Raw genomic sequence first — 72,089 nt, forward strand, 5'->3', positions numbered from 1 at the left:
GTTCCATACCATCGTACAAGATTGTTTTTTTAAAAACTTACCTACATGGTGGCCTTTTTGAAATTATTATTATTTGTCATAGCGGCAATAGAAATACACACTCAATTTCATCTCTTTATCCATTATGGTTCATGAGATACAGTCCACTGACAGATATACAGATGAAGCCGGGACAGCGGAGGCTTAGTAATAGAGTCCCGTTGACACCCTTCGGTTAAACGAGCGTAATGTTTTCACGGTACACGTGTGTACGTATGTGAGTTTCTTTACTCCACCATAACTACTAAATGCCTGAATAGATTTGGATTTATGTCATATCTATTATTAGAATTCAAACATACGTTAACAAGTACGTAATTAATTATGACCACTATGTACATCATCCTACAAATTGATAATTTTGACCATTAGTAAGCGTAACATAATTATTACGTATTCTGAATAAATAATTTGACTTTGACTTTGACATCATCCCGAGTGACACTAGTTATTTAAAAAAAAAAAAAACTCAATATGGCGGATTTATGGCGCCATTTTCAAATGTGCTTTTTCCAATTATTTTGACTTATTAAACAGCATACTATGATGCAGTGCAAACTGCAATTGAGTTTTTTGAAAACTCAGTGCTGGGTTGTGACCTACACTTTGGCAGCCGCTGCCCTAAACGATGGAACCCATATCGAATTAGCATACAGGGCGGCATCAGCGGAATTTAAAAATATAAAACGTTTCCGTCCCAGTTTGCTCAGTAAATTAATATTTTGACGCGGTTTGTAACCTCCATTTAAAAATTGGACAAGTGCGAGTCAGGCTCGCGCACCGAGGGTTCCGTACTAGTCGTAATTTTTCTATATTTTGCACGATAATTCAAAAATTATGATGCATAAAAATAAATAAAAAATCTGTTTTAGAAAGCACAGGCGAAGACCTTTCCATAATATGATACTTTGATATAGTTATTTTACTTCGAAAATTGAAAATACTAATTTTTCGTTTATGACCGCAATTTAATTTTTTTTTGTGTAATGTAACTACAAATTCACGGATTTCAGATTTTTCCCCTAATGTCTGCTATAAGACCTACCTTCCTGCCAAATTTCATGATTCTAGGACAACAGGAAGTACCCTGTAGGTTTCTTGACAGACAAACAGACAGACATATAGACAGACATACAACAAAGTGATCCTAGAAGGGTTCCGTTTTTCCTTTTGAGGTACGGATCCCTTAAAAGTGTGCTAGCCATACATCATGGTGTTTGTGAATGTTAGCAATCTGTAGTTAAATCTGAAAGGTTTCTAATTTTGCTGCGATGTTATCTGTTCATTTATCACTTTGAAGTACAAACAAGTTGAAGTTTGAAGTTTAAACAAGGGTGCGTCCTTTTTATTATTTTATTATTATTTAGATACAAGTTAGCCCTTGACTGCAATCTTACCTGGTCAAGTGATGCAGTCTAAGATGGAAGCTGGCTAACCTGGAAGGGGTATGGCAGTTTTTATTAAGCCCACACCCCTTTGGTTTCTACACGGCATCGTACCGGAACGCTAAATCGCTTGACGGCACAGCTTTGCCGGCAGGGTGGTAACTAGTCACAGCCGAAGCCTCCCACCAGACCAGACCCGAAAAGAAATTATAAAACTTCAAATCCCTGCCAGGAATCGAACCCGGGACCTCTTACCACTGCGCCAGGGAGGTCGTCGAATAAAGTTGTATAGGTGACATGTGTCACGCGTTGCCTAAATTCAATGAAGCAAACAAAATGACAAACTTACGCATTTAGTACTTACCTCGACCTTTGGTCAGGAGAAGAAAGGTCCACAAATCCGCATAAACGACCCCATTACTGCGCGCAGACATGAGACTATACTGTCGAGACATAATAATTAAGAAGAACCGTCATTTACTTCATTCTGTATATATAAAATTCAAAGTCCTGACTGACTGACTTATATATCAACGCACACCTAAAACCACTGGTCCTAGATACATGAAATTTGGAGGGTGTGTTCTTTATAAAGAGTAGGTATCCAATAAGAAGAAATTCTATCCCTAATGGGGGTAAATAGGGGATGAAAGTTTGTATGAAAGTCCTTAACTTTTCAAGTTATTTCCATGAAAATCATATGAATGAATTATAAATTTCCTGACATGATTGATGTATATGGGTGAATCCCGAAATTAATAGATTTTAAATTTGAATTTAATTGAGTGAATAAAAGTGACGATTATGTCATGTTTATGTTATGTTAAGTCGTATATGATTTAACATGCTGTACTAACTGTGGCTAACTAGTGTTTACGCCATTTTTACTGTACAAATCTTATGCCTACACACTCGAAACTATATAAAATATTTATTTTTTCCAACCTACTCCTATCCATATACATTGGCCCGGGACCGAAAGAGACAAAACTGCAATCATAGAAAAACTCATTAGGAAGAAGTTTAGTCGCACCTTGACTTACGCCGCCGCTAATCGCTCGCATTGCATAATTGCAATATTTAAATAACAGATCGATCTGACGTGTAATAAAAATAAATTTAATTACTTATGGTGGAAACGAGTGTTAAAATCAGCGACCAGTGAAGTGTACCTATCGAAGGAATAATTGATATAACACCCAGGTGAGTCCCGTTGGGCCCTCCTTTTCACTCAAAGATTTCCACCAACTAGTAGAGGAGATGCTTAGTCTCCTCTTCGCGTCTGCTTTAGATCGTTGCTTGAAAAAGTCGCATTTTCTGAAGAGCTGAGATGATCGCATGTCTGCTCTAGCCCACTATAGCGCAACCCTGTTGTAGTTCGGACGAAATCAAGTTTGCGTTAATTGTGCCGGAGGCGGATTAAGACCCAATAAGCAGTAATTTTGACCTCGGCCCGTTGATATACGACACCCAAAATACTCTGCTACAAGAACTACAAGAATACTCTTCCAGGATATGTGTTTCCTACCAATTACAACCCGGGTATCTTTAAAACAAGAGTTAATAGGCATCTTCTAGGTAAACGCGTCCCATCTTAGGCCGCATCATCACTTCCCATCAGGTTCTTGACTCCCTACAAATTATTTTGCCTCTTCTTTGTCCCTTATGCTCACTCTCCCCCTAAAGTCGCAAGGTTTGACAGTTTTAACTTAAATTAAGTTGCAAATACTCTAAATTTTAGTTGCCCTCAGAATTAGGTAGGTAGGTAGCAGTAGCTGGTTACATTGTTAACCGACTTCCAAAAACCGGCCAAGTGCGAGACAGGCTCGCGCAACGAGGGCTTCGTACTACAGTCGTACTTTTTCGACATTTTGCACGATAATTCAAAAACTATGATGCATAAAAATAAATAAAAATCTGTTTTAGAATGCACAGATGAAGACCTTTCATATGATACCCCACTTGATATAGTTATCTTACTTCAAAACTCGAAAATACTAATTATTTGTTCATGACCACAATAGGCTAGTTGACACTTTTTTTATGTAGGTCTTAAATGGTTAATATTTGTCCTATTAGATCAAAAAAATTAACACTATATTTTTTTGCGCCCTAAAAACCGTAAAACTTTAATTTAAAAATATATTTTTCTTAGACAGGTGAAAACACTGTCGGCCATGTTTGGCCGATAGATTATTTGTGCTCTGACGTCATGCATTTGTAAACAACAGCATAACCTCCCAAAGTTTAATAAACATGACTTCTATACTAGTTTACTTGAAAAATATAGTAATTATCGTTATTGTATCATCCGAGAATGTAAAAAAAGTAGATAATTTAAAGTCCTGACAAACTTTTACGGACTTTAAATTTTATATATATGGATACCTACTACGTTAGTCAACGCGTGACATTTCTTTGTTTACATATTTAATGACGTCACATCATGGCTGACAGCGTTTTCTGCGTTTCAAATAAAAATAAAAATTGTATTTTTTTAAATTGGATTTATATATCCATCCTGCGTTTTTAATAATTGTTATTGATATATTTCGTTGTCTTAAGCAAAATACTATAATAAATAATCATTTATTGGACGAAATTAGATATGAGTCAAGTAGCCTATTGAATTTTTTGTGTGTGATGTAACCACAAATTCACGGTTTTCAGATTTTTCCCCTAATGTCTGCTATAAGACCTACCTACCTACCAAATTTCATGATTCTAGGTCAACGGGAAGTACCCTGTAGGTTTCTTGACAGACAGACAGGACAGACAGACAAGGGTTCCTTTTTTCCTTTTAAGGTACGGAACCCTAAAAAGGAGGTGGTTTTCTATTCGGCCCGTTTTTTTTTTGTTTTTATACACTTTTCAGAGATAGTATCTTTGGTGCATATGAAATAAATGTAAGTAAATATCTGTAATGCTGTTTGCGAGCTGGTTATATTCGGGTTGAGGATGTTGCCGCCATGCCGGGGCTGTGTGGCGGACATTTTGTTTTATCTTGCGAATATATCAAATGTACTTAGCTTTAGTAACTTGTTCCGAAAGAACTGAATTAATTCGAGTTATTTGCTGATGTCCACGATTCGTCCTCGTGCACTTAAGTCTTTAAAATCCCGTAAGAATTATTCGATTTTCCGAAACAAAAAGTAGTCTTTAACTATGTCCATGCAAAGAATTATATCGATCCGTTGCTCCGTTGCGGTGTGATTGAAAGACAAACCAGCAAACCAATGAACTGACAAATACACTTCTATTATTTCATAATAATGTATTATTGTGTAAATGTATTAATCTACATATTATTATGTAGTAGGTAGTGATTGCTTCTGTTGGGATATTTTGATTTTATAGGAAAAATATCAGTAAAAGGAAAAACTTGGACGTCCTGTTTGAGATATATATTTGAAGTGAGTGAATATGTCATCGAATGTAAAACAAAAACTCTTAGAAAAAATAAGAATAGGTAAGAACATATTTAAATATAAACAATTTAGTTTACAGCCAGTTCCTTTTATTTTTTTACCTAGAGCCCTTCGTGCTGATAACGTGTTGGGATATTTAGAATTTATAGGAAAAATATCAGTATATCTCAAACAGGACGTCCAAGTTTTTCTTTTTACTGATATTTTTCCTATAAATTCTAAATATCCCAACAGCTTCAAAACGGTGAAGGAAGGCATAGTGAGGAAACCTGCATACCTGATAGTTCTCTGTAAAGTTTTTAAAGTTGTGTAAAGTCTACCAATTTAGTTAGTTGCTTTAAAAGTGATTTTCCATAACTTAAATGTTCACGAAATACAAATATTTTGCTTTCATTTCAAAAAGGCAAGGTGAAACGGCTAACTGGGGCCAAATTTTAACTAAAAATAAAGAGCTATCAGGCAGCCGTGATAATTGCGTTGGGCGCGCGCCAACACGGGCTTTATTGTTTCAGCGAGAAGACCAATGGCTGGGCGATAGGAAATTTCAACTGACTCCCTTCTTACTGAAATATGGCTTGCTCTGTAGTTTATAATATTTATTTTATTAGGTTCCTTATCCTTATTTTATTCATACCATATCAACCGGGCATAGTCCTTAATCTTAAAGTCATTTAGTGCCCGGTTTCTGAGGTACTTTTAACGAAAGTTTATTTATTCAATAGCGCTTTTGGTCCGATAACTCGAGACAGTGCGTTTCTGAGCAACGCAATGCAAGATAAACTCCGTTTAAACATAACTGGCCGATGTGCGCCGTTTATCGATTCCATAAAGTTATTTGAGGTTTCATCTGTCAGTAGGTAGTTCATGGTTTGCGTATTTTTAGATTAAAAAGTATTTTAATAGTAAGTTATTCGTTACTTTGCAAAAACAGTGTTTAGCCACTTATTTAGCACTAGCTGATGCCCGCGACTTCGTCCGCGTGGATTTACGTTTTTCAAAATCCCGCGGGAACTCTTTGATTTTCCGGGATAAAAAGTAGCCTTGTATCTCCATTCCAAATTTCAGCCAAATCCGTCCAGTAGTTTTTGCGTGAAGGAGTAACAAACATACACACACACACACACACACACAAACTTTCGCCTTTATAATATTAGTCGGGATAGAAAAAAATACTAGGTATTATGAATAAAACTAGTGTTGATGGCGAAATAATATGCATTTCAAACTCGTTTAATGTAACAGACCCATCTAGTGACAGAATAATGATCTGGTTATCGGTTTCATAGTTTTAGTTGAATTCAGAAACGCATGGACATTGGGCAGTTAACCGACGTTTATCTTATACATAACTTTATTGAATCAATAGCTAATGAGAAAATAACTGACGAGTTCAGAAACCGGGCATTAGTCTTTCAAATATCAGACGCAATCACTATATCGGATTAAAACTTCCGAAAGCCTGAAATACGTGTACGCTTACCTTTATTTTTTCTTCTTCATCAAACAAACCTGCTGTTGACATGAAATTCTTATAAATTTAAGGGATTTCCAAAAATTAACGAACGAAAAGAAGCCTCGAGCACGTTAAGCCGACCCTTTACAGAACTCACATCAGAAAGTAGACTAGAAAAATGCCTTACAGTTTTTTACCACACCGTCCATTTCTTCCCGGAGTTAGATGAAAATTTCTACGCTGTGTCCGTAATTTTTTGTAGAGTAGGTCGTTAAATGGGAACAAAGCCTGTACGGAAAGTTCCGGGAAATGACATAAAAGACTGTGGGAAAAAATGACAGTGTTAAGTTACAGGTGCGATTAATTTCACTGCTTTTGTTATACATTTTACGAATATTAATTTCTTAGACAATTGCTGGAATAAATTTTCTTTTATATTTTTATACCTTCTAATCACTACCCCTATTAAAAATGTGAAAGTGTGTTTGTTTATTGGTTTGTTGGTTTGTCTTTCAATCACGTCGCAACGGAGCAACAACGGATCGACGAGATTTTTATATGTCCTGGAAAGGGGCATAGGCTACTTTTTATCCCGGAAAATCAAAGAGTTCCACGGGATTTTTAAAAAACCTAAATCCACGCGTACGAAGTCACGGGTATCTGCTAGTTTTTATTATATTATGTAGTTTCCTACTAGTAAATTACTCGCGACTTTTTTTCGCAACTTTTCAAAGAATAGGTAGATTTTCAGGTATAAATGTTTATTTTATTTCACTCCTTCATTTTCAAGAAATCGTTATTAAACTTTTTTTTTTACCTTATTAGGCAATTATTTAGTCAATATCAAGAGAGTTTTGATATTTCAAAAGACTTTTTTTTGCTTAAATTAGGTAATTATTCAGTCAATATCAAAAGGACTGTGAAGTTTCAAATTAATTGTAGGGTATTTCACAAGTGAATTAATACTTTAAAAGTAAAAGCAAAGTTATAAGTTCTGCCAGCCTCTTTATATCATTGACTATCGTTCTGGATGGAGGGCGCCCCCACACTACGTCTTTACGCCCTCGGGTACGGAACCCTAAAAATGAGTTGACATAAACAGTCGCTTCAGTACTGAGTGAACATACATATAAGCCGTACCTTAGTGGTCAGAGCGATTCCAGGAGACGCGGGTTCGATTCCTGCCGGTCCGCAATTTTTGATACGTATTTAAAATTATTTAGAAATTTCTTTGAAGTTTAGGTGAAACACAATAAAAAAACCGTCCAAGTGCGAGTCAGGCTCGCGCAATGAGGCTTCCGTACTACAGTCGTATTTTTTCGAGATTTTGCAAGATAATTCAAAAACTATGATGTATAAAAATAAATGAAAATCTGTTTTAGAATGCACAAGAGAAGTCCTTTCATATGTTACCCCACTTGATATAGTTATCTTACTTTGAAATTGAAAATACTTATTTTTAGTTCATGACCGCAATTTTTTTTTTTTTGTGTGATATAACCACAAATTCACGGTTTTCAGATTTTTCCCCTAACTTCTGCTATAAGACCTACCTACCTGCCAAATTTCATGATTCTAGGTCAACGGGAAGTACCCTGTAGGTTTCTTGACAGACCGACAGACAGACAGACAACAAAGTATAAGGGTTCCGTTATTCCTTGTGAGGTACGGAACCCTAATTATAAAAATATGAGTTATTCAAATTAACTCGCATGCGAAAACAACACGTAGCTTCAAGCGTTGGTGAAACGTGGGTAGTTAGTGAGTGAAACAATATAAAGCTTTCCATAATAACGAATTGTAAGCCCGCGGCCACCACGCTGGCAGCCGACCAACTCAATCGTCGCTGCAGCTTCAACTGCTAGAGAGAACTATTTTTATTAGAAATTTCATCGCGCACCTAATTCGCCCTTTTAATTTTACAATGGTATGATTCTGAGCACAACCTAATTTTAGAGTATGATCGCATCCTCTTCTTACTAATGTAATATGAAAGGACAGACGCAGTTTGACAGTTTTAAATTTAATTTTTAGATGGTAAAACCCGTGATTTTAGCGCACAGTCGTGAGCCTACTGTTTAAATTTGTAACGTGCACTAAAATTTAGAGTCTGTAAATGTTAAGTTCATGTTCTGTCCCTCTTTAGCATTGTTAAAAAGAAAAGGATGCAGATACCCACTCTAAATTTAGTTTAGAGAAAGACAACGGAATCGGTGTTATATTTTAGAGCTAGCTTTGTAGGGGAACTTTGTAAGAAAGGCACCTTGTCATCATTATGATCAACCCATCGCCGCCTCACTACAGAGCACGGGTCTCCTCTCAGAGTGAGAAGGGTTTTGGCCATAGTCTACCACGCTGGCCATGTGCGGATTTTTAGACTTCACACACCTTTGAGAACACAACAACACAATCTAATACCAATAACCATTTGCCTCATTTTGTAGTTTTAGTGATTTAGTATTTTTCATACCTGCAATGTATAGCGCGCAAAACTCGGGTCATTGCTCCGCGATTTTTTACGTTTTTTCGCGTTTTTTTGTGTTATCATAAATCATTAATCATCAGTACGATCACCTGTCTTCGTTTTTGCTAGCGTCTGTATTATTTTAGAGCTTTTTGGGAAACGATGGGAACCTCATTATTTTGTAACTACTAAGCGTCTACGACGTAGGCTTTATGTCTACGACATAGTTTACGAATACAACGAGTCTACGAATTTGTAGAACGTTCAAATTACGTTAGAGAAAACCTACTTACATGTGAAATATCAAGCTTTGTTTGCCTTTGTGCAAGTTTAACGTAATTTCATTGCTTTTTCACTAGATTTGACATTTTTGTTGAACGTCCTCTAATAGTTGTAAATATAAAGTCACACAAGAATACCCGGCTGAGTTTGTTGTGGGCTTTTCTCAGCCCAGGGCGCGTTTGGAATTCTCTTACAAATAATTATTAAATCCGTAAAAATTGTTTTCTATTTGGCTAACAAAAGTTGTACTCAGAACATTATTAGGTATAATACTAGTGCAATAAAGATGTCTGATTTCATTTATTACGTTGATTAGGGTTGATTAGAATAATCCTTTACCGACATTCAAATGTAGGTCAAAACAAAAAGGGGCTGTTCATAACCATATCCAAAAAAAACCGCCAACTGAGAGTCAAACTCACACTAGAAGGGTTCCCTACCATCGTAAAGAAATAGCACATTGTTAATCTAAATATATAAAGGAAAAGGTGACTGGACTGGCTGACTGACTAATCTATCAACGCACAGCTCAATAACAGGACGGATCGGGCTGAAATTTGGCATGCAGATAGCTATTATGACGTAGGCAATTGCCTATTTTTGGAAATTTAACCCCTAAGGGGGTGAAATAGGGGTTTGAATTTGTGTAATCCAAGCAGAGGAAGTCGTGAGTATAAGCTAGTTTACATATAAGTCATTTGAAATTGTTATAATTTGTTGTTATAGTACCAATAGTGAAAATTTTAACTCTCTACGGTTCACGAGATATATTTACAGCCCGCTGACGGACGGACGGACGAAGGCTTAGTAATAGTGTCCTGTTGGCATCCTTTTGCTACGGAACTCTAAAAAGGGCTGCTACTAACATAATTATGTCTAACCAGAATTACATGTAATATATAAATTGTAAGCAAAACTGTAATTCGAAACGAACCTTTATGATTCCGAGTGTGCCCAATAGTTTGACTGAAACCTGCTTGATTTAGAAATTTCAGCTTTACGTAGGTGCATTTAGAGTTGAAATTTAAGCGGTGTGGTATCAGTATGATTGTGTCCGAACGCACCAATTTGGCTCGGCTTTGTTCACAGCTGTTATTTCCGTTTACGAGACTGTACGCTTAGTACAAGATTTTACGTCTCACCAAACGTTGCTAGAATTCGAGAGTCGAAACACAATGCCGTCAAAGTAAAATTGACCTAAAGGGCCTTGAATTGAAGTCAAAAATTCAATGCTACTGATTTTCATTTCGCAACGTTTCCGCTTGGAACGCTGGTGTAGATGTGTAGACGAACTTGAGCTTTAAAACAGGCAGTTAGGATCCAGTTTACTATAATGCGAAAGGTTTTCGACACTCGAATACTATCAACGTTGGTGAGACATAAAATCTCGTACTAAGCGTACTGGTAACTAAACAATTATAGGGGGCAGTTGCTATAAAAGTTAATAACATAATGGATGTTTGGGGAAACTTACCCTTCAGCTTTTTTAAATATTTCCCATAGGTACAAATGTCAAATGCTTAGGTAAAGGCATCATCATCATCATGATCAACCCATCACCGGCTCACTACAGAGCATGGGTCTCCTCTCAGAGCGAGAAGGGCTTTGGCCATAGTCTACCACGCTGGCCTGTGCGGATTGGTAGACTTCACACACCTTTGAGAACACTATGAAGAACTCTCAGGCATGCAGGTTTCACCGTTAACAAGTTAAAACGCACATAACTCTGAAAAGTTAGAGGTGTGTGCCCGGATCGAACCCCCTACCTCCGATTAGAAGGCGGACGTCATAACCACTAGGCTATCACAGCTTACCCGTTACCTGTATTAAAATATTATGTCGTTCAACCACGAAGTAAACTTAAAATCATTATAATATGGGTAGTTATGACAGTTATAAGCAGCCAGTTTACAGCTGGAGTGCTAGTCAAAATGACTGACATTTAAATCTGTTAACTACTGGTCCACAATGCAGGCAGAATGGCTGAAACTGGCTGAAATCTGTCTATTATTTTAAACGTAGCTTATTCAGACAGTTGCTTAGGAGCTGTACACTCTATATCAAAGAAATAAGGTCGTTAATTGCACAATTACAATCTTGATATAGGTACTAATAACTACAGTCACAAGAGCAACTAAAACAAAGGAACTGAAGTCAGTCAATCAGTCAGTCAGTCAGACACCTTTTCATTTATATAATTTAGATGTTCTTTAGCGTTGTTCTAGCTGCCAAGAAAACATGAAATTTTTGCGAAAATGATTTTTAAATTTTGACGCGAACGCTTTGTATTTATATCTCTTTTTACATTTTATTTCAGTACGCGGCAGATAATAATGTACATCGAACCTTTAGAAGGAGATAGCGGATTTGTCTCTGTCGTTGAGGACCGACAAAACAGTGACAGAGACAACGCTCTACAAAGCCGAAATGTCATTCTAAAGTTACTTTCTGCTGCGTATGTAGTTTTATCCTTTGCTTGGGCTTTAAGATGTAGTATCCGCTCTCACAAAAAACTCCAGTTAACCTTGTAAACCTAATAAACTTTACCATCCAGCATTTCATCGGTACGGCGGCAAAATTTTAAATTAATCGTTTTGGCGGTAATAATTCACGCGAACGCCGCCCAGAGGCAATTATTTGAGTTTAATTTTCTGTATATTTGTAAAGGCATCGATCATTTCGGATGCAAATTATATTTCCATACAAAAGGCTTACGGGTAGCGGCCTATTGAATTTCGTTTCACGTAATTTAAAAAGTATGAAGCAGGATACTTATAAAGTTGTTTTGATGGAAATTTTCGGACGGTATACTTACCAATGTATTTTAAATTTGATATAAATCAATACTTGTATTATAAATGCGAAAGTGTGTCTGAATGTCTGCTAGATTTTCGTTTTCACGGCCCTTCCGTTTACCCGATTTTAATGAAATTTGGTTCAGAGATAGCTTGCATCCTGAGGAAGGACATAGGTTACTTTTGATCACGGAAAATCAAAGAGTTTCTACGGGCTTTTAAACACCTTAATCCACGTGGACGAACTCGCGGGCATCATCTTCTACTATATACATATATAAGATACACTTTTTATTCATTACTAGCCTATCCTTCGTCCGCGTGGATTTTACAAATTTCAAACCCCTATTTTACTCCCAGGGGTTGAATTTTCAACGATCCTTCCTTAGCGGATGTCTACGTCATAATAGCTATCTGCATGCCCTGTGCCTTTTCATTAAAAAAAGAAAAATTAAATAAAATTCAGAAGAACACATTTAAAAGCAATCAGGTCAATCAAAACTTTTAGTAATCTCCAATGGAGGTAAACAAAGTGGCCAAAAATAAAATCACAGACAAGAAAGAAAGTTTTATCTCTGCCACTAATGCGGAGATAAATCTGGTGCCGACAAAGGAGGCTGGAAGACGCACAGACATAATTTACTTTTATGGTGGGAGGCGCAATAAGCTTCGATAGGTCAAAAGTCAACATGGACACAAATAACACGGAATTATTTTTATAGCTCTATTATGTTGTATGAATGAGGTAGGTAGTCAATGGCGGTAGTGAGAAGTGCGAGTCGGACTCGCACAAGAAGGGTTCCGTACCATCGTACAAAACATTTTTATGTGCAACACTGCATGTTAATGACAATAGCGCATCTATATCATATATGTGATTTGGTAGATTAATTTTTATGAACACATTTTATTTTTTTTATTTTTGATGTAACCACAAATTTATGGTTTTCGGATTTATTCCTTTACTTGTGCTGTAAGGCTATTTCAAATACATTGTACTTGGACCCAAACACAAGGAAATAGTAAAATGCTAACTAAATAGCAGCGACCGTATGATTGGAAGGCGACGCGCGGAAATCCAATCCAGCGTTGCACTTTTCGCGCCCCCCCTTTCCCCCCCACAGTACTGGGTATTACATCCCACCCACAAGTTCAGCTGACAGCGTGAAATTACTTAACTGATTGGTGCGTTCCAATGCAATTTTAGGGTTCCATACCTCAAAAGGGAAAAAGGACCACTTTCTTGTCTGTCTGTCCGTCTGTCCGTCATGTCTGTCAAAAAAACCTATAGGATACTTCCCTTTGACCTAAAATCAAAAGACCTAGGTACCTACCTGCCAAATTGCCCTCTAACTCTAAATAATATCAGTTGGGTGTTTTGAACACGTTTTTATTAACTTGCTTTTTTGCTGGTCTGTTTGTTTATTTGTCTGTTCGATAAAATACGTACATTTTAAACTAACTTCGTGATTAGTTAGAGGCTTGAAATGTTAAACATATCTATCATTCATATTCGTATAATTATATAGGTACCTATTTTAAAAATAATTTGCGTTTATGTATGGATTTCCAGCGGTGGGGTAGGGGTTTGGGGGTTTGAACCTCTAAATCTTCCCCCCTCTCTCCCCTGACTACGGCCTCCCGTGTCTACCACGCTCATGAAAATGATTAAACACTGATGAATGGAAATAAATAATCGTGAAAAAACTAAGTTCTGTTTTAAACCACGTTGTTTCCCAGTCCAGTAATAAATGTAGCTCAGTGTCAAAAGTTGGAGTTTTACATTTACTACAGTTACACAGTGCAGCCATTTTGTGAAGTTGCGATAAACTTGTGCTCGTAATTTGTCTGTTTTACTTTTTATGTGCGCCTAGTTCATGGATCGCGCTTTAAAATACAGGATGTAACCAGAACGCTAGCAAAAACTTTGCGTTACTGTTATACTACCTAAACACAATCCAATAAAAAAAAACCGGCCAAGTGCGAGTCAGGCTCGCGCAATGAGGGTTCCGTACTACAGTCGTATTTTTTCGACATTTTGCACGATAATTCAAAAACTATGATGCATAAAAATAAATAAAAATCTGTTTTAGAATGTACAGGTCAAGACCTTTCATATGATACCCCACTTGATATAGTCACTCACTTCGAAAGTTGAAAATACTAATTATTAGTTCATGACCACAATTTAATTTTTTTTGTGAGATCTGACCCTAAATTCACGTTTTTCAGATTTTTCCCCAAATGTCAGCTATAAGATCTACCTACCTACCAAATTTCATGATTCTAGATCAACGGGAAGTACCCCGTAGGTTTCTTGACAGACAGACAGACAGACAGACAGACAGATGGACAGACAGACAACAAAGTGATCCTATAAGGGTTCCGTTTTTCCTTTTGAGGTACGGAACCCTAGAAATATAAAAAAATATCAATAACCATTTGCCTCAATGTTTATGTTTTAGTGATTAAGATTTTTCAAACCCGCAGGCCGCTTACGACGCGGCATTGACCCCGAGTGGCCTACTTACGCTACATTCATTGACCTATAGCGTCAGTCAGATGTTTTATTTGCAATATATCGTAAACTTTTATAAAATTAAGTATAGGATTTGTATATATTTTTTGTGGTATCATATCAGTAATCAACTAAAATCATCAGTACCTACTATCATCTGTTTTCGTTTTTGCCGGCGTTCCATTTACAGGCTATTTACATTGTTTTAACCTAAGCTCACAGCACCGTAGTAGCTCTCAGTTTAACAAAAAACAAAGAAATTAGAATATTAGAAAGCAATAAATCTCTGAATAAAGAAGAACCGCGGTTTTCCATATTCAAGTAGATTTCCCACTTTCCCACCGTTTCAGCCCCGTCCTATTGTGTTGGGAAACTTTGATTAAAGGGATTAGGCCGCCTTACCTGCCGACTTCGCTATAGAGATAACAGCTTCAGTGTGTCTCCATTGTACTACAGTAAAAAACCGTGACGTGTCGTTGGATATCCGTCGGAAGCTACCTCACTCACTTACAAGCAGGGCCGTCTTAGGCCTTGCCGGGGCCCTTGGGCACACAATAATTTGGGGCCCTGTTGGATAGTAAAAAAGTGAATGACAAAAAGATTTTTAACAAAAAAATTTAATCTGTAGATAAATAAGATAATTACAAAATACATGCAATTCGCTAATTTACTCTAAAAGCTTTTTTTTCGGGTTTGATATGCCTAAAATAGAAAAAAAGTAAAATGTATGCGAATATATCGGCCCAGGGCCCCCTTGACTTGGGTTTTCCATATTCAAGTAGATTTCCCAATTTCCCACCGTTTCAGCCCCGTTCTATTGTGTTGGGAAACTTTGATTAAAGGGATTAGGCCTCCTTACCTGCTAACTTCGCTATAGAGATAACAGCTTCAGTGTCTCCATTGTACTACAAACCGTGATGTGTCGTTGAATATCCGACGTAAGCTACCTCACTCAGGGGCTAGATGCCGGCAAGCTAAGGTTGAGATCGATGTGTAGATGTACCAAAAAAATAAAGAGCTTAGTAGCGTGATACCCGTAGAAGATAATATAACGAGGACTCATGGAATTTGTTTTAAATTCCATTAGAATTTACAGTCCAACAAGGCTCTTTTAGCGCGTGGTGAAAATCGGAACTAACGCCGCCATCTTGTGAAGTGTCACGCTGTCACCTTATATGCGGTGTTGCTAACAAAAAAAAATGGAAATTTACTGTTTTTGTAAAATATTAGAGCCGTTCCATATAAGCATACATTACATCAAATGTGAAAAGTGTGAAAAGTGTGTGTGTGTGTGTGTTTGTTTGTTGGTCTGTAGGTTTGTCCTTTAATCACGTCGCAACGGTGCAACGGATTGACGTGATTTTTTGCATGGGTATAGATAGAGACCTGGAGAGTGACATAGGCTACTGTTTATGCCGGAAAATGAAATAGTTCCCATGGGATTTTTAAAAAACCTAATTCCACGCGGACGCGCAATAAGTCGCGGGCACCAGCTAGTAGGTAATAAATTTCATTTTTTGATGGTCGGTTGTTGCATTTGTAAGATGATGATTTAGTGTTGATAATTTTTACGCGAACTTAAAACTAAAGCTACGAGGGTTCCAAACGCGGCCAGGTCTCAGTCTTAAAAGCCCATAACAAACTGAGCCGGATAAAAAGTGTGAGACAATGGAGCTGTACCGCTATTTGTTGGATCTAAATCTGTGCCCACTTGAAAGAGAATTCATTAGCAAAATCCGAGACATTCCCAACTTGTTACTATAATTGAGAAGTTACGGGCACAATAGGCGGAATTATGTATTCACTCCACGGGATTTGATGCAAGGATTTATTTTGCGATTGTTATACTTATTAAAGAACTAGCTGATGCCCGCTACTTCGTCCGCGTGGCATTAGGTTTTTAAAATCCCGTGGGAACTCTTTGATTTTTCGGGATAAAAAGCCTATGTCACTCTCCAGGTCTTTATCTATACCCATGCAAAAAATCACGTCAATCCGTTGCACCGTTGCGACGTGATTGGAGGGCAAACCAACAAACGAACACACTTTCGCATCCAAATATATAAAAGGAAAAGGTGACTGACTGATCAATCAACGCGCAGCTCAAACTACTGGACGGATCGGGCTGAAATTTGGCATGCAGATAGCTATTATGACGTAGGCATCCGCTAAGAAAGGAATTTTGAAAATTCAACACCTAAGGGGGTGAAATAGGGGTTTAAAATTTGTGTAGACCACGCGGACGAAGTCGCGAGCGTAAGCTAGTTCATAGATAAAGGTCAGACATCCTAAATTCGTAAATACCCCTGATTAGTTCAATGGTTACTTTAAAACATTACGTAGTAGGTAGTCTACATAAACTAATATGATAACAAAGTTTGTGACTTTATTTGTTTGTTTGTATGAAAGTTTTGCAGTTCAGAAGCATCTATGTGTTTTCAAACTACCCCTAGTTAAGTACCCATTTTGATAAAACTTAGTGCAATATATATTTTACTAGATGATTTCCACAACTTCGTTCGCGTGGATTTAGGTTTTTAAAAATCCCGTGAGTACCTACTCTTTAATTTTCCGGGATAAAAAATACCATATGTCCTTCCCCTGGATGTAAGCTAACTATGTACCATATTATTTTCATCAGAATCGGTAGAAGCATTGGGCCGTGAAAAGCTAGCAGACAGACAGACACACTTTCGCATTTATAACATCAGTATGGATTGACTTCATAAAGTCAACTGTATTTTACATTACTGCACTAATTGGGTATTTGACTACATTGAAAATAAATTATTTTTCAGTGATTATTAAATAGAGTGGCTTCCAAAATACGTAAAATCCACGTCCATTGTTAGGTAGTTCCAAAGTATAGTGTAATAACCATTTTAAATTATCGATTAAAGTAAAAAAGTACGTCACTAAGATGTGCCGTCACATTCTAGTATTTCATAGAATCTTGCATACTAAGTGCGGGTCTTGACGTTTGTTAAAGAGTTACTGATTTGACTAGTTGTCAAATACCGTATTGACGACTTTTATATAAATTACAGATTCTGGTCGCTGTCGACTGAGTCGCCGGGCGACGTAATGGGTAGGGCCCTCTTTCCCACTGGGCACTCTGGGCACGTGCCCAGGGCCCACGATCTATAGGGGCCCACTAGTCCCTGCCAGATCACCAAACTATAACCGACCGACCGATATTTTATTACCGAAAATCTAGAACGTGACTTATCTAGTTTCTTTGCCTATTCTAAGAAAATAGTACCTACTCTGTCAAGATCATAGGGGCTCCATTGTTCTAATGTGCCCAGGGCCTCCAATAGGATAAAGACGGCTCTGGTAATGGACCTTGGCTTTAGTTCGCCACGCTATTCTACTGCAGATTGATAGACTTCACACACCTTTGCGAACATTATGGAGAACTCTCAGGCATGCAGGTTTCCTCACGAGGTTTTCCTTCACCATTAAAGCAAGTGATATTTAATTAATTAAAACGCACATAACATTATCCAAATACAATTTGAAATGGAGAATTAATTTAATTTCAAACCTAAACGTTGTATTTTGTAATTATCCCAATCCCCTTATTTATGCGTAAATTTGTGCTGTAATTTGGAAATACATTAACAAAATACGTAAGGCTCTTTATTACCTGAGCCTAATAGCTTTATCATTAGAGATATAATGTGTGAATAATTAATCTAGAATCTAGATTAAATGAATATTATGGTGGTGGTTCGAGTCTACTGATTAGGAAATCTACTGGCATAACCGCGCAGTACAAAATACAGGCTACAGCGTGGAAGACTATGGCCTGACTATGACTAACGGTGAAACCTGCATGCCTGAGAGTTCTTTATAGTGTTCTCAAAGGTGTGTGAAGTCTACCAATCCGCACATGGCCAGCGTGGTAGACTATGGCCAAAACCCTTCTCACTCTGAGAGGAGACCCGTGCTCTGTAGTGAGCCGGTGATGGGTTGATCTGATGATGATGAATGATTAACAAGAAGTTATGTAAATCCTAAAGATTTATTTTTAAAGTAAGTATTTGTATAATTAATCATCATCATCATCATTAACCGATAGATGTCCACAGCTGGACATAGGTCTCTTGTAGGGACGCCTGAATCCAGCGGCTCCCTGAGAGGCTGAGACTAGCCTGATGTCGTTCGTCCACCTAGTCGACACCTTCGGTCCAAGGTCACCATTCCAGCACCTTGGGAGTTGGGACCCCAACGTCTATCGGTATTTGCTATAAAAATATAGTTTTAATTATTGAATTTACCTACTTTTTTTTTTTTTTTTAATAATATTAGCCATATTAAATGACTTATTATTCCCCTTTCCTCTCCAATTAAGCGTCAAGCTTGTGCTAGGAGTAGGTATGACAATAGTGCAACGGGCGGGGTTTGAACCGTCGACCTTTCGGTTTTCAGTCCACTCCTATACCGGTTGAGCTATTGAGGCTATGAACTTGACATAAAGAAGTAATAACTTAGAGTTTTTTTTTTTTTTTTTTTTAAATACAATAAAACTTAAAGCTAGCCTTATGTAATTACTATATAAATCATGACCGCGTGGAATGGTGCCAAGAATACTGGCTGCATTTCCGCGCTGGACAGCCAGGCTGATCCGCTGCGCAAAAAATGAGCCAGCCCTTCTGTCACCAGTTGAGGCTATTAATCGCGGTGAAATGTCTCGTAAAAAATTTTTAGCACTAAGACTCCATGGCCCCAGGGTCTCCACGGCAAACGGCACAAAAATGTAACTCTCTATAAGTTAATATAACTTAGAGTATAAATCCCTCTCTGATTTTCTGGTCCCCCTCTATCCTGTAAATGTTTATTGGGTAAAGATGCCAAACTTTATGATTATAGGTCAACGGAAAGTACCGTGTAGGTTTCTTGACAGACAGACAGACAGACAACGAAGTGATCCTATAAGGGTTCCTTTTTTTCCTTTTGAGGTATGGGAAATTCAAATTTTTGATTTGTAATCATATTCAAATTCAGGTATCCACTCACCTAAACCCTAAAAGGAACCCTTATGGGATGCCTTCAAAATCAAAACCTATAGGGTACTTCCCGTTGACCTGGAATCATGTTTGGTAGGTAGTAACTAGCATAATATCTTATAGCACAAGTAAAGGGGAAAATCAGAAAACCGTGATTTTTTAAATAAAGAATATTAGGCATGTTGTCATGACTAATATTCCCCTTTACGTTAATTTAATTTCACAAAAAAATCAAAAGTGTTATTTTATACGATGGTAGGCACGGAACCCCTCGTAAGCGATTCCAATTCGCACTTGATCGGTTCTGTTTAACCACTTCTCAGGGTTGAATTTGGAAATCATTAAATCTGGTTTACCTTTGAACCCTATTTCCATTTGTCGTAATAATTTACCCGTTTCGCCGTGCAATTTGTACAAAATGCTCTAAAATTTCGTAGTAGTATTATTTTTCCAAGAACAAAAGAACGGAACCAAATCGGGAAAGCTTTGTTTACGACAGCGTTCCTGAAATATCAAAGGCGACGTTTTAATTGAAAATATCAAAACGGGCGCTGCAATGTTTTTGATTTTAAAAGAAAACGAAGAAACATTTTTAGGCAAAAATTTAAACTGAAAATCCTTAAATAAATTATTCATAACCCTATAAGGACTATGAATAATTTATGCAAGGATTGTATAAAATAACTAGCTTATGCCCGCGACCTAGTCCGCATGGGGTACACAAATTTCAAACCACAATTTTACCCCCGGAGTTGAATTTTCAAAAATTCTTTCTTAGCGGACTCTTCGTCTTAATAGCTATCTGCATGCCAAATTTCAGCCCGATCCGTCTAGTAGTTTGAGCGGTGCGTTGAAAGATCAGTCAGTCAGTCAGCCAGACAGCTTTTCCTTTTATATATTTACATTTTATGAAATACTTGATACAACTTTTTCAATTTTCGTATTTTTTTCTACAGTCGTATTTTTTCGACATTTTGCACGATAATTCAAAAACCATGATGCATAAAAATAAATAAAAATCTGTTTTATAATGCACAGGTGTTATACACACACTTATTATATACTTCGAAAATTGAAAATACTAATTATTACTTATTATGACCACAATTTAAATTTTTTTGTGTGATGTCACCACATATTCGCGGTTTTCAGATTTTTCCCCGAATGTTTGCTGTAAGACCTACCTACCTGCCAAATTTCATGATTCTAGGTCAACGGGAAGTACCCTGTAGGTTTCTTGACAGACCGACAGACAGACAACAAAGTGATCCTATAAGGGTTCCGTTTTTGTTTTTGAGGTATCGAACCCGAATAAAGATGAAAGTAGTGTTCGTAAAACACAAAGTAGGTTTGTAAGTCCGTTGTCTGAGGGCATTCAATCTTAGCTCGAACCTGCTTACAAGGAAAAGGCGGTCCGAGGAATCTTTGTGGACTCCGACTCTGACAAATTACGCGAGAGTTTACTGAGTTACCTACTGACTGACTGAGTAAAGAAACTTAGTAAGGGTTTTCGTAGCAAATCTTTGAAAATACATTCGTATTGTTTCTGATTCGATCGTACCAATTTATCTAAATCTATACTTCCATACTAATCCTACTAATATTATAAATGTGAAAGTGTGGATGTTTGGATGTTTGGATGTTGTTACTCAATCACGCAAAAACGGCTGAACGGATTTGGATGAAATTTGGAATGGAGATAGATTATACCCTGGATTAAGACATAGGCTACTTTTTATCCCGGAAAATCAAAGAGTTCCCGCGGGATTTTTAAAAACCTAATTCCACGCGGACGAAGTCGCGGACATCAGCTAGTAATAATATAAATGCGAAAGTGTCTGACTGCTAGCTTTTCACGGCCCATTCGGTTAACCGGTTTCGATGAAATGACGTAGGTACATCCCGGGGACGGACATAGGCTACTTTTAATCCTGGAAAATCAAAGAGTTACCACGGGATTTATAAAACCTAAATCTTCACACAGAAGGACAGAATCGCTTGCATCAGCTTGTTATAAAATATTAATTTGAACGTGGATTCATGTGAATAAAACAATCGAAAATAAAATATTCCCCACACCTCTTACCTCTTAATTGGGAACACTCAAAACACGAACAGAATACTGTAAAGTTTTATTAAAATGAAAGTTCCAATAAAATTATTGACACCTCAACGATTCCAACGAAACTCGTCAGTTAAATACCAGCCGTTATTCCGGCCGCTTAAAGCCTGAGACACACCGAACGCGCAGCGGCAGCGGGACAACGTCTTAGAACTTGCGATTGTGATGAGCAGGGTACTCACCTAGCCGTGTAGCATGTAACGTATCGTTCGCAGTGATCCGTCGAGCGGCGGTATCACTGCGAACACAAAAGCGGCTCGCAGTGTGCTCGTAGACAGCAACACATAGCTCGTAGCTGGATACGCGGCGGACGAGCCGTACCCACTTGCAGCTTGATCACTATCAGATACGTTACATGCTACACGGCTATTAAATACCCTGCTTACTGTTTTACTCTACTGATAAAACCGTATTGCAAAGCAATTTAGTGTTTCGGTACGATGTCGCGTGGAAACCGATTAGGATGGGTTTAATAAAAACTGTCATACCCCTTCCCGGTTAGCTCGCTTCCATTTTAGACTGCATCAGCATTTACCACCAGGTGGAATTGCAGCCATGGGCTAAGACTGGGGGCACACGATGCGTTGCGGCGCCGCACCGCAAAGATTTCACCGTATCAGCGGGCACACGAGCGGTGCGGTGCCGCAACGTTGTCATGTCGCAGCGGTACCGTAACAGCGTTGGACAGTCTGAATTTCTCTTCTTGGACCAATTTTATGAGGTAGTCCATATCAATAACATCTGGGTTGGTACTCATTTTTTAAAACCTCAATCGCAATAAACAAAAAACTTAGAAAAAAAATCGAAACGAGCGTGACGCATAAACAAATGCCGCTCCGACGTCGCAACGCATCGTGTGCCCCCGCTCTCTAACTGGTATCTGTATAATAGTAAAAAATGTGATCGTCGAGCGTTGTGTCCCAGCCTTTAAATACCAGCCGTTTTTCCAACCGTTTAAATGAAAAGTATCCGAAATGAAGAGGCATTCGCGGAATATTTTTTGTATTCATGGCTTTATATTATTTCTTTCAATCCTTTTACTGTGCTGTTGTAGGTGTTTAATGTGTTTTTTTGGGTTTCGTACCTCAAAAGGAAAAACGGAACCCTTATAAGATCACTTTGTTGTCTGTCTGTCTGTCGGTCTGTCAAGAAACCTACAGGGTACTTCCCGTTGACCTAGAATCATGAAATTTGGTAGATAGGTAGGTCTTATAGTAGACATTCGCGGAAAAATCTGAAAATCCTGAATTTGTGGTTACATCACAAAAAAAAATTGTGTTCACGAATTAATAATTAGTATTTTCGATTTTCGTAGTAAGATAACTACATCAAGTGGGGCAACATAATATGACAGGTTCACCAGTGCATTTTATAACAGATTTTTCTTTATTTTTATGCGTCATAGTTTTTGAATTATCGTGCAAAATGTCGAAAAAATTCGACTGTAGTACGGAACCCTCAGTACTCTGACTCGCACTTGGCCGGGTTTTTTTTTTAATTTACAATAGTAAGTACTTCCAATGTGGATTTTTAATTTCACCGAAACTCGTTTGAATCTTTTTACTTAACAGTAGGTACTGGTTACTTTCTCTATAAAAGTAAACTATTTTTTTCAGCTACAGTTTGATCGCAATCATTTCTGCTCGGAGTACCTATACTTTCTTGCTATTGGTTAAAATGCATTGTTGCAGCAATAATACCATAAATTCAGCCAATCACAACGGTTGACATCGTAACTCACTGCTGTTGCTGCTGAGTTGCGAAGCTAGTGGCAATGGGCAGGGCACATAGTTCGTACAACCGATAGACGATGGGGTCCCAAGGTGCTGGAATGGCGACCTCGCACCGGAAGACGCAGCGTTGGAAAACTCCCCACTAGGTGGATGGACTACATCAGACGAGTTGCAGGGAGCCACTGGATTCAGGCGGCGCAAGATCGTGGCGTGTGGAAGCCCCTACAAGAGACATATGTCCAGAAGTGGACGTCTATTGGTTGATGATGATGATGATATAAAGGTATCAAAGAACTGCACAAAAGCAAAGGCCACTACAGTCCGCTTTTCACCTCTTTTCGCTGCGAAGTATCCATCCAGCACGACTCAAGACTCCCCGAACTAGTTGAAAACTCGTTCACAACTAAACAACTACTTCGCAAAGTTGCCTTTATTGGGCGAACTTTAAATAAAAGTCGAGCCGAGAGAGCCCTCTATCGCCACTCTTAATTAATTGACCCTAAACACAAAAGGGCTTGGTTTTGGAATTTCTTTTTATAGAGCTTTCGAAAACTTGCTCTGACAAAGTGTGGATTCAGTTAAACATTCAAGTTTTTTGTTTTTTCCGTATCCGTTTTATATTTATTTATTCAGACACAAGTCCTTGACTGCAATCTCACCTGGAGGTAAGTGATGATGCAGTCTAAGATAGAAGCGGGCTAACCAGTGGCAACCATGGCAATTTTTATTAAACCCACACCTCTATGGTTTATACACGGCCTGGTACCCGAACGCAAAATTTGCCGGCTTTGCCGGTAGGGTGGTAACTAGCCACGGCCGAAGCCTCCCACCAGACTAGACCAGAAATTTAGAAATTATGAAATTCCAAACCCCTGCCGGGAACCGATCCCGGGACCTCCCACTATAACACAACATAAGACATAACTACAATGTTTGTTATCAAAATGCATCATAGTAATAGATACCTAAGCTCTATTATAAGCTGCTATAGACAATTAAAGCCTTCATAATATTATAGCTTAATACAAGCTTTACAAGCTATATTAAGATCAAGATGCAAGCTATTCCGTTAAGTCTCTAGGGTCACTCAATCCTATGCTAATCCTATTCTAATGGAGACGCTATTATTGTATACTTCGCAATAAGCATAAACCTTTATTAGCACCTAGTTCTCAACCTATTTTATACCGTATTTCAAACAATTAAGGTGCAAATTTGTTCGGAAAAATCAAAACTATGTATGAAATTTCCTTCTCAACCAATTTTAAACGTTATTTCGAAAGTGTCAAGATTGAAATTTGTTTGTAAGTATGTACCAGTCTAGGACTTCTAGGAGTCTAGTACATCGATCATCACCAGTGTACCCAGGTCATGTATCGGTTCAGTGCAGTAGATAGTGGAATTTATCAGTGTCAAGTGTCAAGTTATCTTGTTATGTCGATGTTTTTGAAGATATTTATTTTGCAACTAGCTTGTGCTCGCGACTTCGTCCGCGTGGACTACACAAACTTCAAACTTCTATTTTACCAAGCTAGCAGTGGCGTGCAGCTCATAGAAGCATAAACGCACTGCTTACCCTTATTGTAATAAATCAATGCTTATTTTTCATTATAACCTGCCGTAAAATAAGTTCATACCTAAATGCATACCCTGGCTTGAACTCCTGTGCACGCCACTGCAAGCTAGTTACCTAATTGTTTGCAATGGCAACAAATTGGATACACTACTATGTATGTAAAGTTGTGGTAGCCTAGTGGTTAGGACGTCCGCCTTCCAATCGGAGGTCGGGGGTTCGATCCCGGGCACGCACCTCTAACTTTTCGGAGTTATGTGCGTTTTTAAGTAATCTTAAGTAAAATATCACTTGCTTTAACGGTGAAGGAATACATCGTGAGGAAACCTGCATGCCTGAGAGTTCTCCATAATGTTCTCAAAGGTGTGTGAAGTCTGTCAATCCGCACTTGGCCAGCGTGGTTGACTATAATGGCCAAAACCCTTCTCACTGTGAGAGGAGACCCGTGCTCTGTAGTGAGCCGGCGATGGGTTGATCATGATGATGATGAATGATTAACAAGAAGTTTTGTACATCTTAAAGGTTTATTTTTAAAGTAAGTATTTGTATAATTAATCATCATCATCATTAACCGATAGATGTCCACAGCTGGACATAGGTCCATAGGGACGCCTGAATCCAGTGGCTCCTTGCATTCAAGTGGATGCAAGGGAATCTGTTCTCTATACAAGGTTTTTGTAAATTAAAAATTGTCTCTATTGATAATTGTATTTAGTTTCCACGCTCGGTCTCACGGCGACGCGGCGATGATGATGATTTACTTATGTCCAAAAAATAACATACCAGTGAAAATACACGTTTATATTTTTGCTAAAAATGTACAAAATAGATCAAAGGTTTTTTAGATCCTCTTAATTGTATTGAAAGTCACGCGACACCCGGCGAGACCCTGCGGGCGATAAGTTCAATTTACGTAGCGCACGTACGCCGCTGCGTACGGACTTTTGACATCCACCGAACTTCATGAAAGGATTTTCTTTACGGAAGGGCTAACTTGTATCTGAAAAAAAAAAAGAAAAAAAAAAAAAGTATTTTGAAGCAGTGAAGTCGCAATAGGAACTCTTTATAGGTCATTTTTAGGTCGTTATAACAAGTGATCTAATAAGGGTTCCGTTTTTCCTTTTGAGGTACGGAACCCTTATAGGATCACTTTGTTGTCTGTCTGTCTGTCCGTCTGTCTGTCAAGAAACCTACAGGGTAGGTACTTCCCGTTGACCTAGAATCACCTGAAATTTGGCAAGTAGGGAGATCTTATAGCTGACATTTGGGGAATAGAATAGAATAGAATGTTTTTTTATTCATGTAAACTTTTTAAAAGTGCTTATGAATAGTCAGGTAGTTTTAATTTACCACTGGTTCGGAATGCCGTTCCTACCGAGAAGAACCAGCAAGAAACTCGGCGGTTGCTCTTTTTAATTTTTCAATTTACAATGTTATTATACCGTACTATACAAGCCATTGCAGCCCCGTGCATTGCTGGAGCGAGTCAAATCCAAGCTTTTTTATCGTTTACATAGTCTGCGACTGTATGATATGCTTTTTTTAGGAGCATACTTTTCTCTGTATCAAAAAAAAACTGAAAACCGTGAATTTAGGGTTAGATCACACAAAAAAAATTAAATTGTGGTCATGAACTAATAATTAGTATTTTCAATTTTCTAAGTAAGATAACTATATCAAGTGGGATATCATATGAAAGGTCTTCACATGTGCATTCTAAAACAGATTTTATTTATTTATAGTTTTTGAATTATCCTGCAAAAAAGTAGTACGGAACCCTCATTGCGCGAGCCTGACTCGCACTTGGCCGGTTTTTAAAGTGCTTTTTAATTGTCATAGTCTGCTTGCGTTTCGTTCGCGTGGATTCAGGTTTATTGAAACCCCCGTGAAAACTTTTTAATTTTCAGGAATAAAAAAATAGTTTCAGTTCGTTTTGATTTGGCCATTAAAACCCCCGTGAAAACTTTTTAATTTTCGGAGATAAAAAATACTTCCAGTTCGTTTCGATTTGGCCATAGTCCACTTCGCTGACAGATTTCACACACCTTTGAGTACACTATGGAAAACTCTCAGGGTTACAGATTTCCTTACGATGTTTTCCTTTACCGCTAAAGCAAGTGCTAACTTTTCGGAGCTATGTGCGTTTAAGCAATTAAATAGTGCTCCGAAAAGTTAGATGTGTGTGCCCGGGTTCGAACCCTCGACTTCCCGAATAGGAGGCGGACGTCTTAACCACTACGCTATCACGACCTGGTCAGTATAGGAACCATAAAACATAATATTATTAATAAGTACTAAATGCTGCCCGAGACTTTTTTGAAAATCGAGGTTTTTGAAAATCCCGTGGGAACTCTTTGATTTTCCAGGATAAAAAGTAGTCTATGTCACTCATCAGGTTTTAAACTATACCCATGTAAAAAATCACGTTGCTCGGTGGCGACGTGATTGAAGGACAAACCAAGTGTATATATATCTATGTAGTCTTATGTATGTCTATTATATTTTATTTGTATGTATTAGTGTATTAATAATATGTATTTTATATTCTTATTATATGGTTTAGTTTATTTAGCTATTGGTATTTAGGTTTATTTTACACCACCTCCCATTGTCCATTTGTTCGTTTTCTCCCTAGCGTTAAGGTTGTCTGGAAGAGATCGCTATTTAGCGATAAGACCGCCTTTTTGTACCTACTTATTAAGATTTCTTTTTGTAACCTGTCATTTGTGTTTCTGTGGTGCAATAAAGTATATATACATACATACATACATACCAACAAACAAACACACTTTCGCAATAATATGGTTAGTGATATAGTATGGGTAGTGATCTTGTTTCAGTGGCATCTAGCAACCGATCATAATTTGAATTTGACACCGCTTGCCTAGGAAACCAGCCATATTGATTCTGATGATATTCAGATGCCTATATCGAACTAAGATTGGGCTCAAAGCATAAGTGATCATCTTATAGTTGAGTGTATCCCAATCGGAGTGTTACAAATAACAACAGAGCATACATAGAGAGGATAATCACACTAATATTATAAAGGCGAAAGTTTGTGTGTATGTGTGTGTGTGTGTTTGTTACTCTTTCACGCAAAAACAAGTCGAAGGATTTGGATGAAAATTTGAATGTAGATAGATTATATCCTAGATTTTTTTTAAAAAGAATATTAGCCATGTTAAATGAATAATATTCCCCTTTCCTCTCCAACTAAGCGTAGGAGTAGGTAGGACAATAGTGCAACGGGCGGGGTTTGAACCGCCGACCTTTTTGGTTTTCAGTCCACTCCTTTACCGGTTGAGCTATTGAGGCTTGAGATTGACACATAGGCTACTTTTTAACCCGGAAATCAAAGAGTTCCCGCGGTATTAAACCAACCTATATCCAAGCGGACGAGTTCCGAGCTGATATAGGTCTTCGTCTTTAGGACTTCATCCACGTGGACTATACAAAAATTTCAAACCCTATTTTACTCCCATAGCGGGTTGAAATTTCAAAAATCCTTTCTTAGCGGATGTTTACGTCGTAATAGACTGCATGCCACATTTCAGCCCGATCCGTCCAGTAGTTTTAGCTTTGCGTTGATAAATCAGTCAGTCAGTCAGTCAGTCACCTTTTTCTTTTAGATATTTAGACTAGCTTATGCTCGCGACTTCGTCCGCGTGGACTACAAAATTTCAAAACCGTATTTCACCCTTTTAGGAGTGGAATTTTCAAAAATCCTTTCTTAGCGGATGCCTACGTCATAATAGCTATCTGCATGCCAAATTTCAGCCCGATCCGTCCAGTAATTTGAGCTGTGCGTTGATAAATCAGTCAGTCAGTCACCTTTTTCTTTTATATATTTAGATATGAGTTTGTATGGTACAAGGCAATGCTGCGTCGCGTAGTGCAGCGTAACGCGGTGTCCTGCGTGAGCGACGAATACGACGGGACGCGACGCGACACGACGACGCGACGTAATGCGTATATGGCAGTCTGCGTCTCGCCACAGACTGCCATATAGGCCGCAAGCATGGTATGCCGTTGAGTTGATCGCGTTCGTCGCGTTCGCAGCGTCGCGTTGCGTAGTATTCGTCGCTCACGCAGGACACCGCGTAAGTGCATTTGGACCAGGTATAAGTAATTTTTGCGTGTAACTAATAATAAATGGGAATATTTTTTAAATGACGTATTTTTTTTAAGTTTGAGCTATTCCATGCCACCTCTAGTCCTTGTTAAGCATCACAGGAGGTTACAGTTTCGTGTAATTAATTCAACAATCGTCAGTGACGACCGAATCAACGCAACGGAGCAGATTGATTGATATATTGCAATTAATTCATGTATCCGTTAGCCGTAACCCCGTTAACGGGGACATCGGGATTTCAATAAAATTATTAAAAACTTATCCCGTTGTCCCCGTTGTCATTTCCGTTCAAGGGGGACATCGGGATTTGAATAAAATTATTAAAACTTTATCCCGTTGTCCCCGTTGTCGTTTGTGTTTAATCATCCAAAATTGGGTTGAGCGTGCGGGATATACCTACGTACAAAATTGCAAGTGTTTTATGTTAATCATCATTTAATCATCATCATCATGAATCTATTATTAACTCGCTACTGAGCACGGTTCTCCTCTTAGAATGAGAAGGGTTTGGCCACAGTCCACCACGCTGGTCAAGTGCGGATTGGCCGATTTCACATACCTTTGATAACATTAACAAATCTCGGAGATTTCTGTGTAGGTACATAGGTAGAAAAACACAACTCCTCCTTTTTTGAAAGTCGGTTAAAAAGTAACCTATGTATTATTTATAAGAGTATTACATTCTGTTTTTTTTTTTTTTTTAAGAATATTAGCCATGTTAAATGATTAATATTCCCCTTTCCTCTCCAACTAAGCGTCAGGCTTGTGCTAGGAGTAGGTACGACAATAGTGCAACGGGCGGGGTTTGAACCGTCGACCTTTCGGTTTTCAGTCCACTCCTTTACCGGTTGAGCTATTGAGGCTCAATGGCTCAAACATGCTGTTTGTCTCTTGAGTGTTCTCAAGATGCTGCGGAGTCGGTTCATTAACGAATGCACATACGTTACGCCGGCCACGCCTCGCACAATGTGGTACAATTTCATTCCCTGCCGCTTTAGGCTGCTTATCCACCAGAGATCTGGAGAGTCGGTTTAGTAATGGGAAGTCCCGGGTTCGATTTCCGGTAGTGGAAATTTGGAATTTTATACCTAACTAGCTGATGCTCGCGACTTCGTCAGCGTGGACTACAAAAATTTCAAGCCCCTATTTCACTCCGTTAGGGGTTGAATTTTCAAAAATCCTTTCTTAGCGGATGCCTACGTCATAATAGTTATCTGCATGCCAAATTTCAGCCCGATCCGTCCAGTAGTTTGAGCTGTGCGTTGATAGATGAGTCAGTCACCTTTTCCTTTTATTTATTTAGATAATATGCCTCTTCTTTCTTCCCCATCACGATGGCAGCTTTTCCCATGATGAGTTGTAGGAGTTGGTACCTCTCGTGCCCCAAATATGCGACTTTCCTCATCGTGATGGTTTGCATGCTAAGCTATGTGGAGCGATAATTTTTTTAAATTAAAAATGGCGAGTAAACGAGCGGGCGGGTCACCTGATGTTAAGTGATTACCGCCGCCCATGAACATTTGCAATACCAGAGGAACCACCAATGCGTTGCCGGCCTATCAGGAATTTGTTGGTCCGCCCTTCTATAACCCCATGTTGTAAACTAATGGGAACACCGCCGAAGGGAGTTGATTCCACAGTTTGGTGGATATTTGTTGGATTTGAAGGAGTTGATTTCACCATTGGGTACTTTACTACTTTTGAATTTGATTAATATTATTACTTTATTATAAACTAGGATAAAAATAATGACGTACGCTGAAAAAAATATTTAAATCCAACAAAGATTTACAAAGTTACAGGCATTTTAATTTTGGAGTGGGAGGGTCTTCTATCCCTTTCTCGCAAAACGAAAATTTGTATGAAACCGCACGAAGCTACTATGGCATTAGTCACAATGACGTCATAATTCTATATCGCTATCTCTGTCTAATCAGAAATATTTAAATGCTTATAACTTTTTGTTATTTGATCGATTTAATAGTTTTTTCAGTTTTCGTTATTATTTTTATGTTTTATCTTAGTTTATAATAAAGTAATAAAATAATTGAAGTCAAATACCCAAATTGGTGTATAATTGAAGGATATCACACACATCCATAGCAACATAGCATGGCACATCTCGGTGGGAGAGCAGCCTTACTCTTAATCAAATGTACTCGCAATTGCTGAGAGGCTGCTTTGAAATTTAAATCTATAGAGATTTATAGCTTGATAAAAATGTATAGGATTTTTATATGATTACTAGCGACCTGCCCCGGCTTCGCACGGATGCAGTATAGAATAGATACTTACTGAATGTGTGGTTATCTTCTAAATATTATATAAAAGAAAACGGTGACTGACTGACTGACTGATCTATGAACGCACAGCTCAAACTACTGAACATATCGGGCTAAAATTTGGGCTATGTAGATAGAAAAAAAAAAGTTTAAATTTTGTTATATTTCAAAAGAATGACAGCATTTTCGATTAAAGCTCTCAGTTGTAGTCAACTTGATTTGAATAGATGCTATTTTGACTTTTGATTTTGACTTTTCACGGCTAAACTATCGAGGAGCCTTGTTAGAGAAGAACAATTTTGCAACACCAATCTTAGCCCATTAGCGATCAATAAACACGTCAACGCTGACCGACTACCTCGATAACGACCTTCGAGAAGCCGTTACTCTAAATGGGAATTAGAAGGTATTGGGCTGTCTGTCGATAATTACAAGGGTTAAGCTTCGGGCGCGAGACAGACGGACGTATTGAGGTATAACTGATGACTTGATTATAATATATAGTTTCCGCAATTTGTTCAGAGAAAAGACTTTGTGATGAAATCTTCTAAATATATAAAACGAAAAGGTGACTGACTGACTGATCTATCAACGCACAGCTCAAACTACTGGACGGATCGGGCTGAAATTTGGCATGCAGATAGCTATTATGACGTAGACATCCCTTAACGGATGTCTACGTCATTTAAAATAAGGTTTTTGAAAATTCAAGCCCTAAGGGGATAAAATAGGAGTTCGAAGTAGAAGTTTCTTACCCTAGCAACGGGCCGCCATTTTTTGAAACACGAAGAGGTGTCAAAAGGTCTAACTTGTCGGAGTTACATAACTCCGACAAGTTAGACCCTTTAAGCAATTAATATCACTTGCTTTAACGGTGTAGGAAAGCATCCTGAGGAAACTTGCATGCCTGGGAGTTCTCCATAATGTTCTTAAAGGTGTGTGAAGTCTGCACTTGGCCAGTGTGGTGGACTATGGCCAAATTCTTCTCATTCTAAGAAGAGACCCGTGCTCAGTAGTGAGCTGACGCTAGATTGATTGTGATGATAATGATGAAACATTCGAGCCTCAATAGCTCAACCGGTAAAGGAGTGGACTGAAATCCGAAAGGTCGACGGTTCAAACCCCGCCCGTTGACTATTGTCGTACCTACTCCTAACACAAGCCTGACGCTTAGTTGGAGAGGAAAGGGGAATATTAGTCATTTAACATGACTAATATTCTTTATTAAAAAAAAAATAATAATAAAGCCGCTTCGTTCGGTCAAATACACTTTTTACGCTTGCCTAACCTAATTTTGAGTCTTTTTAGGGGTTCTGCTATTTTGCGTGAATGAAGCGGCTTTCATTTTGGCGTGTGCCGCCATAATGGATGGCGTCAGCTGACAGGTGAAGCGGAGTTTAGCGCCACGACTGCCACGACGCGACGCCATGTTGTAATTCCTATTTACGGCGCATAATGACTTACTATTGTACTGTTTTGTTTGTTAAGTTTTTTGTATACCTACTGTTTTTAGAAATCACGTGGGAACCGTTTGATTTTCCGGGATGAAAAGTATTTAGTCCTTCCCCGGGATGCAAGCTATTTCTGTACCAAATTTCGTCAAAATTAGTTGAACGGAAGAGCCGTGAAAAGCTATCAGACAGACAGACAGACACACTTTGACATTTATAATATTAGTATGGATTTTAGCATTTTCTTGAGATCCCTAGTCATACATACTTGGTTTGATTCTCATTTTGAACCAATCAAACTTTGGCGGTGGGACCCAGGTGAGTGAAGGGCCCAAATCAAACACTGCTGATTGTTTTTCACTTGATTATAATTCAGGTAGGACACATAGGATTGTGACGGTGAGATATAATATAAGTTACATTAAAACATTATAAGGATCTGAACGGAATTGTTACAATATGTAATATGTGAATTGTAAGGCGATTGTCTAAAACCTGCATCAATCATTATTACAATCTCAATTGTTCTGATTGGCTGAATTTGTGCGATTCTTGTTGCAACAATGCATTGTAGCCAATAGTGAGCGAGCGTTAACCAATCAGAGATGATCGCGATCGTGACATTGTAGCTGTCATTTTCCCGCAATCGTGCAGTTGGTGAAGTCAAGTGTCACATAATATCGGGACGGATATTATAAAAAAAAAATAAAAATAATAATAATAATAATAACGCCCCAAGTGACACGTCAACCTGTCAGTTGGCTGCGTGACGGCTGCGTTCTGAAATGGACGCAGTCGCCACATAACTCAAAGGAATATTTTAGACATGTTCTAGAAACCAATATATTGTGTGTCTGTAGTTTTTCATATTTCTGTAAAAACCGGCCAAGTGCTAGTCAGACTCGCGCACCGAGGGTTCCGTACTCGGGTATTTTTTTTTCGACATTTTGCACGATAAATCAAAAACTATTGTGCATAAAAATCTGTTTAAGAATATAGGTACAGCTAAAGGTTATATAAGTCCCGCAAATTGCTAATGCGCGTGGCCGTCAGCACTACTGACGAACTGAAATTTCGAGCTGATGGTATATTTTTATTTCGGCTGATGTCAAAATGACGTCATTTCGATGTTAATGAGACATGATTCCAGCGCAATAGCAATTTGCGGGACTTACAAGCTAATTATTATAATAAGCTGCTGCCCTCCTGCGTTAGAAAGGTTATTGAACTAGTATATTTAACTAGCTTATGTTCGCGACTTCGTCCGCGTGGACTATACAAATTTCAAACATCTATTTCACCCCCTTAGGAGTTGAATTTTCAAAAATCCTTTCTTAGCGGATGCCTACGTCATAATAGCTATCTGCATACCAAATTTCAGCCCGATCCGTCCAGTAGTTTGAGCTGTGCGTTGATAGATCAGTCAGTCAGTCAGTCACCTTTTCCTTTTATATATATAGATATCTGTCCCGGCTTTACTCACGTGTTTAGCCACCCTCACAATGGGCTCTACGGGCAGCGGCACGCGCAGCTCGCAGTCACAATCACGACGCGTGCGCGAACTGACTCTTTTGAAAAAGGACCCCGGATGGGTTCGAAACTAGTCGGGCCAACGTCGACTATACACGTGAGTAAAGCCGGGACAGATATTATATTTAATGGAAATCACTAACGATAGTTTAAACGCTAAAATAGTATTATAGTATAGCTATAGAATAACGATCCCCACTACTAACTAACTTACTGTCAGTGAAACAGTTAGCCTTTGTATTCGGTTTCTGGCTATTTGAATTTGGACAAGGAGGCGACGAAGCGAACTCGGCCAATCCGGTGTGTCCTCCTGACTTAGCCAGTACTATTACTTGACCCTTCGCTATTATTTAGATGTCACTTTACAACTCTCACTAACCGCCGTACTCAGAGTCGCTTAATCGTTACTTAAGGTTGAGTTAAACGAGACAGAGCTATATCTCTCACATAAGTCACATACATTTGGCTCGTTTTAATTCAATCATAAGTAACGATTAGCGACTCTGAGTACGGCGGTAAGTGATGGCACCTCAGAATAAATACCTGTAAAAGTACTCTTATTAGAACGTGACAAAATGATTATTTATTGTCCTTATCACCGTGGCCACTTTGTTCGTATGTCAAGATGAATTTGTACGTGAGATCTTGACAAACAACGTGAAGTGAGGTTATGTTGACTCAATTCCGATTTGACAAAAGTCCGATTGTATAAAAACATTTCAAATTTAAATGACTGTTATTATTTCTATTTTTTTTCTCTTGTTTTTGTATGACTTAATTAATTTACTTTCTGAATATTATATAATTTTAAAGATTTTGTAATTTATATGTACTTACATGTTTTTAAAAATTTAACTGTAATGTAATATTTAAATATTCATACACCAATATTCTAAGGTAGAATGCATAAGGCTCGCCAACTAATTTTATAACCATGTTATGTCACCTGCATTCTTATGAATAAATTTATTATTTATTTATTAGATTTCAGCTTTCCCCAATTTATATCAAAACTTTTTGTACCAAGTATCAGTTCTGTTATATGCAGCATTTAGGAGTAAGGAGAGAGCATTGTGGGACCTCGCAATAAAAACTTCCAGAAAGTTCCAGAGTTTAATGAAATCCGAGGAATTCCCGCCGAGAGTGCAAGATGAGAGTAATCAGCCAAAAGTTTCACACTTGGAGTTTTCGCGAGTGTTTATTTTCGCAAAACACGCAATACGGACAAAAGTTGCTGTTTTTACTTGCTGCGTGTTTTGGGTTTTGTGTACATAAACATACCAGAAGTGAAGTTAAATATTAATCACGACGCGCAGAGGCTTATCGAGAGTTTTACCTTTTATAATAACTTGATTAGAGCACAATAATTGCTATTGCAGCCACTCGATCAAAATGGCGACCTAAACACAAAAAGCATTTAATAGTCGGTCGAGTCTCGAGTCGGAACGAGACTGGCTTAAAAACCATCAAGCACCCGTATTTATACAATCGACTCAAGATGGCGATCCCGCAATAGATCAAGTGACTTCCATTTCAAAAGGCGGCAAATACAAATGCAATAACATTTGTGTGTTTTGCTTGGTTTTCAGTCAGTATTGTTTTACCCGAATATAATACACCTACTTTAGGAAGCCAGGCCAGCCAGAGGAAACTTGATTTCTGACAAAAAAATTCGTTAAAAGTTGTGGGCAGAGTAAATCTATCTTTAGTTCCAAATGCGATCCAGCGTTCGGTATTCCCGGTCCCTAGACGCAGATATAAGGTTCAAAAAGCGAGGGAAAAACTCGCAAGGCGCCCTCTCTCAGCCAATAAACTGTCTCAAAAGTGAATTATTAAGAACTGCGAGAAACAATGAGTTTCTTTTGGCAATCCTCCAACCGAGTTGTTTACATTGTTCTGGTTTGGGAGATTTATTGGCTTGTGTAAATTATAAGTAATAATTAAAAGGAAGATAATAATATGTTTAGAGTTTTTGAAACTTTGATACATAGCGTTGAAAGAAAACGATAGAGTAACTCCACTGTCGGATTTTTAGCGAATCTTTTGAGTGTTACGCGCTTCAGACACTGCAGACAGTAGGTAGATTCACAGCGAATCGTCGCGAGTGCACGTGGCACAAGCATCGATTCTAGGTACTATTGCTAACGACAAATCACCAGATACGTTTCTGTTTTTAATATTTTATCTGAATTTATTATAATACCTTTATATTTGTTCAGCCTCGGGCAAATTTTGCAGCCTGAGGCAAATTTGGTCCATCTCGTTTGATGTCCATTTTACCTTATGTAAAATCAAAGATCCCAACACAACGTCGTCGTCCGACATCTCGACTAAGAATGGCTTGCAAATCTGGAGCACCGAGCACGGACGAGCAACGAGCATGTTACACAGATTTACAGATATTTTTAGCACACGGCGTAACGTAACATGTTCGCTGCGAATGGTACATTACGCCCCGTAACTTCGGTCAGTACCCACCTGAACGGATGAGATAGTCAACAGAACTGGAGTGGTGTTGTCGACGCAAATTGAATAAACAAACATCCTTCAAGCAGTAAACGTCTATGGGTTGACGACGATCAAATGAAATCAATAGATACAATCAATAGAGTTCTATCCGATTACATGAATACAGAATACCTACGGGCTCGCTTTAACAAACCTTTGTCTAAATAGTGAACCTGAGGCAAAAGCCGTAGCAATGAACGGATGGAATACGGATGTCAAGAGAACTAGAGTGGTAGTGTTTCGAAGTGTGTTAAATTGGTTACACAAACAGCCGAGCTAAGTAAAGTTGCAATTGATTCAAGCCAGTACGCTTTTGATGTCCGATGAATTGATTAATTCGCGTTTTAATCCATCCATCCATCCATACTACCATCCATACTAATATTATAAATTCGAAAGTGTGTCTGTCTGTCTGCTAGCCTTTCACGGCCCATCCGTTCGACCGATTTTTACGAAATTTGATACAGATATAGACTGCATCCCAGGGAAGGACATGGACTTTTCTTTTTATCCCGGAAGATCAAAGAGATCCCACGGGATTTTGAAGATACTATATCTACTATAATGTGTAATTTCATAAAAATTATGTGTATATAAAAACACACACCTAAACTGCCTAGACGTATATGAAGACGCAAATATAACAGATACAATATGACTATAGTTTCTATTCACTATTTATTCATCCCGTTCCGTACGTATCCATTGTCCTGTGGCGCTATTCAAATAAGTCTAGATATTTGGAACGTAAATCCTATGTTAGTTCGATCGATTGCCGTATAAATTAGCAAGCGAAATGTCTTCACCGATATATCCTCTACTGTTGCAAGTGTCACAATTCAGTAGATAGGTACACAGAAATGCACCTACCTATATATTCTATACTAATAAATAAAATTGAAGTGTCTGTCCGTAATTTCGAAATAACTACCTCATAATATTATTGGAACTGTACCATAACTGAATCACACGTTTAAATTTTTTTTTAATTTTTAGTGTAGAAACACGGTTATGTATTAAAGTCAATTTTTATTTTTTTGTATTTTTTTTATTTCTCAATTTTTAGTGGTGTATTAAAATATGCTATAACCTCGTTAAAAATCTACTATTTACTAAGCTATTACACTGATCGCGAGTAATTTACTCTTGTCCGTTGAGGAGTTCCATTATCTATCTTACTTATATATATAATATAATAATACTTATATGTTCAATTGTTTTTATTTTTAGTGTTTGTGGTTATGTATAGAAGTCAGTTTTTATGTAATTTTACAAGAAACTTTAAATGCAGTGATTTGGCTAGTGTTACAAGTTAGTAAGCCACGAAGTGTCGATGGTCTTCTCAGTCGAAATACTTTGTTCTGGGTCAAAGCTGCTTAAATAATTAATAATCAATTTATCTGTCTAGACGTCTATCTAAAATTTTGCAACTTTTTGTACTTTTGTTCCATAAAATAAAATAATTCAGACCGATTAAAGTTTCAGCATCTTTAGTTCATCAGTTTCAAACCTTTTAAACTGAATAAACTGACATAGGTCTTGTGTGCGGACTTCGGCGCCGGGTCTTACACTGCCCGAATGATGAATCTAGCAGTTCCCTGCGACTCGTTTGATGTCATCTACTCACCAGTGGATGATCTCTCAACTCTGGGGTTTCCTTAGCGAGGTTGCCATTCTAGCAGAGCACCTTGGGAACGTCTACCGATTTTTCGAACTATGTGTCCTGCCCATTGCCACTTCAGGTTCGCAACCCAACAAACTATGTCAGTACCCTGGATCTCCTTATGTCTGTTTCAATCGCATAGAGACGCTCCAAGTAAAGCTCTCTCCGTCGCCCGCTTGATAATGGAAATAAAACTGGCCAAGTGCGAGCCAGACTCGCACACTGAGGGTTTCGTAATACAGTCGTATTTTTTCCACATTTTGTACGATAAATCAAAAACTGTTGTGCATAAAAATATATAAAAAATTGTTTTAGAATGTACAGGTAAAGCCCTTTCATATGATACACCATTTGGTATAATCTTACTTTGAAAGTTGAAAATACCTACTCATTTTTGTTCATTTTAATTTTTTTGTGATGTAACCACAAATTCACGGTTTTCGGATTTTTCCCTTAGCGTGTGCTACAAGACCTACCTTTCCACCAAATTTCATGATTCTAGGTCAACGGGAAGTATCCTATAGGTTTCTTGAGACAGACAGACAACGAAGTGATCCTATAAGGGTTTTTCTTTTTCTTTTGAGGTAAGGAACCATAAAACAGTATTACTAGGTAACAGGGCAACATAAAATCGACTAAGCGGCTGGTTGAATCTAATTTGTACCCCAATACATGTTCACACGAAAAAGGCGGACTGTGAAGCGGCGGGAAATCTATTTGTAATTTCCCCTTTAGGAAATTCAGTTGCGCTGACTTAATTGGCTGAAGTGGTTAGCATAGCCGTTTCCTATTAACATTTTAAAAATAAAGACTCGATTCAATAGGTTCTTGGACTGTAGATAGTAATAAAATGAAGTGATTTCTTTGTGTAGCGATAGTTTATTTTGGGTAGCGGTAAAACACAAAAAATGTTTCTACATATTATGTCCGTCACAGACTTTAAAACCATCCGATCGCGATGTTCCCCAAACCGTTTCCATTAGAAAGGCAATAATGCGAAAACGGTGTAAAAGTTTCTTTAGCGTACGTAGTATGACCTAGCTAGTAGCATAGCATCCGATAAAACTAAATGAAACGCTGACAAGGTCGCGGCTAATCGTTAGTAAGTCAGTAAAACTAAATCAAGAGAAGTAATTACAGTCCAGACCTGAAATAAAGCGATTACTGGCCGATTATTAATGGAAGGCCGATGCGAACCTTTGTAAGTAATTTTGAAAGGACGAAGCGCCAGCCGAGTCCTTTTTAATTAAACGAGGTTGATAATCGTAGCGATTATGAACCTTGCCCGAGCCTTGTACCTATAGTACTTTTCTTCCAATTGCGAGGAAAAAATATAAAAGTAATAGAAGACACAAAGTTTTAATTCATATGAAAATCTATATTGTATATTATATTATATACCAGTAAAAACAAGTAAGAGTAAGAATTATGATTATATTAATATATGAGTCAGAATATTAATTAAATCGTGTACCTAAAAAAACTCAATTTATTTAGACCACACTATAAAGAACCTCGTCATCAGTATGAAACTGTCCAGCAATTTCCATAAGAAAAAGTTAAAGGAACACTTCCTTAGGGACCCCCTTACTGTTTAATTTATTATCATTATTTGTTTTTTATTTTAGTTTATTTTGTTTGCTACCTCAGATTGAGGATTGATCTCTAAAGCGTTCATTTCGCTGCAGCGATCAATCCTTAATCTGAGTATAAGTTTATAAGTTAGAATATAAGTTTACATACATAAGTACAATTTAATACGTAGATTATAGTTATTTTTAAGGAGCGCCAGCTCGCCAACAAACTGGCTCACCAGTTTGGCGAGAAAATAATAATGTAAATATTTGGTGTACCTACGCTTGTTATAAATAAAAAAAAAAAAAAAAATTACAGTCCTCTTGGAAATTGTTGGAGTGCGGCGAGTAAAGACCCGATAGCAGGCCTCTGTAGTGAAATAATTTCTTCAGTAAAATAGCAAATTCCGAGCAAGTGGAAGCAAAATATTTTCCTTCGAGTTGAGAGTTCGTTTGAATGCCATTGTCAAAGACGACGCGACGCTCTCTTGGAATATTTTAGTGCACATCAAAAGACGTACCTACTTTAGTTTTATTAGCTTTGTTGTCGTCTGTGAATTGTATAATGCATACATTTTGAGTTCTCACTCGCTCTTTTAACTTTATATTGTGTCAACTGTCATGTCAAAAGTATAGTCCGTACAAAATGAGAACTCACACACCATTTTAACTCTGTGTCAGCTGTCATATCAAAAGTACGGTTAACCTTTTAAAATAAGGTGCGCGATTGCGGGAGAATGACAGCTACAATGTTACGATCGCAATCACATCTGGTTGGTTGACGCTCGCTCACTATTGGCTACAATGCATTGTTGCAACAAGAATCGCACAAATTTAGCCAATCAGAACAATTGAGATTGTAAATGATTGATGCAGGTTTTACGAAATCGACCTACACTTCCTTACCTATCGACATGACAGTTGATACCCACATAAAGTTAAAATGGCACGTGGGAATTTAAAAATATGCATTATACGATTTTAATCCTTATTGTAGAAATGAACCATACTTTTGACATGACACAGAGTTAAAATGGCGCGTGAGGTCTCATTTTGTACGGACTATGAATACATTTGATTATCTATTGGGTAAAGGTTTAGCAGTGTCATCATCATCATCATCATCAATTTCAGTGACGGCTCACTGCTTAGCAAGGGTGTTCTCGTCAAATGAGAACTGGATGACCATAGTCTACCACGCTGGCTAAGAGCGGATTGACAGACTTAACACACCTTGAGAACATTATGGAAAAATCTCAGACACATATAGGTTTCCAGTTCCCACGGGATTTTTAAAAACCTGAATTCACGTGGACGAAGTCGTGGGCATCAGCTAGTAAATGATAATTGATCAGACAGACGGACGTTCCCTAGAGACAGTTCGAGTGTCACTAATTATATATATGAAATGAGCACGTTGGTATATTTGACCCCACTTGCCTGATTATAATAATTAATTACATGTAACACGTAGTGATGATTAGATACGTATTGTGTTTTCTTCTCAACGATGTGGTCGTCGTTGAGTTCGCCATTATTCTCGTTAATTTTACTTACCTACTACATGTACTTCCGCTATAAATTATATTATTATTAATCAGTACCCTTATTATAAATGCGAAAGTGTCTTTGTTGGTTTGTTGGTTTGTCCTTCAATCACGTCGCTTCGGTGCAATGGATTGAAGTGATTTTGCATGGATCAAGATAAAGACCTAGAGAGTGACATAGGTTAGTTTTTATCCCGGAAAATCAAAGAGTTCCCACGGGATTTTTGAAAAACCTAATTCCACGCGGACGAAGTCGCGGGCATCAGCGAGTTCATTATATTGTTAATGTTATATAAATGGTATATAGGTACGTATATATTTGTGTGTGTGTGGGTGCACATTTTCACGGTTCAGCTGCTAAAACCAATATAGAGAGCTTGCATTTTGAGGACAGACATATTATAATCAAAATGCTTTTTGTAAAAATGAGATTTTTTTAGGTAAAATAATCGAATTGCCAAGTTAATGGTTAAAGAAAAACTTACGTTTTGGCGGGAGTACTACCGTGCCCCTGATTTGTTAATTCTTAATTATAAGATATAATGTGTGGCACAATTTAAGAAAAAAACGTTTCTTCTTTTTCTAATTCACTCCTTTTCGTCCAGTCATGTAAAGTTGATATATTTTATTTCGTCGCTGCATCAACGTTGAGAGCAAGGATGTGTGTTTATATAATAAACGTAGCTACATATTGTAATATCGCCGTGTGATAGAATCCACTTTGATTATCACATCCGATACGTAATTAATCAGGTTTATCACCAATTCCCTTGAAAGGTGCCCTTTGAGAACCACAATTGTAATAATTCGTAGATGGCTATTATAAATTCACGAGCTTATTCCCGCGACTTCGTCCGCGTAAACTACACAAATTTCAAACCCCTTTATTATCCCCTCAAGGGTTGAATTTTGGAAAATCCTTTCTTAGCGGATGCCTACGTCATAATAGCTATCTGCATGCCAAATTTCAACCCGATCCGTCCAGTAGTTTGAGATGTGCGTTGATCTGTTAGTCAGTCAGTCACCCTTTTCCTTTTACAGATTTAGAAGATTAGCTGATGCTCGCGACTTAAGGTTTTTAGGGTTCCGTACCCGAATGGTGCCAACGACACCCTTATACTAAGCCTCCGCTGTCCGTCAGTCTGTCCGACCCTCTGTCCGATGCCTGTCTGTCTTTCAGCGGTCTGCATCTGATGAACTGAAATAGGTAGAGTTAAAACTTTCACAGAATGTGTATTTCTAAAATATGAAAATGTAAAAGGCCACCATGTAAATTAAAAAAGACCGGCCAAGTGCGAGTCAGGCTCGCGCAGTGAGGGTTCCGTACTACAGTCGTATTTTTCGACATTTTGCACGATAATTCAAAAAATATGATGGTTATAAATAAGTTAAAATCTGTTTAAGAATGTACAAGTGAAGACCTTTCATATGATACCCCACTTGATATAGTCACTCACTTCGAAAGTTGAAAATACTAATTATTAGTTCATGACCACAATTTAATTTTTTTGTGTGATCTAACCCTAAATTCACGGTTTTCAGATTTTTCCCCAAATGTCAGCTATAAGATCTACCTACCTGCCAAATTTCATGATTCTAGGTCAACGGGAAGTACCCTGTAGGTTTCTTGACAGACAGACAGACAGACAGACAACAAAGTGATCCTATAAGGCTTCCGTTTTTCCTTTTGAGGTACGGAACCCTAAAAACGTAATTAAACTGTTATTTCTGGTACGATGGTACAGAAACCGTCATACACAAACTTGGGTTTTTTCAAGCATTTTACAATTTTCCTCCGGCATTTTACAAGCGAGCGTTTGTAAAATGCCAAAGCCGTTTGTAAAAGGCGGAATTCTAATATTTGATCATCATCATCATCATCAACCGATAGACGTCCACTACTGGACATAGGTCTCTTATAGGGACTTCCACATGCCACGGTCTTGCGCCGCCTGAATCCAGCGGCTCCCTGCCACTCGTCTGATGTCGTCCGTCCACCTAGTGGGGGGTCTTCTAACGCTGCGTCTTCCGTTGCGAGGTCGCCATTCCAGCACCTTAGGACCCCAACGGTTTCTACTATTTGCCTGCGACATAAATACAACGTGAACCTCATCAAAGCGGATTTTAATCAAGAAACCAGCAACTGTTAGTAGAAATCAAAATGTAGATTTGCTTAACCCAGTAGCTTGTTGGTTCAATTGGCATTCTGCATAATATTCCTATTCCAGTTAACGATTCATTCGTCCGCAAAAGTTCAACTAAACGGGCTAGTTTTGCGGCAATCTCTAGACGCCAAGTTGCAGTCTAAAATCATTGTTTCTGTACTGATTGAAAGTACCTGTGCCATCGATATAAATGACAAGATATGGTCGAGCGAACAAAATTTTTCACGGTTTAGAAACCAAATAAATCAGCGCCACCTCTTAGATCAAAGTCAAATGATTTACCCAAAATAGGTAATAAATTACTCTTTTCGATTGTCAGTTGTTGGATTTGTAAGATAGTGGTGATAATTATTACGCAAACTTAAAACTAAAGCTACGAGATACTAATGAACGACCCGTTTGAAATCCAGACGTAATTGAGGTTGCATTGGTGCATAAGCACCAATGAGTCGGTGCCATTTTGTTTGTTCAATTATCCTGTCTATACGAAGTAATATATAAGTCAATGACCTACGCAATTTTTGTGCACCAGAGGGCGGGGAAGGTCACCCGTGCGATGGACCGACCAAATTAAGTCTGCAATGGGTGGTGCCTTGCATGAGTGTACCAGGCTATCAGCCATCAGGGAGAAATAACAAAATAAAACCATAACCTTTCCCCCCCCCAAAGTCGTCACTTCGTGATGACTAGCATTCTTGCTATATTTAAAGCTGGACTACATTGTTTAGCTTAATTAATTAAAAAATATAATTTCGTATATATTCGTTTCGACGTATGTCTTTTTTAGGGACTTCTACATGCCATGGTCTTGCGCCATCTGAATCCAGCGGCTCCCTGCGACTCGCCTGATGTTGTCCGTCCACCTAATGGGGGGTCTTTTAACGCTGCACTTTCCGGTGCGAGGTCGTCATTCCTGCATCTTGGGACCCCAACGTTTATCGGTAATATGTAGCAATATTTTCAGCAATTATTATAGCCCGTTTACAGGCACTTTAGCATAGCAGTTGTCTTTGGTTTCATAATTCAAATGAAATGCAAAAGTTGCTGAAAGAAAATAGACTTTAAACCGGTAAAAACTAGGTCGTGAATAAATTGAGTAGGCAAAGGACACTTTAGATTGGCGTTGATTGTGGACACAAGAATCTGAATAGTTTGTTAGGTCTTAAGTATTACAGTATAATTAAGAAGGTACGGAATAGTTAAATAACTATATGACATTTTATAGGTGCCTAAAACATTTTTAGGGTTCCGTATGCGGAGCGCGAGAACGGGCTGCTTATCCGAGCGACCGCGCGGCCCGAATAATCGCCGGTCGCACTCGCACACTCGTTTATAGCCCAGCGACAAAACTAATCCAACCACATACTCGCTTCTCGTTGCTCGTCAATTAATTTACAGTTTTTAGTTGTTGAATGAAAACATTGAGGTAATCTGCATGCCAGAGAGTTCTCCATAATGTTCTCAAATGTGTGTGAGGTCTGCCAATCCGCACTTGGCCAGCATGGTAGATTATTATAGCTTGAAAGTTTCTTATTCTGAGAGACCCATGCTGTATCTAGTGGGCTGGCGAAGGAATGATCAATGATCATGATGATTACGTAACTTCGAGAAGTTGAGGTGGGTACTGACCGAAGTTACGAGGCGTAATGTACCTACCGAGTGTTAGATATTATAAATAAATGCAGGTACCTATTATAAAATAATGTACACAGTTGTAGGTAGATTCTAAATATTGACTTGACAGTGTTAATTTATCTATATTTTGTGAGTGTAGGAATGGATTGATGTGAAGGTAGGCTATAGAACGAATGTTGCCTGCATTCGCTTCGTTTATTTTGAGTTATAATAGTTAGTCTTACGACACACCGATTTATTCCTATACCAACATCCAAAGTGGTAACAGTGATTAATAAAACTATAAGAAATTCATCGTTATTCTTTCTGACGATAGAATCCTACCTTAATATTCAAGATTCATCCTCGGCTTGCTATTATCAGAAGTGGTACGAAGCGATCAAAATGCTCACAATAATTCGGAAACAAAAACGACGACACGAAGAAACGACGATTGACTCATCTTGTAGTGAACCGCTGCTGCTACATCAGAAAAATAATTGAGTGACGGTGTATCTGCGACCGGACGAGTTGAAACTTGTACTGAAGGAAGGCGAAATAATGATACAATCAAGAAGTTCTGCGACCGGACGAGTTGAAACTTGTACTGAAGGCGAAAGAAGAGATATAGTACGATCAAAAGGTTCTACGACTGGACGAGATATACCCTAACTACCTTCGGCAAAGGCGAGTAATGGCGCGGCGGGCGCTAAACCGGCACCGGCACCGCCACCGCCGCGCCGCGCGTCGCGACCGTGCTGCGCCGCCGCAACCGCGCTGCGCCGCCGCGATTGTGCGGCGACTATAGATGCGGCACCATGCGGCCGCCGCCGTTTGAGCTGGCGAGGGTCCAGTTGCAGAGCATCAAGTAGGTACAGGTATCGCGCGAAGATACATAAGGTCGGTAATAAAGCATTTTTTTTTTGAGTAAGTTATAGGGACTGCGCAATTATTGCAATCTTTTATAAAGCCTGGTTAAATCATTCATGTAAATGTAGGTAAATAATTAATAATTATGCAATTGACTTGGGATATCGAAGAAAAACGACAGCCCATGAAGCTCATTATTATTGCATACTGGTAGGAAACTTGTAGATAATACAAAAGAATAAGAGTATCAGGATTCAGGATACATATTATACGTAATTACCAAGAATGGCAGGTAGGCACCTACTTAACGTTAAAAGTCCGATATCAATATTTTCGTAATCGAAAACTTTTAAGCGATTTTGTTTCATCTTATTTCGAAATGATATTAGCTATTATGAGTAGGTACAATCTAAGAAAGGGAAATCGGTCCGTTATATTGTGTCGTTGTAGCAAACAATATGATCATATTAGGAAGGGTAAAAAAAAAACAAAGTTTCGTTTGCAAAATAGGTACTTATTCCTTGCTAATCACGAAACTATGTTAATCGATGCTTTGGGTGCATTTCACCCACTTATTATTTACTTACGCCATTCATCCGTAGTTTGTGGTCATAGTCACCATTTAACCCAATGTTGGTATGTAATTTAACCTGTAATCTAACCATAAATCAAAACAGAAATAAAATAATCTTTATTATTTTTAGTAAGAATTTGTTGTAAGTAGTGAATTTTCTGCTAGTGACATTGTCGATGTGTTACTTTTAGACACGAATTTTGTAAGAATAAAATCAATAAAAGAATGGTTTGAAGAAAAGAAATGAATAGTAATAGTTTAGCTAGAATGCGTATTCCTCTAATTTAAAAAGGAATCTTATACCTACATTTCAACACTTAACAATGTCAAAGTCAAAGTCAAAGTCAAATGATTTATTCAAAATAGGTAATAAATTACTCTTATAGATAATCATTAACAACAATTAATTACATAACAAATAAATAGATAATCATTATTGAGGGATTAATTGGCCCTGCTCAGTAGTAGGCTAGTAATGGGTTGATCATGATGATGATGATGATGATGATGAGATAATTGATGAAGAAGGTTAAATAAATAAATAAAAATGCGAATAACCTCAGAATATTACAAACAAGCTGTAGTCAATTATCGGGTCTAGTGTTTAATTAATCTGGGCAGCGCCTCTTTGCACATTACTAATCGTCTAAATCGTCAAAAAAAAAAAAAAAAGGTTTGCACTCTTTACGAGGCGTGGCTGACGTGGTCATTCCGATTTAAACTACATACTTACTTACTCGTACCTTCTCTTTATGCATTGATTGAGTTGAAGCAAATATTACCGCATACGTGTTTGACTATCCGCATGTGCACGTATCCTATATTGCAATTCCATAATGGTAACATGTTACAGAACTACCTGATTTAATTATTACATCAACTCTGATAAGTCATTTAATAGTTTGTCATGCAATTAAATGCCTGAAATACCTACTCTTCAATATTGATGTAGGTAGTTTTAATAGCAGAAACGTTAGATCGTACCTATGTCAGTTAAAGGCTTATAGTTATTAGTAAACGATATATAGTATAGTTAGTAGTAAAACGATTTACTTAAATAAAATGAAATGTAAATAGTCAAGACTATTGTATATAGAAGGGTGTACTATCACAACAGTAGTAGTAAGGTAGTAGAAGTAGTAAAAAAAAAAAAAAAAAATTCAATATGGCCAGAATTAAAGATTATGATCAGTGTCAAACTCGAACAAATTTGTATAATATTAGGTATACTTACTAATAATTAGAAAATAAAACCCAGTTGCAATTAAATATCAAGAAGTGTCGTTTCTTGGATACCGACACTAACGTTTGGGTTTGAAATTCCCACTAAATGGGGGCAAGTTACTTGAAACAATTTATTGCGGATTTTTCTGCAATAGCTAGGCTATTGTCTGGTGCTTGGTTACGGTAAAATGACAGCTATTGGTGTCTATCACAATCACCTCTCATTGGCCGATACTCGCTCACTATTGGCTACAATGCATTGTTGCAACAAGAACGACATAAATTCAGCTAATCACAACAATTGCGATTGTAATAGTGATTGATACAGGTGTTCGGACGATTCTACAAACAACAAGAGGGTGGAATTATTTAAATATTAAAAAAAAAAAAAAAAAAAAAAAAAATCCTACGCTGATTTTTGTATAATATTATCCCGGGGTATCCATAATGGATTTTCCAAAATTAGTCTCCTGATTCATATTTGAAACAAATTCCATAATTTAAAATAGAATAATCATTACAAATGAAATATGGATTGAAACCTCTTGATGTGGTGTGGTTGCTTGATTAAAAGTCGGATTAGAATTATTAACGAACTTATTAAAGAAGTATTTTGATCAATAAAAATAATGTCTGAATTCAACGTCTACGTCTACATGGATCAGCATCCATGGCTGATCCCAATATTTGCCACATCTGTTCTGTGCCCGAAGGCTCTCAATACAGGAAATAGTCAATATAAATAGAATTAAGTTAAAAAAAAAACGGTTATACCGAAAATGTGAGATCTTTATAAGTTTGAAGACTGAAAGAGAAACTTTTGCCGAATAATATAACGGATTCTCGTAGAGAAACTACTAGCATTTTAGATGAATTATTAGTACAATATTTCTAGTATTTAAGGCTCTAATATTGCTAGGGCCCAACTTCACAAACGGTGGCTTTGTCCGAGAATAACTATGCCAAGAATAAAATTAACCACTACATTTGCTGTTGGATGACTTATAATGCGTTTCACCAATTTATACCTACCTATCTTAAATTAGTTATTCTTTGAAATAGAGTTTTGTTAGCTGTCCATGGCATGATACGAAATGAAATAAAATGAAATGATTTATTTTTCCAAATGTGAGTAACGAAATAAATGATGGTACACTCATGGATGGTACCACTCTTTCACATTTTGCCATTTATGTAAGGCGTGCAAAATATGTAGTTAGACTTTTGCTTACAAAAAAAATTGGAATGACCAGAACGATTGAATAAGTCAAATAATTAGTAAATATCAAAAACTGAGAGTACTCCGATTCTCCGATTACTTATACCTCATTTATACCTACATTAGTTTGAAGTATAAATAGGTATTTGTCAATGTCGATTGAAATTGATCGTCTTATAGCTTGCCTTGCGTTACCATGGTGACGTTTTTGATGTCATTTTGATTTTAACCAATAAATAAGCCAGATATCCATCAGATATCCCTTTTCATTATTCTTAGGTATTTAGTGAGAAGAAAAATTGGTTATTTGAGAGTAACTTACGACTTTATCCTGGGAATAAATAAAATTGATTTCATGATGAGGAAATGGGCTACTTCTGATCAGAGTAAAATATTCAAACAATTGGCATGTTGATCATGGATCACAATCTTGAGTAATCAGAGTGATTCTTAGATGATGAGACAGGCTCGATGAAAGATTGAACTGATTTGTAAGCTTATTAAGACTAAGATTATTTTAATGTAAGTAAGATTATGATACTATAATATTATGATGATATGATTTTTTTTGTAATAGTATTTGATGTTATATAAGATTAAATGATTACTTTGATTTCATTACCACAAATATGATACTACATTATTATTATGATGTTTTGATATTTTGTGTAATAGTACTTGACGAATGATCGAACGATTACTTTGATTTCAGTACAACAATTATGATACTATATTATGATGCTTAGATATTGTTGTGTAATAGTATTTGATTTGATGAATGATAAAACTATTACTTTAATTTTAGTACTACGATGATGATACCATACTATGATGATTAGATTTTGTTGTGTAATAGTATATGATGAATGATTAAACAATTAATTTGATTTTAGTAATACGATTATGATACTATATAATGATGTTTAGATATTATTGTGTAATAGTATTTGATGAGTGGATAAACAATTAGTTTGATTTTAGTAGTACGATTATCATACTTTGTTATGATGTTTTGATATTAATTATATGTAGTGATATTTGAAGTTATATTATTGAATGATTACATACTTTGATTTCAGTTTTACAATTATGATACTTATTATGTGTTTTGATATTTTTGTGTCTTGTTTTTTAATGAATAGTATTTGATCTGATACTCATGATAAAACGTGTGATGCTATTATTGTTTTTTTTGATGTGTTAACAACAGTCGTTACAATATCTGGAAGTCGTACACGGTCGTGAAGTCTTGTAGCACGATGAGCTCTTGACTTGACGGCGAGGGGTCCGGTGCAGATGAGTAGTGGAGTCGTTACATCTGGAAGTCGTACACGGCCGTGAAGTCTGGTAGCACGATGAATTCTTGACTTGACGGTGAGGGGTCCGGTGCAGATGAGTAGTGGAGTCGTTACATCTGGAAGTCGTACACGGCCGTGAAGTCTGGTAGCACGATGAATTCTTGACTTGACGGTGAGGGGTCCGGTGCAGATGAGTAGTGGAGTCGTTACATCTGGAAGTCGTACACGGCCGTGATGTCTGGTAGCACGATGAGTTCTTGACTTAACGGTGAGGGGTCCGGTGCAGATGCGATTAATTGGATTGGAAAGCGAGGGTGGCCCAAAGTGGGTAAAGTCCTCGATGCAATCCAGATTATTTTTCAGAAGCTGTACACGAATTTACTTTAATTTTATTTATTTATTTTTGTGGAAACAAACAGTTATAGTTCATGGATAGTTAGTACATAAGATATAAAACACGTAAACCTAAATATTCCAATGAAAAAATTAATACTTATTACAAAATTATGTCTACTACTAAATTTGGATGTATTTGGATTATAATGTACATATTGCTGAAATTTTGTGATATTGTTAGGTATAGGTAATATTATGAAAATAGGTAAAAACTGTTTTGTATAATAAGTTTGAGGACAAACTTAATGTAGTCAGAATGCCCGAATGTTAGATATTATAAATAAATGCAGGTACCTATTATAAAATAATGTACACAGTTGTAGGTAGATTCTAAATATTGACTTGACAGTGTTAATTTATCTATATTTTGTGAGTGTAGGAATGGATTGATGTGAAGGTAGGCTATAGAACGAATGTTGCCTGCATTCGCTTCGTTTATTTTGAGTTATAATAGTTAGTCTTACGACACACCGATTTATTCCTATACCAACATCCAAAGTGGTAACAGTGATTAATAAAACTATAAGAAATTCATCGTTATTCTTTCTGACGATAGAATCCTACCTTAATATTCAAGATTCATCCTCGGCTTGCTATTACGAGCATGTTACGTTACGCCGTGTGCTAAAAATATCTGTAAATCCGTGTAACATGCTCGTAATTGCTCGTCTGTGCTCCAGATTCGCAAGCCATTCTTAGTCAAGATGTCGGACGACGAAGTTTTGTCGGGATCTTCAATTTGCCAAGTAATGAAGCCAATCCAACCCAAGCGTCTTCTTTTTTTACTTTGTTGTAATGTTCTGGATGACGCGGGTCCCATAAAACAGATTTTTCTCGATATTAGTCAATAAAGTACAGAGCTTTCGTTGTCCCACTCCATCAATAATCAAAACTGAAGTCCCAAAATACCTAGAATCGATGCTTGTGCCACGTGCGCTCGCGGTGTACTGACTGAAGCGCGTAACACTCAAAGGATTCGCTAAAAACCCCACAGCGGAGTGGAGCACTCGCAGCGAGCGCCTTGTTTTCCTACTGACTGCACGAACGTTCGCTGTGTAACACGTTACATTACGCCCTGTAACGTCGGTCAGTACCCATCTTTAGAGGTGCGTGCCCGGGATCGAACCTCGTGCCCCTCGATTACTTTATCTAAGCCCTTGTAATTATCAGCAGATGGATGCAGATTAATTCGCGGTAATTCTTCTTTAGAATGAGGAAGGTTTGGACGCGGCGGCCGTTACAAAGGTAAAGGGATAAAGTATTAATTATCCGGCTTAAACGAATCCCGGGCTGCCCAACTATGGACGACATTTTTAATCGAAATAATCTCTATATGTATGGATATAAAAATGAATCGCTAAATGTGTTGCTGATCGCAAATCTCGAGAACGGCTGAACCGATTTCGCTAACTCTTTTTAGGGTTCCGTACCTCAAAAGGGAAAACGGAACCCTCATAGGATCACTTTGTTGTCTGTCTGTCTGTCAAGAAACCTACAGGGTACTTCCCGTTGACCTAGAATCATGAAATTTGGTAGGTAGGTAGGTCTTATAGCTGACATTCGGGGAAAAATCTGAAAATTGTGAATTTGTGGTTACATTACAAAAAAAAATTTAAATGTGTTCATGAACAAATAATTAGTATTTTAAACTTTCAAAGTAAGATAACTATACCAAGTGGGGTATCATATGAAAGGGCTTTACTTGTATATTCTGAAACAGATTTTTATTTGTTTTTATGCATAACAGTTTTTGATTTTGTCGTGCAAAATGTCGAAAAATACGACTGTAATACGGAACCTTCAGTGCGCGAGTCTGAATCGCACTTAGTCAGTTTTTTGTGGACACCAGCATATATGATTTTCTCGTCATGTGAATATGTACAGGTGCAGGCAATAACAGCGGACGAAAAAAGCTATTGCGGATATCTAAAAATAAAGGAAATAGATGGAAAATGTCAAATGTTTTTGCTCTGATTTTTTAGATGCGTATTATATCGATAGCATTTAGTTACCATGTTCTGGTTATCGGTTTACCAATCATTTTAGCACCGTACCGTACCGTATTCAGATACAAGTTAGCCCTTGACTGCAATCTCACCTGGTGGTAAGTGATGATGCAGTCTAAAATGGAAGAAGAAGAAGAAGAAAGAAAACTTTTATTTGATCACTACACTACAATAAACCTTAAAGCTATTAGCTAATTAGCTCGATCTACATAATTAAACTGATAAAAAAAAAAAAAATTGGCGGCAATCCTGAAAGGAGTGGGCAGTTTTTATGAAACCCTTATGCCTTTGGTTTTTACACGGCATCGTACCGGAACGCTAAATCGCTTGGCGGCACAGTTTTGCCGGTAAGCGTGGTAATTAGCCACGGCCGAATCCACCCAGACCAGACCAGATATTTAGAATAAAAAATTCCAAACCCTTGCCAGGAATCGAACCCACTAATAAGACCACAGTGCTTACCACTGCGCTAGGGAGGTTGTTAGGGTCGTAGGCGCCTAACACTAGAAACACTAAGCACGATCTACAAAGTACTATAAAGGTATGATTCCGAACCACGCTGCACGCAGCAGTGCTGCCGCAACAGTGCTGCCTAGTTCGGAATGTAATCTCATATAAGCTTATGGTGAGATATGTTGTGGCCGTATGGTAATAATTAAATGCGGCAACGGCGAAAGATGTTTATTGAGAGCCGGCTTATGATCTACTCTTGCTTATGGACTAACAATACCAATAAAGAAATCTTACATACTATTGTCTTAATCGTATTGCTTAACTGCCTAACCTACACAATTTTGCATCACCTCTCTTTCAATCCGATGTGCAGGCAACCTACTTCGATATATTGAGGAGTTGCATTTTTAACCGACTTCAAAAAAAGGAGGAGGTTCTCAATTCGTCGGAATCTTTTTTTATTTTTTTATTTTTTATTTTTTATGTATGTTCCCCGATTACTCGAAGACGCCTGGACCGATTTTGAAAATTATTTTTTTGTTTGAAAGGGTATACTTGAAAGTTGGTCCCATTTAAATTTGGTGAAGATCTGATCAACATCTTCGAAGATAGATACTGGAACTCCTCAACGGATAAGGGTAAATTGCTCGCGATCAGTGTAATAGCTTAGTAAACAGTAGATTTTTAACCAGTCATAGCATAATTCCATGGGGCCACTAAAAATTGTGAAATAAATTTTTTTTACAAAAAAAATAAAAACCGACGTCGTTACATAAACACTAAAAATTGAAAAATAATTTAATTTATTACCGAATATATTATGTATACAAGAGTTAATATAGTTCCATAATAATATTTTTTGGGGTCGGTGCCAATGAGGTGCCATTGTGGAGTCACATAAAAATATGAAGTCTAGACGATTCGCGCAGCTAAAGCTAATTGGCACCGGCACCAAAAAGTATTATTATGGAACTATATTAACTCTTGTATACATAATATATTCGGTAATAAATTAAATTATTTTTCAATTTTTAGTGTTTATGTAACGAAGTCGGTTTTTATCTTTTTTGTAATTTTTTTTTATGTTACAGCTAATATGCACATGCTACGTTTAAACTGACAATTCGTACATATTACAATGGAGATTGTATGGGGACCAGTAGTGCCGCGACAGCACTGTTGCGGCAGCACTGCTGCGTGCAGCGTGGTTCGGAATCATACCTTAACGCTATCTCGCTAGTTAGCCACCCGGCTGATCAATTATGGACGGACATCAAAGCATTGGCCGCTTCGCTGCTATGACAGATTGATACATGTTGCCTGTAATTAATTTGATTCCGGACATCCTATACCGCAGGTAGCTCTATACTCATCTAGGTAATGGGTTAATTATGTCAGGATACAAGATTTCGAGAATCAAAATCTAAATATGTATTTAACAAGCCAAAAGGTGAACCAAAAACTAGAAAACAATATTTTTCAAAATCAGGCTGAAATTTGGCATGCAGATAGCTATTATGATGTAGACATCCGCTAAGAAAGGATTTCTGAAAATTTAACCCCCAAGTTGGTAAAGTAGGGGTTTGAAATTTGTGTTGTCCACGCAGACGAAGTCGTGGGCATAAGCTAGTTATCGACAAAATTTTCATTCCTCTGATTCGTTTTGATTAAAACATTACTCTGACTGAACTTTTTATCTTCCATTTTACTGTGAAACAGAAACGTAGAAAATAGATAGAGACAAAATTTTATGCGTCGTAAAAACTGAATCTCACACTGGGACGTTAAAGTTGATGTTCGCTCAATAAACAAATGCTATCTGAGGATTGCTATCCATAACTCTGACTTGTTAAAGTAAATCGGTCACAATCCTCTCGAATGAACTGAATGTCAAAGTAATTTTCGTTGAATGAAATCAATAGTAAAGCAAAACCGGCAAAGTGCGACTCGACTCGCATACGAAGGAATCCGTCCTATCGTTCAAGATATTCATTTTTAAATTCAAATTAAATTCATTCAATTTATCAAATAAATGCGAAAGTGTGTTTGTTTGTTGGTTTATTGGTTTGTTGGTTTGTCCTTCAATCACAACAACAGTTGCAACAGTATAACGGATTAACGTGATTTTTTGCACGGGTATAGATAAAGACGTGGAGAGTGACATAGGCTACTTTTTATCCAGGAAAATCAAAGAGTTCACACAGGATTTTTGAAAACCTAATTCCACTTTCTTCACATTTTTTTCTTTTCTTTCATCAGCTAGTGACATATAAGTTCCAAGGTGCTGGAATGGCGACCTCGCACCGGAAGGCGCAGTGTTAGAAGACCCCCCCACTAAGTGGATGGACGACATCAGACGAGTCGCAGGGAGCCGCTGGATTCAGCCGGAGGCGGAGCAAGACCGTGTGGAAGTCCCTACAAGAGACCTATGTCCAGCTGTGGACGTCTATTGGTTGATGATAATGATGATGATATAGTTGGCGCCGTGAATGAGTTGAAACATTATAATTTTTTTTTGAAAAGCCCTCGACGGAAGCCGAGGTTTTAACCAATTATAGTCTATCACCGCTTTCTACCTCTATACCCATTATAAATTATCTGTTCTCGATATAATAAATAAATTTACAATAATTTATTTATTTTTAACCTACAAACATGTCCAGCCCATTTCCATTTTAATTTTATAATAATTTTCCATACATCTGTCAGTTAAGTCATCCTCCGAATCATTTTATTTCTTACTCTATCTGTAATCTTTAGTCCCAACATACTTCTCTCCATTTTCCTTTGACAGATTGCTAGTTTCTCTTCCTCTTCCTCCCTTACACCCTTATTAATAAAAAATGCTAACTTCAAGCATTATCCTAAGCTACACTTGGACTAGTTACTTCCAGGACCAACGTAGTATTAGCTTCGTTTTAACAATCTTATAAATAAACATGGAATAAGCCCGATTTAACAATGCCAGCCTTACTTCAGAATGACAGCGTGCACGTGTGGCAGCCCCTTTATTAAAAAGTAAAAGAGAGAGTCAGCGAACGAACTGAATGCTGTGTGTGACAGTGACAGACGATATAGACCAGCGGACCTATAACTGTGACAGTATTTTTTGTTGACATTGACTTCACAGCTGATAACTTGCACCGCCATTTTTGTTTGGGAATTTGGAAGTATTGATGGCAATTAATTACTCAGAAAACGCTTCAGTTTCACTTTATATTATCAATGAAATAATCTGAATTGATCTTGTAGGTAAGTACATTTCTAATTTGCGTTACAAACTTATGATATGAAAACACAAATATCATTAATCAAAAATCATTTTATTGATTATTATCATACACAACAAACATAAACGCTATGGCTGATGGTCAAAATATGCATACTAAGTGCGTAGATTATGCTTAGTCAGTCGTTAAACCATGTGGCACCGAGGAGTAAATTTTACACCGAGAGTAGAGTCGCATTATTTTACTTCTTCCTTACTCTATGTTTATTAATACGAAATGTAGCAACTGCAGACTTACAACTTGGAATAAAGTTAATACCGCTCTAGTCTATGTTTATTAATAAGAGGGTAGAGCCCACGTTTAACATCCATATGTCCAACATGGCAATATTGCGACCTCGAACAGTTTCTTTTTTATATGGACTTTTATTTCCCTGTTCCTCATATTATATAGTGTGTTCTCGATATAATGTAGAATATTTCGCTCGCTCGCTCGCACAATGCCAGCAAACGAGCTCGCTGCTCGAAGGAATATTTTTTCTTCTGTTAGAATTGACGTAACTCCACAATCCACATTGTCGGCTTTTGTTGCGTTACTTTGTTTTTATCGTCTCGTAATCTAGTCCTGATTGTACCTACTTTTAATCTTTTTCTACATGTATAACTTATAGTAAACTAGCTGGTTCCCGCGACTTCGTACGCGTGGATTTAGGTTTATAAAAAGCCTGCGGGAACTCTTAAATTTTCCGGGATAAAAAGTAGCCTATCTCCTTCCCCGGGTTGCAAGCTACCTCTGTACAAAATTTCGTCAAATCGATTGAACGGTTTAGCCGTGAAAAGCTAGCAGACAGACAGACATACAGACAGACAGACACACATTCGCATTTATAATATTATTAAGTATGGACTAGGTGACGCTTGCGCGACTTTATCCGCGTGAATTATAGTTTTTTTTTAAATCCCGCGGGGAGATTACGTAAAACGTTGCAGTAGCGACAGCAACGCGACAGCAGTAGCAATGCGACAGTTCATTTGCTGTCTCTCATCTTCTTCTTGTTTTGTTTTGTGGCTATTGCTGTCTCTCTCTAGCCGGACGAGCAATGATCGCGAGATTTAGCTTGTCGCAAGCCTGTCGCTAGATACGTATCCCCCACCCCGTCGGGCAAACTCTTTGGTTACAAGCAAATTTTCGACAAACATTCCATCCCTAAAGAATTCGTTGTTCAATGTTTAAATACTGATCTTCCCTTCGAGACTAAAAAGTCGGAATAATAAAATAACTAGAAGCAACAAAAGAGAGCTATGTGTAGTAAATAGGAGTAAAAAAAGTGGACGTCCTCGCCTAGCGAGCTCGTCGGAACGCTATTGTGGGGAAAATGAGCTCAGAATATTCCTAGTGACGATATCGGGGCTTAGTTTTTAACGTCTTGACTCTGACTTTCCTCTATAAGGCAGAAAAGTAACAAGTTTATTTTTTCAGGATTTGTCACGCTTTTTATCCATGCTAATATTATAAAGAGGTAAAGTTTGTAAGTTTGTTTGTAGAGGGTAGTCCCTGGAACTACTAAACCGATTTTGGAAATTCTTTCACCAGCTTCATTATTCACTCACCCATTCGTGTCACACTGACTCGTTGGGAAGTTTGAACTCATCAGTTTTTTTCTATCGAGTCACACTGTTACTAGTTGATTATTTATCGATTAGAAGTCCCAACGAGTCAGACTTTACTGTGGGTGTGACTCGATGGGAAAAAATTTTGATAGATTCCCAACGAGTCACACTGTTACACGATTGGGTATGACTCGTTGGGAACCCACCTGCGAGGGTTTCGGTGTTGAACAGTGATGATGATGATTTCTTGCTGTTTAATTAAGGCTATATAGAATAGCTATATAGATAGTGGTGTGTAGTGTATACAGTGTATGAGCTTTTCCATTTAAAAACTGTTTTTTCAAATATTACCCAAATAATTGCAATTTAATATAATTTTTTTTTTTTTTTAAATCTTTATGTTATTGTTGTAGTAAGTAATAAATGGGTTTATTAAAATAAAAAACGGAAAAAGTATTAAGTATATAGGTACCTACTTGTTTACCTACTGTAATTATAAGCTATAATATAAAAAAATTCTTGTATAGAAACATGTTTGTAATGTATGTCTGTATCAATTACACAATCCAACATTGTAAATTTATATTTTCAGTAATAAAGGCTTTATTATTATTATTATATAGAAAGCTGATATTTGTTGGCAAATACTTGATTGTTTCCTTATTTTTCTTTTAATTAAAGCAATAGATTATTCAGATATTGAGTTACAAGGAAGTTAATGCGAACAAGGAACAATAGCGGAAGGAAAACAATGGCGATTGATTCCCACGAGGACTCCATCCAATAATGTAGAAAGATTGCAACTTTCCGCTCACTGGGATTATGAATAGCAATATCCTTCGAGATAACTTTGGCTTGAAAATTTTATATTGTTTTTAGGGTTCCGTATCGCCAGAGAAAAAACCCTGTTATGCACTTATACGATCCGAGTGCGTGAAAATACGTTCCGAAGTAGTCATAGAACTATTTGTATGGTATAAGTCCCGGAAATTCCCTTTAGCCTCAATAGCTAAACGGGTAAAGGAGTGGACTGAAAACCGAAAGGTCGACGGTTCAAACCCCGCCCGTTGCACTATTGTCGTACCTACTCCTAGCACAAGCCTGACGCTTAGTTGGAGAGGAAAGGTGAATATTAGTCATTTAACATGGCTAATATTCTTTTTAAAAAAAAATCTATTGCGCTGGAACCATATCAGCTCATTAACATCGAAATGACGTCATTTAGACGTCAGCCGAAATAAAAATATACCTGTGTGTGTATCTGTGTGTATCGTATGTAATAAAAAGAATACCCAGCCGAGTTTGTTGTGGGCTCTTATCAGACCTGGGCGCGTTTGGAGCCCTCGTAGTTTTAGTTTTAAGTACGTATTAATTATTATCACCATTATAATATTATCATATCATCTTACAAATAAAAAATTTTGACAATCTGAATTAATAATTTGAGTTTTGAGTTTTATCTGTGTGTTTGTGTATTTGTGTATCTGTGTGGCATCATATCTCCTAAACGAATGAAACGATTTTGATTTCGTTTTTTTGTTTGCTTGATTAAGAGTGTTCTTAGATATAATTCCAGAAAATCTGTTCAACCGTTTGGAGATTATCAGCTCTTTTCTAGTTTTCTTCATCAAAATCATGATCAACCCATCACCGGCTCACTACAGAGCACGGATCTCCTCTCAGAGGGAGAGGGGTTTCAGCCAAAATAAAAATATACCATCAGCTCGAAACTTCAGTCTAGTGCTGACGTCACTAAAATAGCGGCCACGCGCATTAGCAATTTGCGGGGCTTATACCTAATAAAGTTTGTAACGAGAAGCGCGCTTGAAGTGTAACCTTAATAGGCTCTCACTTCACTTAAATCTAGCCCCTCAAAAAGTTTAACTACGTATAAAAACCTCCCAAAAGCACTTAATCTCTGCCACTAACCGCGACATGCTTAGAAACCTCCTTTTTTCCTCCCCTTTGTTCCGGGGCAGCGCTGAGAGCCCAGCGTGATGGATTCTTTTGTACGTATAGTTCGCGTTCACGACGTCATTACGTATAAATTATTACACCCCGGCACAGACCGGGGAACACTTGCTTCCGGCAATTCTATTTATTCCCCGGGTATGATTTAAATTTTAAATTAATTGAGATTTTTTTTTTTTTTTTTTTTAATACAATAAAACTTAAAGCTAGCCTTATCTAATTACTTTATAAATCATGACCGCGTGGAATGGTGCCAAGAATACTGGCTGCATTTCCGCGCTGGACAGCCAGGCTGATCCGTTGCGCAAAAAATGAGCCAGCCCTTCTGTCACCAGTTGAGGCTATTAATCGCGGTGAAATGTCTTGTAAAAAATTGAGATTTTTGTCATAGAAAAAAAGGAAGTCACGTAAAAAACAAAAGAAGTTCAACTTCTTAATCCTAATGCTGCAGGGTTATAGTCGCAGTTGCAGTCAATCAGTCAGTCAGTCACCTTTTCCTTTTATATAATAGATTGTATGGTGGTGTCTTTGTCTGTTTGTTTAAAAATGTTGATTAATTATTTTTCAAAACAAAACAATAAGCAGACTCTTTAAATTTAGTGAGCACCTCGCGAGGTCTCTTCTAATTTTAGAGATTTTAGGCTGACGTTTCTTAATTTAGGCTTTTAGTGCGTGCAAAAGAATGACTTTTGCTCTCTAAAATCTAAATTGAATAGCTGTCAAATTCAATATTAGGTTAGACCTATCATTTAAGTGTGTTTTTAGAATAGCACATCTCTCTAAGTCTAATAATAAGCCATTTTAAATTTAGAAAAATGCCTATAGAATCGGCCCCAAACGTAAAACCAAAACTTGATTTCTGTTGTTAAAATACCGCACATCTCACTCTTCTTCTTTATGTTGAGTGGAACAGCATGCTCTCACGTTCAACTTGGAGTGACCATGGAGAGCACTCTTAATATCTTACAGCTGAGTTAAGGTCCCTACTCTCTTACGCTTCATTTACCTATCAAATGTTCAAACTTGGCAATAACATGATCTTGGCCAAATGATTTGTACCTAACCAAAGTCTTCCAATTTCAACAAGGCTTCAGGGGAAGTAATATCCAAAAGCCCCTTAATAGCCGAAGCCCATTAGCGATACGGTGTTCGATCGCACTTTATTTTCTTTCCGAAACAGAGGCGATTACGTTTGAGGAGTCATGGGCTGCCAAGGGGAATTGTGGCCAGTACCTTCCTTATTCTAAGAACAATGAGTAGGGTAGATATATTTGTCGTCAAGTTTCCTCACCATTTAATATATTCTGAGACGATGTTTTCGTTCACCGTTAAAACAAGTGATATTCAACTGCTTGAAACATAATATTTTGATCTTGGGCAAATGATTTGTAACCAACCTCCCCCAATATCAACAAGGCTTCAGGGAAGTAATATCCAAAAGCCCCTTAATAGCCGAAGCCCATTAGCGATACGGTGTTCGATCGCACTTTATTTTCTTTCCGAAAGAGAGGCGATTTCGTTTGAGGATTTTTTGCGCCCCGGCGTATTCGGGCTTAATTAAAACCCAGTGGCCGCGCGCCCCAAATTGACTCTTTAAAACTTGTAATTCTTTGTCTGAGGCCACTCGAATGATTTGAACGTGAGATCGGTTTATTTATTGTTCTGTTATTTGAAATCTGATTGGTCGTTTAGTCATGAACGAATAAATTAATAGATATGTCCCCTGTTAGATATCGGTCTCATGTAGGGACTTCCAAACGTCAGGGTCTTGCGCCGCCTGAATTCACCGGCCTATTCTTTCGTAAACTATAGTTTTTTCCTCCAAAAAGCAATTTATAAGCAAATTCGCTTTGTAATTTTTTTGATAAATTAACATTTAAACCAAACTTGGTTTGATTTTGATGGCGGGCAAAGTAATCTGGACTTTATTTTGGATTTTCCCTCCTTCCCTCCTTAGGGAATAAATCGATGTAGGCAATGTTGGCTAAAAGTCCAAATTACTTTGCCCGCCATCAAAATCGAACCAATTTTGGTTTAAATGTTAATTTATCAAAAAAATTACAAAGCGAATTTGCTTATAAAATGGCTTTTGGGCAAAGTATCACTGAGTGGCAAAGTTGGCTAGTTTGACGGTAACTATACCAATTTTGACGTATGATTTAGGAAGGTGTAATAAGTCTTTAAATCGATGTTTATTACATTTAGCTAAAATATCTACTTAAACACCTAAATAGTTCATGTTTATACAACGTTAGTTTTAGTGGACGCAAAAACGTAAAACACGTGTTAAATATTTTTCATAAAGAATATTATACAAAATTTCAAAAATATTTAATTAAAATTTACAAAGCTATGAGCTTGTTGTGTTGGGTCGTTGTCCTCGAAAAACATGGTCACCCCAAGCAAGCGGCTGTGAGCGAACGGGACGGCTAGCGTCGATCGTGCGCGCTCCCGCTTGCGCGGCTCGAATCAGCTGGTGCATGCGGTCATTCAACTCGGTGTTCAAACTTTAAAGTATTTTTGGGTAATATAAATAACTCGTACTAAAAATAATTGCAATCGATTCTGTTACTGATTCCGAACAAACTACTTTCAGGTTTTGCGTATACTAAAACGAACGTTGTATAAGCCATTGTATTTATACTCTTTCCTAGAGCAAGACGTAGTGAAACAAAGCTTTCACTTCAAACTCGGCGTCTTAAGATCGGGTTTTATTTTAATTAAATGCTGAATTTCTACAATTGCACTGTAGTATTTCCCAAATAGTTTTCAGCTATATAAAGCTCTTTTGTACGTATGAAAACTTGGCTTTGCTCTTGTTTTTACCTGACTACGAGAACTATTGTTTGTTGGTACGTTCTTTGAGCAGAAAGAAGGAGGCTACAAAGGTTTTGACGTCTATTTTACGGCAAAAATCCGTACTTCCATACTTTTTATTGCTAGCATGCAAGAAAACAAAATCAACCCGTTCGTGTTGCCTCGTTGTGACGTGATTGAAGTACAAACCAACAAACAAACATACTTTCGCATTTATAATTTATGGGTAGGTAGTGTCTGTCTGTCCGACTGCTAACTTTTCTCGGCCCATCTACATATTTCATCAATTTTGATGAAACACAGAGTCAGCTTGCATCCGGATATAATATATCTCTGGATATAATATGGTACTTTTTATTCTCATGGAGCTTCCACAATTATGTCCATCCGCAATGTCCACTCGTAACTACTCAATACCGCTCATAACTACTCAATACCGCTCGTAACTACTCAATACCGCACGTAACTACTCAATACCGCTCATAACTACTCAATACCGCTCGTAATTACTCAATACCGCTCGTAACTACTCAATACCGCTCGTAACTACTCAATACCGTTCGTAACTATTCAATAACTCAACCACAGTAGGGCAGAGTTGGGTAGACCTCGGTAAGTATGGGTCAATACAACAAAAAAAAAACTATATATTATAGTATATACATACAGAAAAACTTATCACTAAAAATTTATATTTACAAAAAATATACGCCGTCCAAATGGTCATTTATGGGCATTGTGCCCAAAACACTGGCGCTATTACCTCGCTGAACGGCAAGGCTCAACCGTTGAGCGAAATAAGCACCAGCTCTTGGGTCACCAGACGCGTGGATCAGCTTTTGGGACACGACGTTTATAAAAGCTTTCGTGTCCGATGACCATGGGCCCAGAGTCTCAAACGCAAGCGCCGCAAATACATAGTCCTTACTAATTGGGTTAGTCCCAAATTAAAATTTATTTTACTTATTATTCGAACTTTACCCAAAACGTTTGGGTAATACTAAATAAACCCGTGTAAACCTAGGTTTACTACATCATCTAGCATTACCCGTAACATATACCTACAAGTAACAAAGGGATACAAGTACATTGAAAGATCCTTTGATTAAATTCGCTTTTGTTTCGTATTACTGGGTATATTTGGCATCTCTAGAGTCTTCATTTTTCTTTTCCTTTATGTAATAAAAAAACGGGTTGTAACGAAAACAGGTTTTTAATAATTCATCAGTTTTTCCGAGTTGTATTTTCATGAGTTATTAATAAGTCAGCTCTTGTGATGTTCTAAGTGAGTGTTTTTTATCCCTTTTTATCAAATTGTATAATCATTTTTTAGATTTCGCTGTATTAGGGTTCCGTACCCAACGGGTGCAAACGGGACTTGGATCCAAAATAAGTCTGACCCATCGGGTCAGTACCCTTATTATAAATGCGAAAGTGTGTTTGTTTGTTGGTTTGTCCTTCAATCACGTCGCAACGGAGAAACGGATTATCGTGATTTTTTGCATGGTATAGTTTATCACGGAAAATCAAAGAGCCCTCGCCCACGGCGACTTTTTGTAGCGATGCTGTCGCGCGTTTACTAAACGCACGCCAGCATCACTACTAACGCGTGTCATTTCAGTCATCAGTGCAACATTTTTTCTCGTTTGCATCGACACAGAAGCGTGACAATATCGCGTTTGCATCGCGACTGAATCTGAGACCGTGGGCGAGGGCACACAGCTAGCGACCGCTTCGCGACTGTATCGATGCGGACGCGCGACAGCATCGCTACTGTATCGCTACAAAAAGTCGCCGTGGGTGAGGGCTCAAAGAGTTCCCATGGGATTTAAAAAACCGAATTCAACGCGGACGAAGTTGCGTGCATCAGCTAGCTAATTAATATGTGACTTTTGATAACGCTGTTAACTTGAAGTGAATCCTAATGATGCGTGCTAATGCGGACTTCTAAGTAATTAATTTATGAAGGGATTTTGTTTCGAGATTCGCGGAGGGATTGCCGTCATTAGGGTAATAATATTATAATCAGTGTATTATCGAGGTTTATGATCAAGGATTATTGAAATTAAGCGTGGTAGAAATATAAGATTTAGGCTTTGTTACTATCCCCTATAGAATTTTGGGTCTGGGAACCCACACTAAACCAGGATTAATAAATTTAATATTGTGCTTTATAAGACAAGATTAAAATTCAGAATGTTGATATGAAAATGTCTTGCATTTTCAACTATTTGAATATTAAAACTTATTTAAAAGCTCTTGTTTGCCATATAAATGGCCAAGTACGTGTAATTAAATTTAAATATAGAATAGAATAGAATACATTTTTATTCAAGTAAACTTTTACAAGTGATTTTGATTCGTCAACTAGTTTGAAAACATGACTGACTGGCTGACTGATTGATCTATAATCGCATAGTCTCAACTACTGAACGGATCAGGCTGTTTGGAATGCAAATAGCTATTATGAAGTAGACATCCGCTAAGAAAGGATTTCTGAAAATTCAAACCCTAAGGGGGTAAAATAGGGGGTTCGAAAGTGTAGTTCACGCGGACGAAGTAGCGGGCATAAGCTAGTCATGCAAATGCCATGTAAATGTCATGTGAATAATGAAATGGCAGGGGTTTTTCTTGGGACTCCCTGTAATATCAGAAGATCTAGGAAGGCAAACATAACTCAGAGGAGGTGTCGAGTGCTAGAACAGTAAATTTACAGCGCAATTCACCTGCCCCACAATGTTTAGGGGCAAATTTATCGCGATGCTTGTCATGCAAATACGAGCGCTCATGAATGTGTTTCATTGCAACTTTCTCATAAGTTTTGATTTGTTTTACGAGTTATACAAACGTTTATTTATCAAATACGTATAATGTATAACAAATCATACAGTGATATTAGCTGTTACGTGTGTTACGTAAGGGACTATATCTATCTAATTTGTCCTATAAAATAACTGTCTGGTTATCACTTTTACTGCGTTTTCAATTGCCCTTTACAAGAATTAATTTAGTAAAGAACATACATAATAATTATACAATACATACTAACTCAAATTAGCAATAAAGAAAATTGAATTGAATTGAATTCAAAAGGTGTCGAGTGCTAGAACTGTAAATTCACGGTGGAATTTACCTGCCCCCACAATGGTTAGGGGACAATCTATCGCGAATCTTGTCATGTAAATAGGAGGGGCCCAATGAATGTGTTTCATTACCTGGTGTCCGTTCATAAATCAGTCAGTCAGTCAGTCAGTCCCCTTTTCGTTTTATATATTTCGATAAACATGCCCGTGTCATATCTGGTTTTAGAGCAAACTCAGTTTACCTGCCCCACGATGTTTAAGGGGACTCAGTTCGGTGCTTTCTTCATATAAACGTAGGAGGGAAATTACAACAATATTAGATATTGTAAGCACAAAACTAAGAATTATATCGATTTATCTCGTCATTATCTAGGTTTATTGATATATAAATTATTGAAAAAAATATTGATTTAAAAGTTACGTGGCTCAAAAGATTCCTATTTTAACACTAAATTAACGACAACTTTGGGCGTAAATAAATAAGATTAGGGATATGAAAATTTTAAAACAATTTACACATTTAACATTAGACGTAGTTTTTTTATTCATAAGTTGAAATAACTTTACTTTGCAAACATAAATTCAGCAGTTTTTTCTCAAAAATACTTTTCCTAAACCCTTTTCGCGCGCTTGATTTCGGTGAAAATCATCGTGCCTCTCAACTTTCTCATACAATGTCAAGTGAAAAGCAAACATGTTACCCACGTGCGCTGCCAATTTCGGTCGAGCGTCCTGCGTCACCTTAAGGGCAATTTATCGCGACGCTTGTCATGTAAATACGAGGGCCCCGATGAATGTGTTTCATTACAACTTTCACACAAGTTCTGATTTGTTGTATGATATATTGACCGTGAGCTGGCGTTTGTGGAGTTAATTTAGTTTCGGGTCTCGCTTTCAGCTCTAAATTGTTTTGTGTGCGCACGGGATTAATGTTGAAGGTTTGGAGTTGATGAATTAAAACGAAATTAAACTGATAGTTTGAAATTATTGATGTTAACAGTACAAAATTGTCACGCTTGCGCACAGAGGGTTCCGTAATACAGTCGTATTTTTCGACATTTTGTACGATAAATCAAAACAATTATTCGTAGAAATTAAAAAAAAAATCTGTTTTAGAATGTACAGGTAAAGCGCTTTCATATGATATCTACCTTGGTATAGTAAAGTTTGAAAGTTGAAAATACTAATTATTTGTTCATGAACACATATTTACCAAATTTCATGATTCTAGGTCAACGGGAAGTACCATATAGGTTTTCTTGACAAACATGACGGGGAGATGGACAGACCGACAGACAACGAAGTAATCCCATTAGGGTTCCTTTTCCTTTTGACGTACGAAACCCTAAAATAAAGTAAAACGACATACAGATAACATAGGAAATCAAAATAATTTCATATGCGATTGAGCTATAAAGTAAAACAACATGTATGGAACAGAGGAAAACAAAATAATTTCACATGCGGTAGACGGTACTTACATTAAAAGAAAAGTATCTCAAATGCATGAAACATGCACCAAATGTGGTTTGAATCGCTCCGAGCGATGCCGCAAACTTTCCCAATATGCGAATTTAGTGACATGCAGCGAAATGAATATTCCACTAAATACGGCGCTTCATAGTAACAACATGTTCCAAAGAACATTGTACTCCCCTTTAGACGCAGTCCGTTTGTAAAAATTGAACTTACGCGATATAATTCTAAATTATTGTTCACATAATATTGTCAGTGAAGTTCTAACAGTTCTAATTTTTGGCGGATTTCACATTTTAATTTTTAATTATATTCTATGAAGATAGTTCACACGCTTTCATTTGACCAATCAGAAAGGATATAGCTGGTCAATAGCGCCGCATTTTTCAATGTCAAATATTATACATCAAAGGTACCCTTGTAATGAAAACTTTTTGATTTACGCACTGTTAGAAGTAGAAATTCACAGATGATAGGTAGCTGTAGTACCTATAGTCGGTTCTAACTTATCTATGTTCGTAGAAATGGACTGCGTCTTAAGCGAATTACAATTGACAGGGGTGCAGCGATGTTCGTTGGAACTTGTAACGTGTTGTTACTATGAAGCGCCGCATCTAGTAGATCATTTATATCGCTAGTAACATACAATATCAGTTTTATAAGTTCTGTATTTTTGTACAGCCTTTTGTATTCCCCGAAGGAAAGATGCAATCATTTTAAATATTCATATACTCTGGACATTTCCCAGCACCATTTAAACTGTATGTAAATATTCTGCAGAATATTTTACGATCTCAAAATGGTGTGTAAATTTTTTAAATGAATTAAGTGCAGATTGGAAGAGTTCATATACCTTTGAGAATATTATGAAGAACTCTCAGGCATGTAGGTTTCTTCACGACGTCTTCCTTCACCGTTAAAGTAAGTGATATCTTACTGCTTAAAACGCAAATAGCGTTGTTTTCATTACCAAATTGGATTTTTAAAGAGATCTTTATTGTTCCTTTTTAATCCAAAGGTAATATAATATTATAAATGCAAAAGTGTGTCTGTCTGATATCTGACTGCCTGCTAGCTTTTCACGGCCCAACAGTTTAACTGATTTGATGAAATTTGGTACAGAGTTAGTTTACATCCCGGGGACAGACATAGGCTTCGTTTTATCCCGGAAAATTAAAGAGTTCTCATGGAATTTTTAAAAACCTATGACCTTTCCCGGGATATAAGCTAACTCTGTACCAAATTTCATCCAAATCGGTTAAATTTTTGGACCGTGAAAAGCTAGCAGACATATAGACAGATACACTTTCGCATTTATAATATTAGTATGGACCACAAACAATGTGGCTAACATTTCAATGTGCCAGCGTTAATGGAACGAACAGGAAAGAAGGTGTCGTATGCAGAGCCATCTTTATCCTATTGGAGGCCCTGGGCACATTAGAATAATGGGGCCCCTATGATCTAGACAGAGTAGGTACTATTTTCTTAGAATAGGCAAGAAGATAGTAGATAAGTCACGTTCTAGATTTTCGGTAATAAAATATCGGTCGGTCGGTTATAGTTTGGTGATCTGGCAGGGACTAGTGGGCCCCTATCAATCGTGGGCCCTGGGCACGTGCCCATAGTGCCCAGTGGGAAAGAGCCTTTCTTGAAAGCTCTATACACTTCTAACTAATAGAGCTTTATTATTTCACAAAGCAGACAGACAGACAGACAGACACACTTTCGCATTTATAATACTAGTATGGACCACAAATAATGTGGCTAACATTTCAATGTGCCAGCGTTAATGGAACGAACAGCAAAGAGGTGTCGTATGTGCCAACAATAAATCCGACACGTGCAATTTACCTGTCTAAGTACGCAGCTGATATATTGCGCCTCTCCCGCTATGACTCCTTTCTTGAAAGCTCTTTACACTGTTAGTCTTTCTCTATTATGATTCTTGAAAAAGAATATCGAAGACGAATCTATAAGGGTTCCGTTTTTTGCCATTCGGCTACGGAACCCTAAAAACCCATGGGAGCTCTTACATTTCACGGGATAAAAAGTTGTTTATGTCAGTCTCCGGGATGCAAGCTATCTCTGTAGCAAATTTTGTCAAAATCTATTTAAGTACTAGATGCCCCGGCCCCGGAGAACTTCGTACCGCCTAACAGTCGATTCTTTTTCAGGCAAAATTTTTAATTTTTCTCTCCGTAATCCTCGTACTTCAAGGAATTAGCGAAATTGGTTCAGCTGTTCTCGAGATTTGCGATCAGTAACACATTCAGCGATTCATTTTTATATATAGAGTTTTATACATTTTTCAGAGAAGAAAATCTTTAACAAGTACCGTTACAACCCGGTCTCTAAAAGCCAAGAAGTGGCTACAGGAAGATGAACAACTACACGCAATAAACTTCACGTGAATCTAATACACGAACACTGTATAGCAAGCGTACAGTTGGGAAAAGCAAATGATGCCAAATCACGCTAAGGAAGTTTTAATTTCAGAAGACTATATTCTACTACAAGTTCCAAGATAAAACGAACGGTGGAGGAAGATCTTCCAATAGTACGCGACAGGTCGAGATGGCTATCGGGGTGGGGACACCCTGCATACCCTACATGCAGCCCCCGCAGCCCCCGCGCCAACCCTGTGCGGGTGTGCGAGGCGTCCCCGCCACTCATACCATATTTTAACGATTACCATCTTAACCTGTCGCGTTAACTGTTACGGTCGAGCCCAGAACACACTGCTCTTGCATATAGTAAACTAGCTGATGCCCGCGACTTCGTCCGCGTGGAATTAGGTTATTCAAAAACCCCGTGGGAACTCTTTGATGTTCCGAGATAAAAAGTAGCCTATGTCACTTTCCAGGTCTTTATCTATACCCATGCAAAAATCACGTCAATCCGTTGCACCGTTGCGACGTGATTGAAAGACAAACCAACAAACAAACACACTTTCGCATTTATAATAAGGGTACTGATGAGAGAAAGAAAGAAAAAAAGAAAAACCTTTATTTCTTGAATTGTGCCACACATTACATGTTGTAACTAAGGGCCGGTTGTTTCAACAAACTTTGACGGACACGTAACCTTTAAATATGGCGCTAAGGAACATAAGTAAAGAAAAAGCGTTGATTCAGCATCTATTAGTGCTAACGTTCGTTAAAAAGTTACGTTTACGTTAACCAGTGCTGGCGCCATTGGTGATCGTCAAATCACTTCGTAACTTCATACTTCTTACAAACGGTATATTTTATTTACAAATTATAATGGAATCAATTTAAATTCGAAGCTTTTAATGCTAGTTTTTTTGAAGATGAAAAAGAATTTGTAAGAAAGAAAAAGTGTTTAAAATGCGAAGTAGCAATATTAATAACTATGTATATAATTTAATATACTTAAAATGAAATAAAAAAGGATACGGAAAAGCAAGTTAATTTTTAGGGTTAGTTTCGCAACCAAAATAACAATGACGAACAGTTTTTTGTACAATGAAGCAACGCACGTAAATTAACAGATGTTAAAGTTCGTCTACGTCTGTTAAATTTTAACGAACGTATCTTACGAAGACCTATGGTTTGAAACAACCGGCCCTAAGACTAGGTTATCCCAGTGCCTCCTCCACTTTGTTGCGATTGTAACATGGCCCTACTGTACGATAGCTAAACTGTGATCTCGGAGTGCACAGTCACGACAGCAAGGATTTATGTGGGACATTTATAATTGCGGCCAAGGAGAGCACCCTTAAGGAGTGAGGAGAAGTGACTCACTCTATCCTTACACAGTTCAACGGGAACTATAGGTTCTCGAATTGTATGTTGTAGTCTGTAAAATTGTGGTTACAGAGATTATAATAGTTATTATCTATATTATTATATATATAAAAGGAAAAGGTGACTGACTGACTGACTGACTGAATGACTGACTGACTGACTGACTGACTGATCTATCAACGCACAGCTCAAACTACTGGACGGATCGGGCTGAAATTTGGCATGCAGATAGCTATTATGACGTAGGCATCCGCTAAGAAAGGATTTTTGAAAATTCAACTCCTAAGGGGGTGAAATAGGGTTTTGAAATTTTGTAGTCCACGCGGACAACGTCGCGAGCATAAGCTAGTTATATTATATAGAGTTTTATCTTACATCCCGGGGAAGGACATATGGCTACTTTTTATTATGTTATCTGTATATATAAAATTCTAAGTTCTAATTGCCTAACTGACTGACTGATTTAGGGAACTATAGGTTCTCGAATGTATATTAACTATACTATAATATATAAAATTCAAAGTCTTGACTGACTTAAATGACTGACTGATTGACTGACTTATAGTATATCAATGCACAACCTAAACAGCTGGTCCTAGAGACATGAAAATACGATGGTGTGTACTTTGTAAAGAGTAGGTATCCACTAAGAAAGTATTTTGCAAAATTCCACCCCTAAGTGGGTTAAATGGGGGATGGAAGTTTGTATGAAAGTCCGTCATTTTTGAAGTTATATCAATGATAATTCGCATTTAACCGCTTACCTCTTCATCATCATCATCATCATCATCAGCCTGTGGACGTCCACTGTTGGACATA

Source organism: Maniola hyperantus, chromosome 4, assembly GCF_902806685.2.
Source record: "Maniola hyperantus chromosome 4, iAphHyp1.2, whole genome shotgun sequence".
NCBI classification, from domain to species: domain Eukaryota; kingdom Metazoa; phylum Arthropoda; class Insecta; order Lepidoptera; family Nymphalidae; genus Maniola; species Maniola hyperantus.